This window comes from Aricia agestis, chromosome 17, assembly GCF_905147365.1.
Source record: "Aricia agestis chromosome 17, ilAriAges1.1, whole genome shotgun sequence".
In the NCBI taxonomy this organism is placed as follows: Eukaryota; Metazoa; Arthropoda; class Insecta; order Lepidoptera; family Lycaenidae; genus Aricia; species Aricia agestis.
The window spans coordinates 3414790-3486878 of record NC_056422.1 but is presented as its reverse complement, the minus strand read 5'-3'; the positions used below and the strand labels follow the sequence as shown (position 1 = coordinate 3486878).

Genomic DNA, 72089 nt, shown 5'->3' with positions numbered 1-72089 from the left:
TTTAGGGAGATCGCAGACGGCACACTTTTTGTGTGATCGAGTATGCGGCGCACATACAATCGGCTCTCTCTTATGGACGCTGCCGCCCCTAGGCAGTGCCCTATTCATAAATCCAGGGCTGAATATTGCTGTCAATAGAAACAACTTTCTTATCATGTCACGAAGGCCAAGTTCAAAACCGTCATTGCAACTTATCCTGGCAAAAAACACGCACTCAGCCTGTTCCACTTACCTGGTAAGCATCATTGAAAGCGTGCGCAAGGGACAGCGCTAGTGCTCTAGCCTGCTTCCTCCTCTCGCAGACGAAGACGTGGACCACGTGGCACTCTTCATTGCCCACCGTCTTCCCTTCCACCACGGCGAAGACGCGCGCGTTGGCCGCGTCCGCTGAGCAGTAGGAGATCCTGCAAGATAGAGGGTGTAAGAATCGGAACACGGAGAAAAAATTGAGATTTGAAAATAGAATATTGCTTATCTGCAATAATTAACAAAGTTTCAGAAAGGAGTGTCAAATTGTCTGACTTCCATTTTCAAATCATTTTCAAAGCTTAGAATTTTTTTTCGTTTCCAGTCCCTGATTTTTGCTGGCGTTCCAGATTCGAAATCTTTTAACTTTGCCTCAGGAACACTCCTCACTTTTAGCCTTTAGGGTAGAGTCTGGTCTCAAAGTTTGTCAGTCCAACTATCGATTTACACAGAAGTTACAGTGGTAGTTGAGCGCCTCCGTGGTCTAGTGGTATAGAGCGCGGCTCTTGACTCGGAGGTCGTGGGTTCGATTCCCGCGTTGGAAACATGTTATTTCCAAGTTTGGTTAGGACAATGCAGGCTGATCACCTGATTGTCTGACAAGTAAGATGATCCATGCGTCGGATGGGCATGTAAAAAGTCGGTCCTGCGCCTGATCTCTCGCCAGTCGTGTCGTTCGTCCGTCCCACTGGGTTATGAGAGTAAAGGAATAGAGAGTGCTCTTGTGTACTGCGCACACACTTGGGCACTATAAAATTACTCCTGCGTAGCTGGCCTGGTTTCAATGAAACCGGCCACCGTCACCGAAACCGGTGTGGGAGCTATTATTATTATTACAGTGGTAGAAATGTGATAAAAAATATGGGACGGTGGCGGAAGATGTAGTAGGTACAGCTGCTACACGCATTCAGATGTAACTTTGGTCTTGTTGACAAAAAGCTCTGAATTTTCGGTATTCCATTTGGTGGGCTATCTTGCCCAATCGTTCTATACTAAAGGGCCTATCTTGCCCCCAATTAAGATTTACCCACCTGTAAATGGACACACTGAGCACGTTGTCATTGGTCTCGGCATCTGACACCAGCACTCCTTTCGCGCTGATGTCCAAGTTCACCTTCTGGAGTTTCCGGTTCAAAGCTGGAAACATGTTTTACGTTAAAGCTGTCAAATTATGGTGTATGTTTTCTTAAACGTGGTTTTGTTTAAAAATTTGTTACGCCTATTAATTTGTTGTTGTTTTTGTAGTAGTAAGTAATGACGCATATTACGTGCCTACTACCTATAGATGGTAAACACGCCTGATACATCGCTAAATGCATATAAGCACCATAGGAGTACTCTTATGGTAGTGGGGCGAGCCTGAATGTTATACAAACGTTGATACCTCAGAGGCCCTTACTTCAATACGCCTGATATATCGCTAAACGCTTACTCCTAGCAGTATGCATAATGCAGCGCGCAGCGGAAACACGCTGGACGGGCGCGGCGTATCGCACGTCGCGATCAGCCACGCGTAACGCACGCCACTCGTCACCAGTCTCGAACGCCTCATATATCGCTAAACGCTTACTCTTAGCAGTGTGCAGCGCAGAGCGGACAGCGGTAGCTGTGGCGGGCGCGGAGGACGCACGCTCGACGGGTGCGGCGCCGGCATACCGCACGTCGCAGTCAGCCGCCACGCGCGCCGTACGCCACCAGTCTCCCTCGCACTCCGCTAGCGCCCACTCTTCGCTGAGTTCTGGAATGTCATTATAGTTTAGCAACTAGGATTTCGATTATATAAGGTCATTCTTTGCTTGCAAAGATAGTTGCATGGCGTATTTCTTTGAAATATTAATACACCGTACAGTGCTCCCATAGATCGAGGCCGGTCGCGGTGCCTCATATATATCGACTGCGTCTCATAGGTGCCGTTTAGATTCACTATTTACATTAGGTACATGCCCACTGATGACTGAAGAACATAAGTCACCACTTATTTTTGTATTTAAAAAGTCAAAAGACTGGGCTAGCAATTTGTTTAGCGATAAAATCATGATTTCAGGAGTTCAGGACCAAAGTGGCTAAAGAATAAAGATTTTCTTAGCCAAAATCGATACTTATTAACAAAATACCCTCCCTCCTACAGCATAGAAAGAGACTAAGGCCCGTATTTTTGGTCAGTACTCTGCATCTCGGTCTTAAGACACGGTTCAGGCTCTATGATTAGTTGGCTGTCAAAATTTGGACCAATCACAGAGCCGAACCGCGTCTTAAAACCGGGTCGCATCTTAAGTACTGACCAAAAAACCGGGCCTAATGCCTGTTTTCACCAGCGGTCCCCTAACGCTAAGTGTTCCCTAGCGATCTTTGCGGGTCAAATATCTCTTAAAACAAACACATTTAAAAAAAAGTAATGTTTTGCAAAAGTTCTTACGCCCTAAGGACGAACGTGACACACAAAAATTCGTGAAATTTTGAAGGATATGTTCCCTTAATGGCTGCTAGGGGACCACTTAGCGTTAGAAGGCGGTTGGTGAAAACAGGCATAAGAGTCTTTCTCTTTCGCGTATAATTGCATGCGGGCTTCGAAAGCGCTATAGCTGCGCAAGCGCATAATCGATAAGGAAGTGTACCAAACTGCGCAGTAAACACTTGTTTAGTCTTCCCCGTCTCCCGTCATCTGGTGATAAGGCCGATTATGCCGACCCGCCGCCCGACAGTCTGTCTGACCTACATTCACTTAGATAATAATCTGATCTAATTAAACGTTTTTGGGTGTTCACACTTGAAGTTTGAGCACATTGTAACGGCCGCATTTTTTGTTCAAATTTTGTGACCTACTAGATGACGCCCGCAACTCCGTTGGAACCGTACATTTTTTCGGGATAAAAAGTATCCTATGTCCTTTCTCGGGACTCAAAATATCTCCATGCCAAATTTGAGCAAAATCGGTTTAGCGGTTTGATCGTAAAGAGGTAGCAGACAGACAGATAGACACACTTTCGCATTTATAATATTGGTATGGAAGTATGGATAGCGTACACACACACAAAACTTGTAAGTATAGAAAATGCAGCCAGCTGCGCCACGGCCCACGTCGCAATGTGCGCGTAGCTTTTTAACCGACTTCCATAAAACGAGGAGGTTATATATTCGGCTGTGGATATATATTTTTTTTTGTATGTTCGACCACTACTCCGCCGTTTGTGAACCGATTTTCAAAATTTTTATTTTGTTTTATTAGGTTTCACTCCAATTTGGTCCCATTTTCACAAAAGTGGTGATCTGATGATGGGATCCATGAGTAATCAAGGGAACTCCTCAAAATTTATATGGAAACATATGGTCATTTTGGTTTTATGAGAAGCATCATAAGCATATGCTACCAAAACGCAAGATTTTGCACCAAGGTATACTATGGTTCCGAAGATACTAAGAGAACTCCGGATTCCTTATAGATACAAGTTTGGGGGTTTAGGCGTTGTTTTAAGAACTGAAAGTATATGCTACTATGCAAATTACATTCATCATCATCATCACTACCATGTCAGGGTCACCAATGTCACAACTCACATGGTTGTATATGGATACAATATACACACAACACCATAAAATATCCTTATTTATTTGGTATATTTCAAAGCGATTTTAATATAAAAAATATACTTAATGTTGTTTCAAAATACATACACTAATAAAACAATATTTGCGTGCACTTTTTCCACTATATTATATTATAATATAGTGGAAAAAGTGCACGCAAATATTGTTTTATTAGTGTTCAACATGCATTTCCACCGAGAACCAACGGTACAATCAATTACATATATCAAAATACATATTATTTCAAGTACCACAAAATTGAACATAAGTAACAAATTTACCCTTTACTCCAGAGCGTAAGGCACACATTTGGGTTGGACTGAAGGAAAAGGGGCACTATGGAAAAATACTTAGAAAAATTTTTCATCAAAATTTTAACCTCTTATAACCACCCCTTTTGAATACACCAATCGATAGGGGGCGCCAAGGGGAATAAGAAAGCTCAAATAAACTTTTCTCAAAAATCAACCCCCGGCCAGATACAGGCCGATATACGAACCTCGTTAGTATGGCGAAAATAAATTAAATTTTGACGACAAAAATACAACCCCCTATGACCACCCCTTTTTATTATAACAATCGATAGGGGGCGCTAAGGGAAGCAAAAAAGCTCAGATAAACTTTTCTCAAAAATCAACCCGTGTCGAATGACAGGCCGAAATGTGGCCCTTGTTAGTATGGCGAAAATACTTAGAAAAATTTGGCTAAGGTTTAGGAACCTACGTCAATTAAATGTTGGTGACATGGGTTAAGGAGAATTGTTTTGGGTGAGAAAAACTCCTACTTACCGTTTCCACCGCCAGTAAACTCTCCGTTTAGAAGACATTCGCATTTGAGATTTTCGTAATCTTCAGATAAGATCATCTGTTTTCTAATGTTTACGAAGTATTTTTAAGGCATCTCAAGGCTGTGATGAGTGGGTCTTACTTAACTACTCAGCCACGGATACCGAAGAGAGGGGGGGGGGGGGGGGGGGGGCGGGGTGGGCAGCCCCCCTAAAAGGGGGGTTCGGGGGGGTTAGGTTAGGTTGGAACTCAGACCACAACACCCAGATATAGGAGCCCCGCGTAGCGGGGCTCCGTCGACTTTCTTTTGTAGTAGTTTGTCAAATAAACTGGGGTAGGTTTGTAAACATTTACCAAGATTAGGATAAGTAGTAGGGGTTGAAGTATTTTCTTACGCGATGGTTAGTAGGTAACTAAAAAGAGTGAAATTATTATTTTTAACAAAAAATTAAAACCGACTTCCAAGGTAAAAACAATAATAACATCCTTATAATATGAACTAAAAAGTATTAAATATTTTTTCCTATCTAATAGTGCCTTTTTCCGAATTCGGCTAAACCTCAACTATTTCTGTACTCAATCTTCATAATTTTGAAGTCGGTGCCAGTTGCAAAAGTTTCAAATATTCTGTCAGAGAACTAAAGAATCAGCTATCTGGTACCGACTTCAAAATGATGAAGATTGAGTACAGAAATAGTTTTATTTAATACTTTTTAGTTCATATTATAAGGATGTTATTATTGTTTTTACCTTGGAAGTCAGTTTTAATTTTTTGTTAAAAATAATAAGCTTATTTACTCACTCTGTGCTTAGCTTACTGCTGCTGCCGCAGCACGCTCGCTTCGCTCGCTCGGCTCCCTCTGTGTTGTGGTCTAAGTTCTAACCTAACCTAACCTACTTTTGGACTTTCTGGACTTTTGGACTTTCCCCGTCCCCCCGCTTCGGTATCCGTGGTAAGTAGGCCTTCTGTTAAGTCTTTATTAACTGTTCCTATACTGCAGTGAAGGAACTTGAAACCGCACGGCAAAATATTATTTGTGTGAAAACTGAAAACGGAGAATCGCACTGCGCAGCACCAGCTCATAGAACGAACGCGATAGCCGATATTTTGTGTCGACAAAGGGCCATCCATAAAGTAACCACCTAAGGGGGGGTCGACGAAGTGTGACATGAGTGACAAGGAGGGGGTTTCCTAAGTTTTGTGACACCACATTTTAAATTCAATAAATTGAATAGTGAAAATATTGAGGTGGTTATAATTTTTAAATGTGTCGTCACACTAGGGTCTCACAAATGTGACCACAAGAGGGGGAGGGGAGTGTCGCTGCTGCGTAGTGAATAGTCATGCCTAGTGTTGAGGCATGACTACGCAGTAGAGTATAATAGAACAATGACACATTCACACCACATAAGCTTTGTCCACATTGTGCCTTTTTCCGTTCATCAAGGGCATGCCTTATAGCGCTGTCAACAGCGAACGTGAGGCATGCCCGGAACGCGCGTTGAAATCGTAGCGCGCGCTATTACACTTTTCTTTCAACGCGGGTGGCTTTTGACGCGCGTCACGGGCATGCCACACCTTCGCTGTTGACTGCGCTATAACGCATGCCCTTGTTGAACAAAAAAAAGCACAATGTGGACAAAGCTTACCTGCATTTTGATCATATGTATAGAACTATTGCCTTATTATATCTTAATGTATTTTAAATCGCCCATTTTAATTATTTTAAATTACACACTTACTTACATTTAAGATTGATTCATGATGAAGTACTAATGTGTGCGCTTTCTAAACTGCTGGTGCGACAAGTTCTGTGCCTGAGGCCATATTAATCATGTGATATTTATCTACCTCCCCATGTTGATGGACCAATACAAGCGATTATGAACATGTAGAAGAACATAGGAAGAATTCGTCTATGATTGGCCATGGCCATGTTTATTATATTAGCAATCATGGTAGGGCAAGAGCCCGAGCGTCACGAGTTTCCACATACAAAACTGAAAAAAAAATTTGGTCTTTCAGCGCTGCTACTTTCACAGTGAACTCTCTACAAGGAACACGTCGTACACACCCTAAAGTAATTATCGCTTGTTTTTGTTACACCCTATATAACCGTCTTTATAGAGCAAAACATGGTCGCGTCTGTCTGAGAGACGCTTTAATTGTGATCTGTCGGCTGAGTTTGACGTAAGAGCCAGTCCTCACGGCGCGTTGCGTCAGCGTTGCGTCGACACAGCGCTGCCGTTGCGTTGTTTTACATACAAATAACCAAGGTCCTCACATGGCGCGCTGCGTCGTCGCAAAGCACACACGACGGACAGCGGACCCCGAGACGAAGTGGGAAGGGGTGTTGACGTTAAGCCTGCTTCGTAATAACGCTGCGATGACGCAGCGCCCGTGTGGCCGGCTATGCGTCAAACGGCAGCACTGCGTCGACGCAACGCGCCTGTGTGAACTGGCTCTAACCCGATCAAACTACGCGCGTAGGTCCCCCATCTGCCTAGGAATCAACTTCCCTGATAGTACCAATGCGCAGTGCGCACGAGTATTAATTCCTTTATCCTACCCGTGTAAAAATAGTCTATTGTTATCAGTATGTTTTCACTGCGCACTAGTTAAATTATTATACTGTTATGAGTATTTCACTACGCATGATCTATATAGGATCATTCCTAGTTTTCCTACCGGTAGGAACATAGTCTATTGTTAGTTATTAATTATTATACTTTATCAGTGAATTCCGCGTTGTAGTATGAACATAAACTACTGTATAATACTGTTATTATCAGTATTCCTGTAAATCTAGTGCATTACCCTATGTAGGCGGGTTAGAGGCTGACCCACGATAGCTGGTCGGGTTACGTCGGCCCAGACCTCATTCGTTTATCTATGTATTAATAACTATTTGATAGTAACATAGAGCGTACTACTATTGTAATGCGTTTCAATTTTAACCGACTTAAAAAGGAGGTCACAACTGTCAATATTTTTTGGTCTACAAAATTAAATTTGACAGACCTCCAAAACATGTTTGTTTGTTTCTGAGTCTAAGGCTGCGTTACCATTAAGTCGCTAGTAGTGCGGCAGCAGCGCGACTTCTATACCAAAGAGAGTCGCGCGGCTGTCGCGCTTCTCTTTAACCGACTTCCAAAAAACGAGGAGGATAAATGTTCGGCTGTGGATATTTTTTTTAGTATCGAAGTTGCGCTGCTGCCGCACTCCTGGCGACCTAATGTGAAGGCACCCTACATATTCACTACTAAAAACTATAACATTGTGCTCTCCAAAACGCAAACTACCTACTTTTACATCATCTATATATATGTCGTAGGATGATTTGATAAATCCGTGTTTTCGCGAAATCGCTAGAATTTTCGCGAAAATTCGATTTATCAAATCATCCTACGATGTCGTAGGATCGCTAGAATTTTCGCGAAAATTCGATTTATCAAATCATCCTACGATGTCGTAGGATGATTTGATAAATCGAATTTTCGCGAAAATTCTAGGGATTTCGCGAAAACACGGATTTATCAAATCATCCTACGATATATATAAAAATGGATTTTCAATTGTGTTAGTAAAGCTAAAAACTCGAAAACGGCTGAACGGATTGAGCTAAATTTAGTCTTAAAATATTCGTAGAAGTCCAGGGAAGGTTTTAATGTGACACGAAGTTCACTGGGACAGCTAGTTAAAGATAAAATTTAACATAGCTTTTAGCACAGTATTTATATTGGACATAATATAACGATACTTTACGAAATGAACGATTTCCACGAGACCCGATATTGCGCATTAAACAGGGTGCAAAACTAAACATTAGGTATCATTAGGAGAGTCTATTTAACCAAAAATAGGGTGTTAATTTTTACAATAACATATTTTATACCACTCAAAAATTAAAATCGTTGCAGAACGGTCACTTCGCGGTGGTGGGTAGAGCGGGGGTGGCGCGGGGGGTGAAGCGCGCGCGAGGGGCACATCACGCGCAGGAGACGCGTAGTGTCCAATGTCCATTAATTGTGGTGTTTTTAGGATAACTTTCAGAAGCTATTTCTCAGCATTTTAGTACTGAGTGATTATAAAAGAAAAAAATAGGTACGTGTATTTTTATTTTTAACAAGGATCAATATATCGAAATTTGGCTGGAAGGTTTAATTGCAACCTGTATAAGTGCCTACAGTCGCACTCAAAGACGCGTATAATATAACGGTAGTCAGCAACTTAATAATATCTTTAATTCAATGTAGAGTCTGTAAGGATAGTATATTAGATCATGTCAAAATGTCTTTATTATATTAAAATTAAGTTATCGTTTAATTTCCTGAGAGCAACAGCAAATGTTTTAAGAGGAGTCCACACCGCCCTTTTTTCCATACAAACGCTGTCCCCTGTTTCCTCCCTAAATAATGCAAGTAGAGTTATAATTTTTTTCCTTAATATCTACGGCCACTAATACAATGTCCCTTTCTGTTGTTTTCTTTTTTTTCATAATTTTATTATTAAATAAGATATGAACGTTCAAAAGCCCAAAAAAATGGCCATATTTTCCGCTGTGTTCAAACATCCAGAAAACAGATTTGGCTAGATTATAATAAAAAAAAAACATAGGAACACAGCTCAAGCCTTTCTTTAATCTTTAATGAAAAAAGTACTTAAATCGGTTAAGTTTTAGAGAAGGAATCAGGGGACAACGAATCGTTGATTTTCTGCAGTTGTCTCTATCGCGTTCTGCGGTATAGGCTTGAGGTAAGGGAGACAGCTATAGATATTACACGTACTTTTTTTCATTTCTCTAACCCCTGGTGTATCCTCTTAAGCACGTTTAAGATAAAGGTTCTTTATTCCTAGGAAGTAAAGTATACTACGTATGCGGTGAAAAGATAAGTCCTATAATGGCCGTCTTAATTGTTCTATTAACCTGTCTAGATAAACTGGCCGCTAGAAAGTAGATAGTAACTGCGTTTTTCTTACATGCCTCTTAAAGTTGTCCACGACAACTTGGGATTCTTTCTAACAGTAAATTCTTAGACTACGAAGGCAATTATTACTACGCGACAAAAACAGGATACAAAAGTAATAAATTTAAATTTGGAACCGGAAATGCATCTACGAAAAATATAATATCAAAAAAATTGGTACACTGTATAGTTCCTACCAAGTTCTTACTAAGTACTTCTTTTCTTTTACAATCTGATTATAATAAAATATTGTACAATATAAAAATGAATAAAGTACGTCTTTATTCATTTTTATTCGGCAACTTATTCGGAATTTTTGGCAGGCGCTTACCGTAGCGGATCTACGAAAACCGTTTGTGTAGCAGCCAAACATCTAAAATATTTAGTCAAAAGTTTTTCTCCTCGGATATTAACCCCTGACTATATTATAATTATTTTATTAATTTAATAACTATATTAATTATAATATAACGGGTAACTTTACTGCTTTTGTAAATTGTGTCTTTCCCAACTATAAAATATTTCAAATGATCAAGTCGTAAGTATATATAAATTTCGTAACTTATCTCATGGTTTGAGCCCCAATGTAAAGAGATTAAAATAAAATATGTCTTGTAAACTAGATTCATTGAAGAATTGTACCAAACGTTGTCTGCTACGGGAATGTCCCGTAGAGACGGACGAGACAACTTTTTTTCGCGAGATCCGTATACACGCGCTCTACATTTGTCACGGTGAAACCTGTACGTCGATTGTGCTAAATTATTTTAAATTAGAAAAATCTCACCTTATTAATCATGCTTTATTAATATTAAGCTTGCTTTTAAAAATATATACTTACCTATTTATATAGCACTTCATTGTATTATCCTTTAATTTACTTAGATACTTACCTACTTTAAATTTTTATTTTACCTTAAAACTCAATAAAGCTACCTTTAATAATTGATAATAATGTCATAATATTCCTAATCATGCAAAATTGTCCTATAAAAAACTGAAAGCTTAGTTATTATTGGTTATTACTACGTAGAACTTAAAAAGATTTGCATCTATTCCTATTCGTACCTCTATGTTTTTCCATATCCAACAAACTTTGAATACATCTAGGTTACCTAATTTAAAAATCAAATAATATGACAAAAGATTCTATTGTAGTTTTTATTACCCAACCTTACATTTTATAACAACAATTTTCGCAAAGCTGAACTTCGAAAAATATGTAAAAAATATCAAATAACTTTATAAATTATAATAAAAATACTTACTTTTATGCTTCGAATGATTTTTCAAAATTTTGCGTATTAGCGTCGTCATTTTGTAAAATAATAAAAAAAATACTTTTAAATTCCGAACGCGGTTTTTAAACGGGAGGCAACTTTTCCCGCGCGTTGTCTCCTGATAACTGATACAAGCTCCCTGATATGGTCATCGGTCTCACTGGAGGTCTATAGCATCGTGCTATTAAAAGTTTCTTTATTTTCTCTTTATTTATTTATCTAACAGAATTGTGATTTATGTTACAGAATGATAAACAAGCGTAAGTACTAGTCTAGACCTAGTGAAAAAACAATAACAAGTTAGTAACTATGAGTTGTTAGTAACTTAGAACATAATAGGTACCTATTATGATTATAATATTCCCGTTGCTTATAACTTAATTGTTAATAAATAAATATGTTTTGGCTTTTAATTTTAAGCAGTCGATGTCCACTATTTAAATTATAATAATATTATTCAGTTGAGAGTTGGGTTCACAACAGTTTTTTGTTTAAAATAATAATCTTGTACTGTAGATACTATCTTTATATCTCAAAACATCCTGAAAGAAGTTTCTAGATATTTTTTATTAAAACTAAAACTGCATCTCATTAGTTTTCCGAAAAATCAATTTCACCTATAACCTGCACCTGAGATACCCAGTTAATAATAAACTAGCTATGTGACCGAGCTTTGCTCGGTATTCGATAAAACACGAATAAAATATGACATTTTCTAAAAATGATTCCTAGCTAGATCGATTTATCGCCCCCGAAACTAGGTACCTACTTAAAAGTATACTTACTTACTTTTCATGAAAATCGTTGGAGCCGATTCCGAGATTCCAATTAAGTATATATAAATTTAAATACAAGAATTGCTCGTTTAAAGATATAAGATATAATTAATTAGAGCAATTTAAAATTAAGTACCTTAATAATTTTAAATGCAGCTTGCAATCCCTATACCTATATATTTTATTCAATTTTCTTTGCGGACTTAATATTAGATACGCATTAGATACGCTTTAACAATCACATCTCCCTTCTCAAACCTATTTTCCTGGTAAAAGGTAAAATTATCTGATGCAAGACATGGAAATCTGCGATCATTTCTGATGCAATGTCCATGGTCTGCGGAGCTGGTTTGCGTTCCGGGCCCCGAGTTTTTTGCCGCCAAATAATTACTGCATCTCGGGCACTGATTTGCAAGAAATAATGACTGTGTAGTGAGGTTACTTATCGATTTAAATTAATTTGCATAAATCCGTAAAGCTATGAGTAAGGAGCGTGCCATTATAGAAATTACTGTTGCTGGTAAAGCTTAGTACCTACCTACCTACCTAATAATTATCTTCTGTGAACGCACAAATTATATTTACGCCACTCTAATCCGGTCCGACTTAATTTAATTTTAGTGATTTTTGAATTCTTATATTATGTATAATGTATCAAGGTAGTAATAGTATTTAGTTATTACCTACCACTGTCTAGGACATACCTACATAGGGGATACATACATTAGTGTTATGATAAATCATAGTACTCATATTGTGTGTACTTGTGTCACAACTCACAATAATAGTCAATAGCTTATTGGTAATCAAGACCTTGCATGAAATTAAAGTACCTAATTCAATGTTTAAAAATATATATATATACAGGGTGTAACAAAAACAAGTGATAATACTTTAGGGTGTGTACGTGTTCCTTGTAGAGAGTTCACTGTGAAAGTAGCAGCGCTGAAAGACCAAATTTTTTTTTCACTTTTGTATGGGGAAACTCGTGACGCTCGGGCCCTTGCCCGAACGTGAAGGAACACGTACACACCCTAAAGTATTATCACTTATTTTTGTTACACACTGTATATATAGGTTAGGCTAACTTAAAAAAAGAGGAGGGGCTGTAGGCCGTAGCGTAGCCAAATACGAAAGAAAGTTACTTCCAAGTTCATGGGCGTACCCAGGTTCTGGGCCAGGGGGGGGCAAATTACGCAGATTGTGGGCCAGGGGGGGCAAATCAGATTTTTCTATAAGCTAGGTGTTTATAAAGAATAAAAAATTAATAATTTTTAGTTGTATTGCAAACAAATGGCAAAAATTCGTTATTTTATAGATGAAAGTACTAGATAATATACTTAGTAGGGACGTCAACATGATCCAGGGGGTGGCAGCTGCCTCCCCTCGGTACGCCCATGTCCAAGTTCCAGAAACAAAATTTTAATTAAAATCTAGTGCCTGCAAAAAGTTATGAGCAACAGCTCTGTTGCGTAACTAAGACGAAAATGATTTTATTCTAAATAGTCATTGATAAAAATATAACGATTATTAAATTTAATAATTATTTTAAATATGCTTGTACATATTCTTAAAATATCAATATAGGTAACCTACATTATAAATATACAAATACGTATTAGAGAAAACTACAGCAACAAGGAATTAAATCACAAATGATATATTTCACCTGATTAATAACACCAAATTAAATATTAACTTTTAAGTTTTATGTAATTGAAATCTACTTTTGTCAAAGTGTGCTTTGTTTAATGTTAATTATAAAAAATATTATCATAGTACCTGTGCACTAAAAACTAATCCTTTAGGAAGTTGGTTAAAATATTTTCAATTTTTTATTAGGTACGAGTAGGGTATAAAGCATAGACATTTCTACAAATAAAATCACAATAATTTCATACAATGTTATTTATTGAATAGAAATAATATTCAATTACATCTATATTCATAGAAAACTTAATTACTACTACACATCCATGTCATATAAAACTATAATATTATTTTACTAAGATTCAGTACAGTAGATTCAATAATATAATATTTACAATCCAAGAAGTGCTACGAGTATAAACTACTATTCAAAGTCCAGTCATCAAATGGCAATTTTTTTAAACAGGTCTATCGTTACTTTTCCCCAGAGCACAAAATATTGCTATCTTGGTCTGCAATGACCTCTTACAAAATAACTCCGTCCGACTCGTGATATAACAATTTCTTAACCATTACTGAATGGTAAAAAACACTTAGCAGTAAAGGTTTAAAAATAAAAATTAAACATTTATTAATTTTTGTTTTCAAACTAATTATAGACAAAGACGAAGACTTACAGAAGTTAAAAAACGAATGTAACTCTTCAATCAATAATAAAATCATAACCAAAAACTTGGGGTTTACCTTTGACATGCTTTTTACTAAACATTATATGAATAATAGCCACCAAACTTGTCATGAACATTTACAGGAAAACTGATGACAAAAATTACATAATACTTGAAACAATATTATATTTTTGTATCATCCATAAGAAACCAAATCGCTAATTGTACTTGCCAATCAATATTTTCATAGAAAATCAGAAATTGACAAGTTCTTTTAGCAGAATGGTTGTGGTGTACATAATACATAATAATATTATATAATTCAAGTAAGTATCATATATTATTTTTTATGAAAAACATAAACATTAATCTATCACATGATAAGTTTTATACATTATAGATATTTTACTACAAATAATATAAATTCATTGCCAAAATTTACAGAAAAAACCTAACAGAAATCATAAATTTAGATCATACTATTTTCGATACTATAATTGTAAAAAAAAGTAATATTATCTAGATTAATTTGTTAAAATATTAGAAGTAAATACTCTTCAGTTTTGTGATCATTATTGCATATTTAAATAAGTATAAAAATTTATACCACATTATTTATAAAGGTCTCATACAGGTCTCATTCAAAAAAAGGATCATTAAATAATGTTAAAAGTCAAATCATTGTACTTTTAACAAGATTTGTGGGACATACTTTTATGAAAAAAACTATTGCTCTACATACCTTGTTCATTAACATTACATAACTAATTTAGAATGTTAAGATGTTGATATGATGTAATAAATAACAATGACCAGTGAACATTTTGGCTTATGTAGAACTAAAGAAGTGCACATGGTTAAAAAACCATTAAAACAATTTCAATGTTTCACTGATCTGTGAATTTTTTTGTTATGTTAAACAAAATGTCTGTTGTCATATTAACAACAAAATTTAACAACTGTTAAAACCTGAACCAAACAAATAAACTTAGAAATTGATAGTTTCAGATTGTTTCACCATAATTATTATTATGCAGTTGAAGAATCATTTCATAGTAAGTTATGCAATAATGAGAATTAATGCTATTGAAATTGTGATCAATTAATTAACCATGTGCTAAGTAAACCTTCAGCTCCATTATATTGTACTTACTTTAGTCACTCTTATCTATTTAGATCACATAACACTAAAAATAAATTAATTCTCTATGTAAAACATTGTCTTTATTATAATATATTATTTTTACTTTGCCTCCTTTTTAACGATCACAGTCTTTTCTGTCGGTTTAACGGCAGGTTTCACCGTGGATCATTTCTTCTTTCTGTCCTGGGTGCACTTGGGGCAGTACCACTTACCTTTGGGTTTGATCTTGAGGTCGACGCAGGCGAAGTGGAACCACTCTATGGGGCAGTCGGGGTTGTCGCAGCCGATCATCTCGCCGTAGGACACCTGATGACACAGGCAGTAAGTGGGCTCGTTGGGGTCGACGGGCATGTCGAGCACGTCGCTGGGGTGAGCCATGCCCGCCACGGAGTCCAAGTCCGCATTCTCCTCCTGCTCCTTGTTGGCGTTGGCCGTAATCGTGGTGCCCTTTCTCGGCGTCTTCTTCTTCGCGGCGGACCTGCTGGCGGCGGCGTCGTCCTCACTGGAAGCACCTGCGCGTTTTTTCTTCCCCGTCGACGCCGCTGCTTTTTCGCCGCCCTTTAGCCTTTTTCTTCCTTTCTTGACCGTGGTGGGATTGGCCTCCTGATCCGCAGCAGCCTGCTGGACCACACGTGAACTCATAACTTTCTCTTGAATTTCGGATTCGAAGCGCGCGAGGTCAGAGTCAAGGCGACGGATATGTTTGTCCACTAATTCGTACGTCTGTATCGCGAGTTGCACTTTATCGTCCCCGTATTCTTTGGCCTTGTTGAACAACCCTTGGATAGTGTTCACCTTTTCTTTCTTTGTTTCCTCGTCCATTTTTGGTATGCTCGGAAGCAATTCGTCTGCCATAAGATCTATTGTCCTCATTAGGCCGTGCGCTCGGTCGTCGAGATCCCTCATTAATTTAAAGTTTCTCTGCAACTCTATCGGTAAATGTTGAAGGCTATCCAAATAATGCTCCAAATAAAGCGCCGAAGTCATTTTATATTATTTCTTCCACGGTTCCGAATAAATGATGCTCTTGAATTAAATTCTTCACTTGTTTTAAAATAAAACTTCTATTCTTTTACTAGTTATTAAAAACACTGTTTATATGCAATTATAACAACTTTTTCTTCACGTGAATAAACGTTGATATTTAACAAAATATGTTAAAATAAAAATGCAAAAGCAAAGCAAACGAAAATTTTATATATTTCATTTCATTCATACAGAATACAGAATGATTGGCGATAGCCAAGGTTGCCAAATTGAAAAAATAATCAAAATGCTAGCAGACGACAGGAAGTTAATGTGCTGCCAGTTGAAAAAAAATCTGTAGTATTTAAATTTTAATCCCCGCGTTCCATTTTATGTTAAAAAACGATCAAAACGCTCAAAATAGAAGGCATTTTGAGCGTTTTGATTTTTGATTAGGGATTAAAGAATACCTACAGATTTCTTTTTCAACTGGCAGCACATTAACTTCCTGTCGTCTGGTATTTTTCTGTTTCCTTATTCATTGGGTATTTTATGCGGGCGCCAGACATGTCATCAAATACGCAAATTCGCCAAGTGTGCCTATTTGTGCAAAGTTATTGCTGGCATTTTCCTATTTGTGCAAAGTTTGCTCAAACTTTGAAGCCCATGTCTGGCGCCGGCTTTAGAACATGACACTCAATTATAAAGTTGACGGTCAGCTGCCAAGCTGCGAAAAAATGCAAAAAAAATGAAACGAACACGACTTTTGTTTTGTTTTTAAAGTTAAAATTTTTAAGTGCAAAACCCTTCACTCTAAACATACCAAAAATTAAAAAAAAAAGAAATGAGCTCAAATCAAATAAATGTTTTATTTCAATAAAAATTATGGTACATAGCTAAATAAACACAAAACAATAAAACAGATTTAATCCACAAGCTTTTGTTGATTTCTATATAATCATTTATATTCAATATTATAATATTACAGACTACAGTACAGTTTTATGTAAGTATTTTATTTATAAATATAGTCTGTCAAGAAAGTGAAGAAATTAAAAAGTGGCAACATCGTAGTGTCATCCCTTTTTTCTTAGATTGATTTGAAAGGGATGACATGACAGACTATATAATTTGTCCACCAGGTCGGAATCGGGACACGTAAGTACATATTTCTCTATGGAAGTAGCTAACTGAAGCTTTAATTCTACATACCTACATGACCTATTTGGTCGTCAGCTCTTATCCCACAGATTGCCCACAGACTACTAACGGCCGTTCCCAATATTCAATCTATCTCTGGTTTGACATACAACCTATCGCAGCTAACATTGAAATTTATGTCTGTAATGTCTTTGTTTTAGGGTCAATTATTTATACTAGCGCAGAGTCGAAGCGAAGCGAATTCCCAAAAACTAAAAAAATTCAACCTTTAAGTATCTGATACACAGTCGTCAACGGTGGTCGTCAACAGCAAAAAATAGTAACAGCGGAATAGAGAAATAAAGGCCTGAGCAAGAGAGATGTCACTATCAGTAACACTGCATGGTAAAAAGAGACGCGTGATACATGACAGCAGCACTCTTTTTTTGACGTCCAGTTGGCACGTGCCGCACGTTGACAATATAATCTCATAGAATTCATGTTCAATCATGCTTGTGTAAGTGTATACGTACACATATTTTTCACACATATGAAAACCAATTTTGGTTTCGTTTGACAGCGCGAGATTGTTGCTCTATTCCGCTAGGTATATTAACTTTATGGTTGCCAGCCACACTGTTGTCAACGTGTTGTCGACCAAAGTTTTTCATAGGTACATTTTGCGTGGTTGTCAACCGCCGTTGACGACCGTGTATCAGATACTCCTGAGCGTAACGCATGTAACATTACTTCTGCGAGGCCAATCAGCGTTGGTCGGGCGGATCGACGCGAATTCGCGCGCCTTTTTAAATTCTCAGAAGTAATAAAGTGCGCTTTGGAGTTAAGGTTGAATTTGTTATATTCAGTTTTAAAATAATTCGCTTCGATGCGCTTCGACTCTGCGCTAGTATAAATTGACCCTTAGTATAAAAATGCCTTGGATAGGAAATAAAACACAATATTTCAATTTATTTGTATTAGCAAATAAACAAGTTATAAAATATTTCCATAATAGAAATGACATTAGTCCAGTGTACCACATTCTCATGAACAGAAATTATCTGACCTGTATTTTTAACATTTGTATGTTCAATAGGCAGAAGAGTATTTAAACTTAGCACTGCATTAAATGAAAATACAAATATCAAAACTAGCTGACGTGCTAAGAGTCCATCATCCATGGTATTTCTGGATAAGCAATCAGCTTTATAAAACACAAAATGTGAATTTCCTTCACTTATCGCGCTCACAAAGCTGCACATCATTAATATCAAATATATTACGTAACTATAATACATAAAACAGTACAATTACTGCCAGTCCTATCCGATTACTCGTAGCATACATTATAACTTGTAAAATATTTAACATTTAAACTGATAAACTTTAAAATAAAAAAATGCAAATAAATAATTAGCGATTGCCCGTGGTGGCAATGGAGCATTTAATCTACATAATATAAAACATGCTTTTATTTTTCTTAAATCTATACTTTACATTTCTTATCTACTCGTACGTGTAAGTTAAACTAATATGCTACAAATTCGTACATAACATAAACATGGTGTAAGGAATTATTTTGTTATTTGGATTGGATTATTATTGGTTATTTTTTATAAAAGCTAGTACTCGGCACAGCATTTGACCATGATAAATGACGATAAAGTTTTGCCATGATTTATATAATATACGAACAAAGAATTATGAGAGTATAAATAAAATATTGAGGCACATAAAATAATTTCTAGCTGTTAGCTATTTCATTTCTTTTCAAATCTCGCCCTTCACGTCAATATGTATGGCCAAAAGCCACCTTCAGAAAGTTATTGAAAACTATATAGTCTCAAATCGAATAAAAAGCAAAGCCTATGGTATAGTTAAAACCATACACCAAACTACTTTCATAAGAGATTGGTTGTTGGACCAAGCAATGGTAAAGTTTAACACACACATGAATGATATATCAGCCTCACTTTGTTGTTTGCAAAACTCTGTCCATACTTTTTATTCGGTCTCAGAGTGGGTTGAGTAGGTACATAATATATTTTATAAAGTAGGTTAAACATTTTTGCCATATAAAGATATAGTTTTTCCATTTCAAAATTACAATTCTCCAAATTGTATCCTTAGCATTAAATGCGATATCATAATTATTATTAAGTGTACACTTTAACAGACAGTTTATACACTTCATAAGCAAAGAATACTTCATAAATAGACAACGACGACTATTTCTTTACTTGATCAAAATTTATTTTGATCGATTTTATACTTATACGTCTATAAAAAGTGATATTTAATCATAGTACGAATTTCATATTATATTTAAGCTTTCACACCAATATTACAGAATATCTGAAGGGGCTATTATATTGCAAAGAAAGTATATTATAATTTCTCTGATGTATACTTAAAAAGGAATGCACACGTTATGTCGGCGCGCGGCGGGGCGGGTCGCTTATTCATACGCTCATAAAATGTCTGGAAATAGCGGGCCGCGACGCTGCACCCATCATAAGATGCGCGTACCTTGATCGAGCATAGAAGGTACACAATGGGAACTTAAATCTAGCTAAATACATCTCCTACGATAAGAAAATTTGGTACATGTTCGTTGTTCATATAATTTTTAAATAACATTGATAAGGTTGCCGAGGAGCAACGGAGATTTTCATGGAATGCGCTGTGTATAAAAATGCAAAATTGAAATAAAAGCGTTTACGAAAACAACGTTTTAGCTAAAGTGACCTAATCCACAAAAAAACTAAGTTGGGTATTATTTATATTTATATTTATCTATTTTTTGTGTAAAGCTAAATCTATAATGTTTATGAGCGCAATATAATAGTGGATTACGCCACTTTAGCACCCACAACTTATATAATATAATCTTACTCTTGCTACCGATAATAGAAAAGTTCAGTATAAAATGGAAGTAGCTACTTAGTAGAGTTTGTGATTATTGGCACTACGTACGCAGGTCACATTTTATGATTATAAAATATTACGCTATTTGCTGTTAGGGTAGAGCCGCGTCTCCTGCTTTTAATTTGATTTTATTAATCTGGTTCCTGCTATAGACATGTGTAAGATAACTTAGGATGGAAAATATTTACTTACTAGCTATCTCATACTGTTGCATACTCATAAAATATTTATGCAGCCCACCCTGCTGCGGCCCTACATAATATGTACGTCTTTATGAGCTTACTATTGACTGGCACGACCTATGTTGGCTTTCCAGCAAATAGATGTCAGTGTATAGAGCGCTATAGATGAAATCAAATCAAGAACAGGAAACCAGCTTTAGAATCTAAAATCTTAAGGATTTATGTACCTACGTGAAGAACTTAGTTAAATCAGACAACTAACGAGTAGGCCGACTCAGAAGAGATCTCGAAATTTATATGTTTGACATACTAATACGTTACTCAGCATTGTGAAACATGTTGAAAGTGATAGTCGCGCCCAACTCGCGTATATTCACCCGTTTGTTTGAAGTCCAGGTACTCCTTAGTTCTGTCTACTATGGTTAAATCGCGCATTTAAACAACTGGCATTTTAGCAAAAAGAAACGTCACGTAAAACTCAGACTAGTAGTAAAATAAGGAAACCACTTACTCATATTTCTCATACATGACTTCACAACCGCTAATAAAAGAGATTTATATCGAGATATAACTTTCAACAAGCGAAGCACCATCAATTGTGCTTGGGTGGGTTGACTCGCAATATATATATATTCAATAAAATTAAACTCAAGGCGACCGCCAAACAATATGCCAACAACAGTAACGGGGAAGAAGACATTTTATCCCTACACCTAACTACTTTCGATAACTATATTCATATTTTTGGTTTAAGTTAATATGAACTATGAGTCTATGTTCTAGCAAATATGTCTCGTGAAAAAAACTATTGACGCACCGTACCACACATGTGATATACGCATGGAATACTGTGAAAACTACTACACTAGTGTTTCATACTTGTCTAGGACATGACTTTGATTGTTTTCGTCGCCGTGGGAGCGGGAGCGAGGCCTAGGTGTTTCCGCGCTCTTTCCTTTTGTCTTCTTATCGTGGCCACAAGTGCAAGCTACTGAGGACTGTCGCTTCAGCGTCTGCGCTCGAGCGTTGGCCCACTGCGGGTCGAGCGACTCGCTTCGAGCGTACATCTGGCGCTTGCGACCCATAGTTGCGTGTGTGAACGCACTCTGTCCGCTGTCAGACGAAGGTCGCATTGTCTCACTTCGCATACAGACGTTACCGCCGGCCCGTCTGAACGAATCTAATACTCTCTCCTCAATCTCTTCGATATCCTTCTTCTTGACTAGCCAAACCTCGTTTGAGACGCTCGAAAAGTAGCTTGTACCCTTGCTGACGGACAGCTTCTGTTTATTCTTCAATTTGTAAGCTTTGAGGTCCTCGGCGGCTTTGTTAGCGTTAGTGCGAGCGGTGTCGGGCGACGCGACGTTGCGGAAAGCGGTTCCCTGCGATGGAAACTGATCGGGGATCTTCGCTCCAAGGCTCGGAGAACGTATAGTCAGATCAACTGGGGAGGGCATCGGTTTGAACTCTGGTTTGATAATCTTCTGAGGTTCCGGCTTCTGTATTTTCTCCTCGCTGCTATCGTTTCTCTGCCATTTTGCAGCTACGGATCCTGTGATGCTAGGTTGACGTTCTAGCGTATTTCTATGGTTCAGGGTATTCGTTTTTTCGCTGTTGTTTTCAAAGAAGATGTTGTCTTTAAATGGCGTAGCTGGGGGTGGCAGGTCGCTATCTGAGCCCAATCTTTCTGTGCGAGACCGTCCCCGCACAGAACCAGGTCTAGAAAGTCGTCCAGCATTCGCACTAGCGTCTTCCGCGGCCTTTTCGAATATTCGTATTTTATCTCCGACCCCATTATTTTCTTCTGATTTATCATCTGCCTTGGGAGGTTCCGTATCAACTTTTTTAGGGATATCATCTTGTGCTGCTGCTTTTAGAGATTTATCTTCTTGTTTTACTTCAGGTTCAGTTACATTAGGTTTAGTATCGTTATTTTTGGGCGCAGGCAGGGATAGTTTTTCAGTTTTCAATGGCATTTCCTTGGCTACTTCCTTCTTGACTTTGGCAGTGTCATCCTCATTTTTGGAGTCGACTCTGTTGAATTTCTGTATGTTCGACAGGACTCCCCCGGAGAAAGAGGTGAGCTTGTCAGTTTTGGGCGGCGAAGACACCTTGGTCGACAGAGTGATGTAGTTATTTTTGGCAGCGTTGTCCTCTTTATCCTGGTTCTGCGTAGTGAACACGTTCTTCACGGTAGGAGGCGACGTGACTTTCAGCGGGGGCGACGGCACCTTACACTTGGGCGGGGACGGGCTATCCATGGGTGGGGAGCTCTTTTTGGGAAACTCGATCGGCGGCTCGTTTCTCGGTGGGGACGTCTTGACGTTTCTTTTGGGGGACATTTTGGCTTCGACCGAGTTTCTGTCTTTCTCGGCTCGGCCGTTCGCTTCTTTGACGGATGGGGGGGAATGCGTCGCGTCGGGGCGAGGCGAAGCGCGGCGTCACGCCCTACTGTCGGTCCACTGGTCGGAATCGTCGTCGTCGTCGGAGTCGTTGTCGGAGTCGGTGTCGCTCTGCTCGACGGCGACGCGACGGGCGAGGATCGACGCGACGTCGTGGAGCGCCGGCGCGCCGCGTAGTGTGTCGTACTTGCCGACGTTGTCCTCGCACCTTTTCTCCACTTTCCGCAACTTGATACCTGCAATCAAACAATGTATTAAAAACTTTAATACTTTAGCCTTAATGACAATGTCAAACAATAAAACAACTTGCAGTATTAACGCCTCTACAGTTTTGACATTTGTTGACAGTTCTCCTTTACCAGCAGCGCTCCCGTGAATGTCACCCACGTTCATATAATAGCCCATTTAGATTCGCGTACGAGTCGCGAGGCGAGGGGCGAGGTGCGAGTGTGAACAGACGCTTGTGGCTCGCCTCGACCCTCGCGGCGCTCGCGTCCGGAGCGGTTTTTGGGGCACGAGTCAAAGGACCTCGCGTCGCACGCGAGTGGGTGTTTACATTCGCCCTCCCGCTTTATTCTGGCTTCTACATCGTGCCGCGTAGGTTGTGTTTAGTTTTAAATACGCAAAAACAAAAACGCATCGTATAATGGATTGGTCGCAAGACGAAACATTTAAGTTCATAGAACTACCTAACTAACAAAAAGAACGAATAATTTGGGACCCTGAACATAAATGCCACAAGAACAGCCAAAAAGTTAGCGATGCCTGGGCGAGATTGCCCGAAGTAATGGGAATATCTCAAACAGAATTAAAAAATAAGAAAAATTCTCTCATGGCTACATTTCGCCAGCTACTTCGACGTCCTCCATTGTTGATAGCTCAAAGACGACTGAACTCGGCACGCGAGTGTAAACAGGCAACTTATTAACCATCGATTAACACTAGCCTCGCACGAGGGACGAGGCGAGCCACGAGGCGAGGGAGGAAGCGCGAGTGTAAAGGCCGTATAATAGTTGGGGCCCCTCCCCAACTATTATATGAAATATCAATTGCGTGAGATGTCTTGCAAATATTTCAATTCAGTACTTTCGAAATGCATCTACGCATCGCGTTGCGGTTTGAACTAACCCTAACACTTTCTTCATAATTCAAGTCTATCTTCTATTTACCTTCTCTGATAGCCTTGAGCAGGTCCGAGCGGGGGTCTGGTGCGGGGTCCTCCGCCGGGCGCGGAGGCTTGAGGGCGGAGGCGCCGCGCAGCAGGGACGCTGGCGACGGCGGGCGCGGCCGGTCGTCGGGCGGCGGCGGCGCGGGCGGCGCGGGTGGCGGGGTGGGCGCGCGCGGGGGCTCCTCCGATGACATCATACCTGGAGAAGATGTTCAGTGAGTGAGGGCTATGGGAAACTTGAGGCCCAAATTCACCAACGTCTGTTAGTGTTAACGGCTTGGTAAAATGTCATGTTTTCTCTTTAATTCATATGAAAAACAGACGTAACGTGATACTAACTCGAGCATTAACTTTAACAGTCATTGCCTAATAATACATTGGTGAATATGGACCTAAAGCTAAGAACTGTTTGATTATGAATTAAACTATTTGTTTTGAATGGAATAGGTTTTGAAATTACAGCATTGAATTAAATGAACATAAGCACTTAAAATTTGCAAATATACAGTCCTCCTTACTAATAAAATAAAAATAAAAATATCTTTTTATTCAAAATGGGTATCATGATACACTTTTTGAAAATCGAACGAAGAAACTACGTTGCCTACCACCGGTTCGGGAACCACCCCTAAATAAACGCTGATTGGTATATGCTTTGAATACAGTGTTTTGTCTTCTTCGATCCAATTAAAAATGTCACTTGTGTGACAGGAACAAAACACTGTATAACTATTCAAAGCTTATACAACGTTTATTAGTAAGGAGGTGAATGTTGGTTATCTGATTTCAAAGCAAGTTGGTGAAGAAGAGGTATTCGTTTATTTACGTGTATCATTGATATAAATAAAATTGATATAAATAAATATTACACTTAATTAAAAAATAATTCTGCTAATAAGTGGAAGGCATTGCAGTATACGAAGTGCCATACCAATAACCGCGTGCATGTGGTCCAAGTGAGCGTCGAGCGCGGAGCGGTGCGGCGGCGAACCGTTGAGCGTCGGCGCGTCCGGCGGCGGCGGCGGGGGCGGCAGCGTCGACCTGTAAGTTGTAAAGATTTAGTATTTTTTTTCGAGGTAAAAACCAAGAAAGTTTCTCTGCATTTTGTCTATTTAGGTATATTTTAGTACTTTTAAAATTGTAATGTACGCATTAATCTGGCAATTTGTCCACATAATTTGCTTTTTACTTTAAAAAAGACAGTAATAGCCACATGATTACTAGGTATAAAACATAAACATAAGTATGCAGGAGGATGATACTTAAAATTAAGATTACTAGTATCTTGAAGAAAAAATAAAAAGTTTTGTTGCTCTGTAGCGAAGCGTGTTATGTTTTAAAGTAGAATACAAATATATTAATAAAATACCTTGTTGGCGTGTGATGTGGCGTATCGTCGGCGCTGAGCTGCGGCGGCGCGGGCGGCGGCATGTTGGGGCGGGCGCGGCGCGGCGTGCCGGCGCTCGTGATGCTGCCGCCGTATATCGGCTCCACCGCGCCGTACGGAGACTCCTCGCCCATCACTTGGACCACACGCAAATTGTTAGTATTGTAAGGGAAATAATATTATACAATTTTTTAAATGTAATTTCTTTAGGAAAATGCTCGAAGTTTTATCCATACTTTGCATTTTAAAGGTCAGTTCATTAAAAATGCTAAAGTGTGTCAGTATACGAAATATTTTTTCATACCAGGTCACATCATGAAATTGGTTGAAAGCCACTGCTTTACATAGTAGGTCATTGAACTCACCGTGGCCGTTGCCCGTCAGTCTTGGTGGTCGCGGCTGATGGTCGATCTCTATGGAGTTGGGGCGGGCCGCCTGCGACGGCGTGCGGCTTAGCGGCGCGCGGTATCCACCATCCGTCACAGTAGTCTCTGTAACGTGAAATAACTACCTATGTAATTGATGTGAAAGAGAAGACGTTAAAACTAATGCAATTTACATACAAACATACAGTGCTCCCAAAGTGATAATGCGCATAGAAATTTTCGTAATTTTTCGGCAGCGGTCATACTTCCCGAGCGTCGGAAGACGTCGCTGCAAGTGCTGTTTTTAAACTTAACTTTGAAAAACACCGCTTTGCAGCGACGTAGAGGCACCAGACGTTGCTTAGACGTTACCATGGTAACGTCACTGACCACGTCGCGATGGCTTCCCGGTGAGTTATAGCACTTATTGACGGACCGGCGACAGCAGACAGCCACCGGCTATATGATATTTAATTCTATTTCCTTTGAACAAGGTGCAAAATAATAGTGCATTGTTTGGTTCTCTTACGTTTCATAGATTCGGGTGTTTTCGTGATTACGACAATTAGCGAAGATTGAAGCGCATTTGGGAGTACTGAACAGTGTACATAATGTTTGGTTTTGTTTTTGGTACTGTATTGGTCTCGAGTGATGAACAATTATTTTATTTTTCATTTAAAAGCGTTGTCGCCGATTTTGGCGGTGTTATGCCGCAACGCAGTTATTTATCTCGACCCTAACACAATATGACGTGATTGCATAGGTACGCTACCACATTGATGTGAATCAGCATTCGGCACTTATAACCATCATCATCACCATAGTAAAAGGAAGGGAAGTAATAAAGAAGGAAAGAACAAAATCTCGGCGGTACCAGCCTAGTAAAACTGGCCGAGATTTTGTTGTGCCGTACGTGGCGACGCATTGATACTATGGCGCACACATACAAGCCGCGCGCGGTGCCTTTGTATGAAGATAACTTACCTCCCCTCCTTTTACTATGTCATCACAGTATACTCACGCTGGTAAGGCTCGGGCGCGGGGCGGTACGGCTCCACGTTGTATCGGCGCAGCTGAGCCGGCGCCATGATGTGTTCGCCGCGCGTCACCGCCTCCGCCTTCTGGCGGTCGCGCGTGGAGTGCGGCACGCGGACGCGCCGCGCGGTGCGACCGTCCGCGTTCGTGCGCGGTTGACGGACCTGCAAGTGAAAGGAAAGAGTGAAAATGTTTTAATGCGAATTGTTTTTTTTTTAACCTTTTTATTTTACGGAGGCTATTAACACTCAGTGTTAATGTCAGCCCCATAGGTGAATACAGTGTTCCCTACATAAGGGACAGATCCAAATAACTATATAATTTTATTGCCTCTGGGGACAACGGCTCCGAAAGTACACTATTGATCCGTCCATTGTGCAGGCAGCCAAAGTCACCTAAGAGCCTTGATCTTAGCTCTGCAGTCCGAGCACACTCCAGCAAAACATGATACAGTTCTTAAATGCAAATTGGTTTGTGAGTTTTTTATACTTATAGCCATACACGTATGTTGCGTCGTCCGAACGGACTTATGCATTGTTTGTAAATTGTAACATAGCCGCGTTGCACTAATGTGCGACGACCATGATGACACAATACAAGACGATGACAGTACACAGCATCATTCAACCGTAATACATCATCATCTCCACCAACTATATCAAGTAAACTCCACTAAATCTATCAAGTAAACATCACGCGTTTAAAAAAGTTGGACAGGATTCTACATACCTTCTTCCCCCTATCGTGCTGAAATCTCTCAGTATACGCGTGAGCAGCTGCTGCTAAAGCTACATACCTTCTTCCCCCTATCGTGCTGAAATCTCTCAGTATACGCGTGAGCAGCTGTTGCTAAAGCTACATACCTTCTTCCCCCTATCGTGCTGAAATCTCTCAGTATACGCGTGAGCAGCTGCTGCTAAAGCTACATACCTTCTTCCCCCTATCGTGCTGAAATCTCTCAGTATACGCGTGAGCAGCTGCTGCTAAAGCTACATTACCTTCTTCCCCCTATCGTGCTGAAATCTCTCAGTATACGCGTGAGCAGCTGCTGCTTAAGCTACATACCTTCTTCCCCCTATCGTGCTGAAATCTCTCAGTATACGCGTGAGCAGCTGCTGCTAAAGCTGCATACCTTCTTCCCCCTATCGTGCTGAAATCTCTCAGTATACGCGTGAGCAGCTGCTGCTAAAGCTACATACTCTCTTCCCCCTATCGTGCTGAAATCTCTCAGTATACGCATGAGCAGCTGCTGCTAAAGATACATACCTTCTTCCCCCTATCGTGCTGGATCCTCTCCGTGTCCTGCAGCATCTCGCGGCGCCACAGCTCGAAGAAGTAGTCCGGGTCGGTATAGAACTTTCTCGCGTCTCTGCCATCGTCACGGAACTCGTTGAGTCGCTCGAGCGGCGGGGGGCGGTCGCAGCGGGCGTACGTCGCCAGCATCGCCGACGGCATCGTAGTACGCGAGAACAGCTGCTGTTGGAACGACCGCGCCGAACGGAAGGCCTTCCGCATCTGGATGTCTTGCAGGGACACTGGAATGTGAAATGGATGAATTAGTAAGTAAATAAGAGTATTTTATTCATTTCTTTAAGTAGCAAATTATAAGTGTAATAACTACAACTAGAACGATACAATAAGTTCGAGACAAAGTAATATTTAAAAAATAAAAATATATTTTTACAATATAAATACATTACTTTTGCTTTTATTTACAGAGGGAATATAGTATTTTCTTTATGAAGTTTAAATTATGGTTATCCTGTCCAGACACTTCATCCGCCCACTCCTCATCCCAGTCCCGCGAGCCTGTGCGGCGTGCACGGAGTGCGTGTATCTCTTCGCACACATACCCAGCTCGCCGCGCGCTAGACAGAGACGGGTGAGAGTCGCTCTCACCCTCCTCGACACTGCAGTCTAACCTTCATGACGAGCCTGTCTATCTCTTCGCACATATACCCAGCTAGCCTCGCGCTAGACAGAGACGGGTGACAGTCGCACTCACCCTCCTCGACGCCGGAGTCAAGCTGCGTGACCTTGATGGCGAGCCTGTCGATGCGCGCCTGCAGCACGTTGGTGCGCTCCGCCAGCCCCGTCGCCTCGCGCGTCAGCTCGCCGAACATGTCCTCCGCATGCTTGGACAGGGATGAGAGTTGTCTGAAATTGGGAAATAAATATTAGATTAATAACAAGCAATTAGACAATACGTTGAGTAATGACTAATGAGTATAGAGGTGCATTATTATTAGTGATGTTATCAAGCCTTCGAGACAGGGTCATGTCTTTTCAACATTATGGTAATAAGTGTTTTATTTCTGTTTTTTTTTTACTGACCCCTGCGCTTATAGCTGTGACCTACGACATTACATATTTAGTTCTCATTTCTTCTCATTACACAAGCTCTTTTTGGTCTTAAAAGCCTCTTGACAGACAAACAGCAATCTTGTCAAGTTATATTCTGCTGCATGCCCAGGGATAGATGAGATCTAGGCGCATACCTGATTGTTTTGCCAAGCAAGCATTAAGCATGCCATTGGTGACAATGCATAACTTATACCAGCTGCCTTTGGTCGTAAACCATTAGACGCTCATTTGACTTTAACTCTTGTCTAGTTACTCTATTAAAGAAGAGAAGATCTACGCTGACGCATACCTGACGGTATTGGCGAGCGTGCCATTAGTGACCGCCTCGAGCTCGGACGGCACGGCGAGGCGCTCAGGCACGGTCCCCCGGGACACGTGCACCGGCTCCACGCAGCGCTTCGGCAGCGGCATCGCAGCTGCTACCCGCCGTCCCGCCGCGCTACCGCAGCATACCTGGAACAACGTGAAATTTTAAATAATATCTAGCGCGATTCAAACATTACGCAATGAGAGTTGTTGAAATTCTATTTGCCACCAGGTGCCTACCAGTACCGTGTCAAACTGCTGACATAACACAGGTCCGAATTGCGATAAGGAAATGCAATACGACTTGGTGTTATACAAGGTGAATATTTAAACCGTTTTTTTATCTTAGCAGAATGAATACACTCCTGAATATTAAGCAACTTTTTCTGTGGCAATAATTTTTTTAACTTTAACTTCACCTGTTTCCTACAAATGTGCTATGGAGCTGAGACGCAACAGATATCAGGAAACAAAGTTATTTAGTATTCTCTTAAGCGGGATTTTTGTTTGTCGGTCGGTGAGTATGCATTAGAAAATCTCACTCTTCACCACTCCTTCGAGTCGATTTCCTGAATAGCCTCCGCTCCTGCACTAAATTTCTAATTTTCTGCAGCCACCTTACATGGCATATCAATATTACGTTCTAAAGTGACTCTTTAATAAGCGTTATTTGTCCTTATTTGACCGATTAAATATGATATTACGATACGAGCAACTCAAATTTACTTTAAACCTTAACTGCAAGTATTAGAATCGTTATTCGAGTGATAACGACATGGTCTATATTCTAAGAAAACGAAATCGCGAGTCTACAGTTACGTGTTTTGCTCGTGGTCAGACGCATCTTTGGAATGTTATGGATATCACTAACATTGACCCCGATTCGCACATTGTCAGTTTGTGGTTCCGTTGTCAATTTAAAAACCCGTAATTTAGTTTTCGGTTTCTTTTAATATAAATATGGTTTTAGAATTTAAATTTTTAGGTTTAACTTACAACAAATACAATATACATTTATAATTAATATTATGTAATTCGTATATCAAGTACATATGTAAATAAAAATGCAAAAGATATTTTAGTTTCGACACAGGCCAGTGGAATTGGGAGGTTTGCGAGAATGAGAGATTTGGGAGAATTGCGAGATTTAGGAGAATTGCGAGAAATTTACACGTGGGAGAGCCATGCTTCGGCACGAATGGGCCGGCTCGCCCGGAGAAATGCCACGTTCTCACAGACAACAGGCGTGAAACAGCGCTTGCGCTGTGTTTCGCCGAGTGAGTGAGTTTACTGGAGGCCCAATCCCCTACCCTATTCCCTTCCCTACCCTCCCCTATTACCCTATTCCCTCTTAAAAGGCCGGCAACGCACCTGCAGCTCTTCTGATGCTGCGAGTGTCCATGGGCGAGGGAAGTTGCTTTCCATCAGGTGACCCGTTTGCTCGTTTGCCCACTTATTTCATAATAAAAAAAAATTAAAATTTTGTTTTTGTAAAAAGTACGGACACCACGCATTATAGCGGCAACTTATTTAAATTCTCGGTTATTAGAAATTAATTACCAAAAAATTAAAGGGAAAACTCGTACCAAAACTACGGAACCGATTACTACTTTTCGGGTTTCGAACACCACATTTTAATGTCACTTTATCCAAGCCGAAGTGATGTCACTTGTTATAGGAGTGCTAAAATTAATTGATGTGCCAAATGCCACCGCTACCGCCATAAAACGTTAGTTGCTATTTAATTATAACTTTGAAAGCAGAAAAAAATGGCCACAATGGATGCCTTTGACGACGTCCATAGCTGCCTGCTTCGACCCTAGACTCTAGCTAGAGGCTTCCATTGCTAACCTAGACCTTTCTAAAATCAACACCGTACGCGTAGCTTAGATGTAAAGTATTAAGTATATAAACTAAAGTGGCGGGTTTTGTTGCGCAAGTCAAAAACTAGACTTGCGCTACAAAATCCCCCCCTCTAGTTTTGTCTTTACACTTAAACCGTTGAACTGAAATGTAATTTCATTTTCAACTTTGATTCCCTTTACATAGGATACTTTTAGTCCCTTAAAACGTACGGTTCCCGCGCTACAAACCAATTTGGACACAACGGAATTGCGGTAAATCTAGTAAACAAACCCGCTAGGTCGTTAGCCGATGATCAAATGACTGCCCGTCACGCCGGAACCGATACAACGATTTGCATAAGACAACTATAATGATAATCTAATTGCTATCGCGTTTAATTTTATGCTAATTTCAAAATGGAATGTTGTTATTTTCACGTTCGATGGCATATGATGGACCAATACAAGCGTTTACGAACGTCTAGAAATATTCGTCGTTCGTCTACTTGACGACTCCCAAAACTCTCTTTATCGCGTAGGAACCGTACATTTTTTCGCAACAAAAACTATTCTATGTATCTCTTACTAAACATCTAAATCCGTTCAGCCGTTTAAGTCAAGCGTCAAGAGGTTGAAGACCAGACAAGTAGACACTTGACACTTTCCCATTTATAATATTATAGTAAAGATGATTGCTTATGATCTACGTAGATAGTTCCCGAGACAGCTTTGCAATCATGGTGACGGTTTATCCATCTTGGGCCCAACTTTTAAGAGGCCATAAGGCACACGAAAACCGACGCAAATCGTAAGAATCTAGCGTAACTGATTGATAATGGCGGAAAATACGTTTATAAAAGGGCGTAAGCCAAGTAAAAGCAGCACAGTATGCGTACTAGAGAACTAGATCAAGTGAAACATAAAAACTACCTGCGTTTTATGTGCGTTCCGGACGTTTCCACCTTTATTTCGCTTTTATTCCGGTAAAGTAGCTGCGAGATTTCACCGAGTTTGTTCCAAGACTTAATAATAATAATAATAATAAAACATTTATTCAACACACATTCACACCACACTAAACTTAAATACATAAAAATATATTTAACATTAAAACTTCCAACACATCCTTTAATTTTATCCCTAGATTTTGAGATTATGTTCTTTTAACTAACTCTATACTAGATGACGCTTGCAACTCCGTTGCGTCAAAATTCGTTTATCGCGCGGGGACCGTACGTTTTTGTGGATGATTAAAGTATCCTATGTCCTTGCATGAAAGCATGAGTCCCGTCATGCTATTCCCATACTAAATTTCAGCAAAATCGGTTCAGTGGTTCGGGCATGAAGAGGTAACATACAGTTAACTTCAACGTGAACTGGGTGTGTTGGTGAACGTATGATATCTACTAGTTGAACGACGGTTTATGTAGCAAGTTGCGTACAAAAATCTACACTTCCTGCTCCTCCATGATCTCACGGGACCCTTAGGATTTTGTATCTTGCGAAGGCATGACAGCAGATAATGTAGTCCGTGCTGCCGTCTGTAGATTCTGTACAATTTACGCCTGTCGCAAAATACGTACTTTTCTTAATTTAACAGAATACAGTGCGAGCATTTTTCGCATAGCTCCTAGACTAGAAAGGTCAATGACCGCTGGTGCCACCTTAAATTATTTTGACTATAGTTGTCAATTAAGGGTTTTCCTTTGTACTACTGACTTATAAGAATTGCCGTGGTGTGCGGCATAAATCTAGTTGCGTGCTTTGCTAATGAGGTAGCAAATTGCTAGGAAGCCGCGTCGATGTGTGACCAAGACGGAAAATTAAACAGAACTTCCTACACCAACGGTCTACCTCTTCGTTAATTGATTACAATAATTGATGAGCTTGCAACCTGTGGTTGAACAAACCGGACAAGCGGCTGACTTTAGTTCCGTTAACTAAAGTCCAGTGGTCAGATTTTGACATGGTCAAACCAATGATATTTTACTTATACAGATCTGTTACGTTCATACTATTTTCCGGCTTAAATCTCTTCCGAATAACATTGACAAATTTGACAGATAAGTGAAACAAAAGATACGAAATCCCATTTACATAAAAGAGACAGACTAAATAAAATACGACCCAATTGGGTCGTATTTGAAGCTTCACAACGCGCGCGGTAGTAACATATCTGATTTGAGTTTTTTATTATTATATCATTGTGGTCAAACGCTTCTTTTCTTTTTCCAGATTTTTAACAGTCGTGCATTTCTTTTTACCCGTCTGCGCCAGGAGGGTTGTTATGTTTTTCGAGCGAGGTGTGTCTTGCGGGAGCAATGGGTATTATTATCAAGGTTTATGATTTTTTTAAATTACCATTTTTAAAGTGAAAACGCGAATATGACACTCAGACGAAAAGCAGACGAAGAGTCGGTTTTTTTGGTTTGCCTTTTCTCTATCTGTCTCTACTCTCTAGCTACACTGGGCCAAAAAGGCCACAGACTTATAAAATTATTTGTTATAATTTAAGTTAATATACGATGGTTTTATGCCTCTTACCAGTTACCTATTTAGTCCTCTAGTCTTATAAGTTAATAGATGATGTATTCGTTTATCACGCGGGGACCGTACATGTTTCCGGTATTAAGAAGTATCCTATGTCCTTTCCCGGAACTCAAAGTATATCCGTTTCAAATTGCAGCAAAATCTGTTTAGCGGTTTGTGCGTGAAGAGGTAACACACAGACAGACACACTTTCGCAATTTACAATATTAGTATGGATTGTTTAGAAATAATTTACACATTCGATTAAATGTCCAGTTTACAAGTTACTGTGGCTTAAACACACTGCCTATAGTTTTAGCTTTATGTACGTAAGCACATCTTATAATAACCATGACATAAGTTATGTACTTCGCACATAAAGTAGCTGAGCAATACTATTATTAGGTACATCATTCTTGTCTTATAGCTTGGGACAAAATGGTCTACAAAGGTGATGCCAAATAGTCACATCAGGTCTGCATTATGTATGAAATTGAAATATTTCATTTGCTATTTTTTCTCCCTTGTTATTTTGCAGTGTCGAAAGAGTGAACCAGAAACTAAGCCACGAAAAAATTTGTATTATTGAACATTACTTTGTCTAAAAAAGTATTGATCTTTTAATTAACTGTAAATCCTTGCTCAATTTTTAGTTCTTAATTCTGATACTTAAATAATATTAAATATTCTGACTAATAAAGTGCATAAGTATTTAGTGAATAGTACAAGGACAGAAAGGCTAGAAGTCAAGGTCCTGACTCCTGCATTTAGTTTTAACATTCACTTGATGTAGAGGCATATAGGTTGTATGCAATATTATAAGAAATTTTATTAGTCCCGACGAAAACAGTGTGCTACAAGTTTGATGTGTCTGTCTGTCTGAGTGTCTATCCGTGGCATCATAGCATCCAAACGGGCGGACCGCTTTTGATATTTCTTTTATTTAATATCTGATAATAATTGAGTGTTCTTACTTCTTAGCCAGAATACATCATGCTTGAAACTAGTCCACAAATAACATCTACACCTTCCGCAGAAACTATTCTCTCGATAGACGAAAACCGCATGAAAATCAGCTCAGTACTTTTGCCCTTATCGCGAATATTGACAACTACGTTATCCTAAATAGCCCACACCGGCATTTTTAATAGGTAAAAAGAGTGAATGGAAGACACTTAATAACCACTTTCAGCAAAAAAATGAATTAGGGAAAATTGTATCCCAAGTTTAGGTAGAAAATCTAACCCTTTTAGATTGGGTAATAATCGGTAAATACGCCAATAAGTACAGTTTATGTGGGTGGGATAAATTTGTCACATCCGTCGAGATAATCATTTCGACCGGCATGTCGTATTTGTTCTAATAATGCGAACGTAACAAACAAGAAACAACTTTTTTTTATGAAATAAGGGGGCAAACGAGCAAACGGGTCACCTGATGAAAAGCAACTTCCGTCGCCCATGGACACTCGCAGCATCAGAAGAGCTGCAAGTGCGTTGCCGCCCTTTTAAGAGGAGTCCACACCGCCCTTTTTTCCATACAAACGTTGTCCCCTGTTTCCTCCCTGGATAATACTAGTAGAGTTATAATTTTTTTCCTGAATATCTACGGCCACTAATACAATGTCCCTATGTTTTCTTTTTTTTCATAATTCAATTATTAAATAAGATATGAACGTTCAAAAACCCAAAAAAATGGCCAGATTTGCCGCTGTGTTCAAACGTCCAGAAAACAGATTTGGCTAGATTATATAAAAAAAAAACATAGGAACACAGTTCAAGCCTTTCTTTAATCTTTAATGAAAAAAGTACTTAAATCGGTTAAGTTTTGGAGAAGGAATCAGGGGACAACGAATCGTTGATTTTCTGCAGTTGTCTCTATCGCGTTCTGCGGTATAGGCTTGAGGTAAGGGAGACAGCTATAGATATTACACGTACTTTTTTTTCATTTCTCTAGCCCCTGGTGTATCCTCTTAAGAGGGAATAGGGTAATAGGGGAGGGAGGGTGGACGCAAATCGAGAGGGAAGTGGAAAATGCCGGACTTACCCACTGGGCTCCAACTGAGGTCCAAAAATGAAACCATCAAGAAGATGACATCACCCCCGGAAGATCAAGACTTCGATGACAGCCCAGTCAAGAAGATGACTTCCGGGAAGATGACAACAGCCATCGACCAGATGGCCAACACAAAATACCCTCAACAATATCAGAGGGTACGACACTTAGAGCCCCTTCAGGGCAAATTACTGAATGTTTGACCTAGGCCTGTGGAAATGAAAAAAAAAATGGGGGAGGGAAGGGAAGGGAATAGGGGAGGGTAGGGAAGGGAATAGGGTAGGGGATTGGGCCTCCGGTAAACTCACTCACTCGGCGAAACACAGCGCAAGCTCTGTTTCACGCCGGTTTTCTATGAGAACGTGGTATTTCTTCGGTCGAGCCGACCCATTCATGCCGAAGCATGGCTCTCCCACGTTTAAAACCTATATTATTGTATATTATTACCTATATTATTGTGTATTATGTCTATTAATAATATTACAGCTTATTGCCGACTAATATTTGGTACATAACATCCATACCTACTTATAAATGCGAAAGTGTGTCTGTCTGTCTGTTACCTCTTCACGCCAAAGCCGCTGAACTGATTTTGTTGAAATTCGGTACTTTGAGTGACGGGAAAGGACATAGGATAGTTTTTACCCCGGAAAAATGTACGGTTCCCGCGCGATAAATAAATTTAGGCGCAACTAAGTTGCGGGCGTCATCAAATCCCTACATATTATCAAATATACTTAGTTCAAAACACTGAACGGATAGCGTCAAAACTCAAAAGTAATCAAGCAAATTGTTGTAATTTGTCAGATAATACCAAAAAGAATTTGGTGTGTGACCAAAGGTCGATTTTTGGCTAAGCCAATCTCTGTCTCTTATCACCATAACCTTTGGTCAAAGTTCATTTAGTTAACATTATTTAAATATTTGCATTCTACATTTTTTATACTTATCATAAAAAACCACTCATGATTTACCATTCATAATAAAATGCCAAAGTAAATTTTTATTATAAATATGGATCATATTATATTTTACTAGCTGTTGCCCGCGACTTCGTCCGCGTGGACTTCAGTTTATAGCGCGCGATGTCAACAAAATTGGTGTCAAAAGCTTTTATAAAAAAACCCTGGTACCCCTTAAATCAAAACAGCTGTGCAGTGTGCACATAATATTTCATTTTTTTAAACTAAACTTTATATTTTATGCCAAATTTTAAAGCTTATTTAGCCCCCCAATTACACAACTTTACCCATAAACTATTTATCATTGATAGGTTTAAGGTTACGTCACTATATATAATATAAAGTACTGACTTATTAAATAACGTAAAAAAGAAATAACAATAAAAAAAATCGAAACAGTATATAATAAAGTACTCTGTGATCGAAACTCAACTATATGATGATAGCACCTCTTATAGAAAGATGTTGGGCAAGCGTTAGCGCGATGTAAGAGACGCACGGCGCCATCTAGTATGAATTTTTGGAACTAACTTAATTTGAACAAATTTTCGTATTTTCACCCCCTTACAACCCTTTTTTCCAGTAAAAAAGTAGCCTATGTCCTTTCTCAGGCTTTAGACCATCTGTATACAAATTTCATTACAATCGGTTCGGTAGTTTTGGCGTGAAAGCGAGACAGACAGAGATACTTTCGCATTTATAATATTAGTATAGAAGTATAGATTCATTAAAAATAATACAAGTCATTAGTAATTCTAAAGTTTCATTTTTAGTTCACTATTTATGACTATATGAATTGGCAATTATCTTCATGTTTTCATTACATGACTATTAGAATATGTATGTTAGAAAATATGTAACAAATTTCACTTTGGTTGTCCTATGATATAATAGCTCTCTACACCCTGATTTTCATATTAATGTTTTAATCCACATTACTGTTGTATTGTTTTGCTTAAACATTGGAGCATCCTCAAGATGTGGCTGAGGAGGTGACTTTGTGGTCTTTATAATTTTATTATTTATTTTTATTTATTTGGAAAATATACAGTGTTTATTTAATTTATAGAAGGCTGTATAAAATCTAGACACCATTTACACATTCTCACATTTATTAGTACGAATTACTAGACATGAATTGCAAGCAGAGTGACCATTATTTGATTTTTAATAAAATGAATCATATTATGATTTATAATATGATTCTCTAAAGCAACCATTTTAGCCCCGCTGGCTGGAGTTCATCAGTTATGTTAACTACAACAATTTTCCTGTTCTTAATATGGTACCATACAAACAATATTATCTGGGTTCATTAACAAGTAGGTAGTAAACTGAAACTATCTAACATTATTTGTTGTTGCCTACAAATAATAAAAACTAAGGAAACGTAACTCCTACACCGTTTTGAATTTGGCTTTTTTATACACTAAAATAATATGACAATAGCTATAAAACACTTACTCAGAGATTTAATTATGATAAACCTTAAATTTAATGAAGAATTTGACAGAAAGTAATTAATGTTCCACTCTGAGTGCGACAGTAACACTCAAATTTACGGAATAAAGCCGTTGATAATAATTGTCACTTCTATACACAAAATTATGTACCGAATACATGCATAAAGTATGCATGTATTCGGGTCTCTTTTGTAGACTCGCGGAACAAATTTTTGACGGAGTTACTCTTCCTTAGTTTTCATTATTCATAGGTTGTTGCAAAGATTAAATATGTGGCATTTGTAAGTTTCAGAAAAAACGATAAAAACTGCCCACTAAAAATGCCGCGTAAGTTCACACTTCACACATAGGATAGGACATTCAAAAATTGAGCTCTAGCTGAGGCAATTGTATAAAACCTCTAGATATGTTTTTGGAGTTAGCACATGCAATTCCAAATTTCCAAATATAAAAATAATAAAAAAACATAAATTTTGAGACATTTAAATACTCATTAAAATACAACAATAGCCGCTTGTTTATAATTTGTATTATCATATAGGCATGTAATTAGCTAGATAAGGCTTGTCCATGTTTAAATAAGAGTGATAGACTTCATGGAAAGTGACCAGTGACCACATTATAGAATAAGCATATATTTAGTGTGTGCTGGGTAAGAGTAACAATAAAATGTGTTGAAATAGTTAATTTTAATGTTGTACCCTTTGAGGGTTTAGATAAAATTTAAACTCTTCCAAGGGTTTTTAACGTATTTATACTTCAATGACGTCTTAACAGCAGTTCATATATAATAAGATTTTCTTTTTGTTAAACTTTAAAGAGTTCCAACTATTAGGCCTCAAATGTCAAGTGTTTTATATCTGCAAAACGACATTTCGGTCACAATTAATATTAATTGGAGATAATTTTCGTCGCCGTTAATGATATAATATCTCGTTTGAGCGGCTACTAGAAACATTTCTCAAATCTAAGCCACTACGCCCATTAATAAGTTACGTTTTACGGACACCCGCAGCGAATACAGCATAACGCTTATCATTGAATTAGCTCATGTCTAACATTGGCATATACTTAACGATTGAGATAAATGCGAAATATTATTGATAGAGTCGGTGTACAATGAGTAATTCAGCTTACCTGTTCCACCCAAGGAAGTCAACAATTACTGGAGTAAAATGTCGCACAGAGAAGTCATATATGACTTTCACCGGCAAATCAACTGAGTTTTATTTGTATCGACACTAATGTACTAAAATTACTGATATTAATAAATTTTTTTGGATACATTCACTTTCAGACGTCCACAACCGCACCGTATCACAAAACGAAAATGGCAGCAGTAAATTCATCACAAAAAATGTCTGTAGTAATTTTTTATATGGTAACACTGAAACCATAGACTATTTGAACGCAAAGCCGTTAAAAAAGCAAGCTTTGATAATTTTTTATGCTAAAAATAATCTAAAATCATATAAAAGTATTTGTATTTTGTAGTAAATACAATGATGCCAACCTGCAGATAATTTCAGATCGGTGGCGGTGGGGAACCAATCATGAAGGTATAATACTAGAAGTGTCTATTGTCGCGCCCTCTGATGCAGGTTTCAAAAAGAAAATAACCTATTATAATTACGTATTGTACAAAAATATATGAAATTAAAATATTATAACGATGTGAAATTTGATGTCCTAAATTCATCCATGTTCCGTCCACATAATATTTGATAATATTAGGTAGGTACCTCACAAGTGTCACAAGTCACAACTCACAAGTCACAGACCCTGACCATTGACTTTTATAAGTGGACTCGGCATAATGGTCTCTACCAAATCAAAATACTGTGGCATAGACTTAATATATAGCATTATAGGTTTATGTACTGTGGCCGGTCCGCCATTTTATGTTCCGGTTCTCCGAGGTACATAAACTGTCAAAGTGTCGTATTATATATGTCGTAGGGATGTCGAAATTGAAAGAAAATATCGATATATCGATACATCGATATTTGAAAAAATATCAATATCGGTCTCGATATATCGCGAAAAAAATAGGCACTTGAAATGTTCACAAAATACTCAGTTGTATACATACTTTAATAATAATAACAATTAATGGTAAAATTAAAATAAACTGTAAACCCTTCGTGCGCGAGTACAACTAGTATTTGTCCGATTTTTTGGTAATTTTGCCCGATATCAATAATATCAACTTAAATAATAATTAATAAACTTAAAATAAATTAAATAGTTTTATTAAAATTAAGGAGGCTCCTATATAAAAAAAGCCATATTTGCCTATTTTATAATATACATACAGACAAAATAGGCAAAAATTATATTTTTTTTATATAATATAAATAAAATCATTTTTGATATCAATATAATATATAATATAACAGGACGCTCACTTATAACATGTTAGTTTATCGATGTACTCGACAATTAATATCAACCGAGTGTCCCATCACTATAGACCGCCATGTTTAGTTCTTGGCAATATGGCGCCGGCCACACTTTTTTGTAGTTATGTCGCCTCCATCTGTTTCCTTATTCATTGGCCCTGACTAGTGAGTAGTAGTGACTGGCTGACTACTAACAACCTAAATTTTCCATTTAGGGTCACAGAGTACTTTATTATATACTGGAATTGAGACCTCACTCTCTTTATTTTGTGGAAACTAGCATTATAGGTTTATGGTGGAAACCATAGACATATAGCATTATAGGTTTATGGTGGAAACCGCAATAAAGTGCCATCTGTAACTTTACAACGTTCTAGTACCGTCGTAAAATTACAGATGGTGCTTTATTGCGGTACTATGGATTCTAGCATAGACTTATTATATACGATTCTAGTATTACTATAGGTACCTAAATATTTATAGAATATTAGATGTACATTTAAAATTAAAATAAAACAACAGAATTTTATAAATTTTATTTATTACAAGAACATTATTTTATTTCAAAACATTTTTAAGGAACACAACACTTCTACAAAGTACAAAGAGTCCTATCTCAGTTCTTGCACAGGAGCAATCTCACAGCACTTACAATTTACAAACACACAAACCGGAGGAACGGAGGGTCTACTCGACGGACATATGCACAGAAACAAACAAATTTCTCCTTCGTAAGCCGCAAGAAAAAAGCGTAGACGCCATGGAATGTAGATGCATATCTATGACAGATAGCAGTTAGCACCACACTCTTCTTCTTCTTCTTCTTTTTAATAATGGCTCCTGGTGAGTTGCCAATATCAGAGTGAGTGGCAAAAGTGTTGAAGAAGGTCTAATGCTAAAACAACACAAACATTTTGGGGTTAGTAACTACTAACTAATTACAATTTTATTTGTATCAATAAATGTACAAAACACTTTAATAAATGACGTATTTACAAAACATAACTCAGATTTAAAATTGATAGGACGGGGAATGGTTGCGGGGAGAAGATCATATTATAGGGAACTATGGTTATTAGGACAAGAGAAAAATATATGATCCAAGGTACCTTCGTCTAGCCCACACTCACAAAGGGAACTATCCCTTACCCTAATTTTTGCAAGAAAGACAGGCGAGCAACAATGTCCGAGCCTAACTCGACAAATTGTAGAGCACACTGTTTTACATGCTTCTTTAGCACCACACTCGAAAGCAAAAAGTTTGATTGACTTTGACATCTTTGTTGGGATACCTATTTTTTATCGATGTTACCAGAAGGAAAAATAATATTATAGCTGTTATGTTACAAAAATACAACACAGTACCTTTTATTGAAAATATTTTATTTTAAAATACTATTTTCATAAAAGATTCTCAAATTTTTATATTTACATATGTATTTTAGTTACAAATAACTCAGTAGTGACATCTAGTACAATTTATGATAAAATCTGATGCGAAAGCTTTACAAGCGCCATCTCTTATTTTGCGACGGAGTTATTAACTATTATTATCCTACCAAATTAAAAAGTAAGCATTTCATACAATAATTGGGTACTTGGCTGGTCTTTTTTATTTTGGAGGTTTAAAATTCTTATGTTACCGTGTCAAACATTCTAAGATTGTACACCCTGTTTAGGGTGCTGCGTGAGGGCTGAGCACTTAAGTTATATGACATAATAAAAAAAAAATCGACTCTATGATTTTATGTCACTGTCAGATGTCATATTTTTGTGCAAATTTTTCATTTGTTTTTCATTGATTCATTCGTCAACTTACTTTTGACAACTGTGGACATCGACGTCGCGGTATTTTATTCGAATTTAAAATTTTAAATCATGAGTGAAATAATTACAGTTAAAGCGCCAGTTAACATAGCTGTTATTAAATACTGGGGTAAACGCGACGAAAATTTGATACTGCCGTTAAATGACTCGGTGAGTGGCACTTTAGACACTGATGTTATGTGTGCTATGACTTCGGTATGCGCTCGGCCAGATATAACGGAAAATGAAATCTGGTTGAACGGGAGTAGAACAACGTTCGATAATCCACGCCTGAAAAAATGTTTGGGGGCTATAAAGTCCCTAGCAGCTTCACAGAAGAGCGTGAGCGATGAATTTCTGACTTGGAACGTACGTATTTGTTCTGAAAACAACTTTCCAACGGCCGCTGGCTTAGCGTCTTCGGCGGCCGGGTACGCCTGCTTGGTATGTGCTCTGGCTAAACTGTATAAAGTTACGGGAGACGTCAGTTCCATCGCACGCCTGGGCTCGGGTAGCGCTTGTAGAAGTGTTTACGGCGGTTTCGTGCAATGGAAAGCCGGCGTAAGGAGCGACGGAAGCGACTCCGTCGCCGTTCAAGTGGTCGACTCTAAGCACTGGCCTGAAATGCGAGTTCTGATTTTAGTAGTGGCTGACACGAAAAAGCATGTAAGCTCGAAAAAAGGTATGAAGATCAGCGCGGAGACGTCAGAGTTGATGCAGCATAGAATCAAACATAGTGTTCCCCGAAGGACTGTGGAAATATGTGATGCTATCAGGGAGAGAGACTTCGAAACTTTCGCTGAAATAACTATGAAAGACAGCAACCAGATGCATGCGGTCGTCCAGGACTCGTATCCACCTTCTGTATACATGACTGATATTTCTCACAGAATCACAAGGATGATTCACACGTACAATGACATGCAAGGGTCACCGAAAGTGGCGTACACGTTTGATGCAGGGCCAAATGCCTGTCTGTATTTATTGGAGGAGAATGTTCCGGAAGTGCTATGTTTGGTCAAACAGATGTTTCCTTCTAGCAGCAACAACTTTGTCACAGGGCTTCCGCTTCCGAAGAAGATGCCCTCTAAAGTAGATTTTCCCATGGAACCTTTTGGGACAGATTTATTAAAAAATGTTATTTATACAAAAATAGGAGACGGGCCGCAGGTTGTAAAGGATGACCACCTTCTAGATCAACAGGGAAGACCAAAGAGATATGTTTAATTTTTTTTAGAGGGAATAAATTTGGGATGGGGCAGGGGATTCACTTTTGTATTACAGAGACATTCATTTAAAAAATGTATTCTTACATTAAGGAAATAGTATTAGCGTTGAGGCAAATTTTTATTGGATAATAGATTTATAATATATTTTAATGATTTTTGTAAGGTTAAACATTTCAAAATGGTGCTTTTGTAATATTTATTTCTATTTAAGACGTTAAAAAATGGTTAAGGCTTAGGATATGATGTAAATCTTAAATTATTATTCATGATTTACATGAACACTTATTGTGTTATTGTGTATCATAATTATTATGAAATCATTACTTGTTATGGTATAAATGACTGGAATTCTAAGGTGTAGGGGTATATAAGACTGTTTTATGATAATATTAATATAAGTGTAATTTATAGCAGCTGTGTAACAGTACTTATGGAAATATGTATTATTTAATCTTCAATTGAAATACTTAAAATATTATGTTACCAAAATCTGTAATCTCTTTTTAGTATAATCTATAATATTTGATACAAAATGGTGTTATTCCAATTACTTACTGTTTTATTTTCATGTTGTAGTTGGTCTAGCTAGGCCCTAGGGAATTTGAGCAACATTGAGGTGCTCCTGTAATAGATATAATAATATTTTTTTGAGGAAATAACCTTTTTCTCTGTTATATAAAGTGAATTCTTCACTTAAGATTGTCCTTATGTTGAACTAAAGAATTTTTTACTTAACCCTGCTAGGTAAATATGCAAGAAAACATGCATATTTAAATTTTATGCATAATTAAATAAAAATTATAAGGTAAGCTTACAAATTATATTATACCTCATGATGTAAATTATTCTCATTTGCAATTATTAATTTATTGTAATCAAATCGTTAAATGTAATTACTAAATAATTAAAATAATATCTTGGTAATGTTAGGTTCAACTCGCGCTGGAGCAGAGTCAAAGCGTCGTGACGAATCATTTTTTGCCTACAGCATATTCATGGACGGTGGACGATCTCCCGGTTCTGAGGCCCAATGGTCGAGCGCGTGATAGTCGCGGGTTCGAATCCATAGAGCAAAATAATACATCGGATATTCGAATCCCGCCGACGGGATTTTCGCTGCGCTGCCACTTTCACAGCAAACTCAAAACCTATACACACAGAGTATTACCACTTTAGTTTTGTTACACCTTGTATAATAATGTATTGTATAAAGTTATAAACTAGAGTATCACACGAATATTACAAAGTTTGTGAGTGTGTAAAAGTATGTTTTAAAATTTAAATTTTAATACTGAGTTAGCTGAGAATTGAGATCCTGGATAAACTAGGTAGGTTAACTATGTAGGCTACATTTTACTTCGGAAAAATGTGTTATTCCTATGGAAAAGTCGTAAAGGAAAGTATGCAATTTACTCGGTGCCGTAAATAGGGTGGTGGCACTACCGGTGCCCAGGCACTTAAGACTTTAGGGGGGCGCAAGAATGGCCAGGAATTTACAATTTTTTCAAATTGCTCCCGATAAGAACTTCCCGCTGCGCCCCAGAGATGTTTTCCAATGTATTAAAAAGAAAAATATATCCACAGCCAAACATATTATAATTCATAACCTTCTCGTTTTTGGAAGTCAGTTAAAAAACAAGGGTGTGGTTATATAAGCTCGCACAGGGCGCAATAAAGGCTATTTACGGCACTGAATTTACTTTCACTTAAAAATTTAATGTATTTACGTTGTCTGGTACCCGTAACAGTTAGGTACTTAGACAGGGGCCAGACTAACGTGGTGTGAACAACGATATCAAAAGGTGTGAAGCGTCCATGCACAGAACAATAAAAACAGCGTCCATGGATATATTATTATACAAAAAAATTCGTTGCGCAAAAATTAGTTTATTGCGCGGGAACCGTGTATTTTTCCAGGATAAAAAGTATTCTTTGTCCTTTGCTGGGACTCAAAAGTATCTTCATACCAAATTTCAGCAAAATCGGTTCAGTCGTTTGGGCATACTCAAGCATATAGAAAAATATTTTTCCCTAATTTATTCAAAGTTATATAAGTTTGAGTGTAAAAAATAAAATGAGAGAAAATGCAAAATCTGCCATCAGTTGCTTCGTAAATGAATAGGTATTATGTTTTATTGTGCTCCAACATAGTTTTATATGTACATGAACTCTGGATGAGCAAAAAGGCGGGTTTATCGCTATGATACGTCTGTGCGTCAGAGGTCTTACAAGCAACTTCTGGCGCACGGAAAAGAATGCTTCATAAGCACACATTATGATAATGTATTTTATTACAGTAAGTATACGTATACGTACTGTAATAATCATAACTATTATTCAAGTTATTACTTTTCATGTTTCTAAGTACATGTACTTACAAAATAATGATTTCATCTAAATAACTCTTTTGACCTTTGCATGCGATTTTATCAGTCTATTTATACTTTATGCTTTTGAAATTCAAATGGGGGCAGTAACAATAGCATTGCCTTACAATACTATAATTTATTTACAGACTTATATATATACAAAATTTATTACAATTAAGTAATCATGAAGATCTTAAATATATTTCTGGCTGTCAAGATTTTTATCGGGCTGACACTGAGACCTGCCAGACTCGGATGATGTTGTCGGAGTAACCAGCGAACAGTGTCTGTCCGTCCGTAGACCAGGCCAGGGACAGACAGTTTGGTGGCTCAGGGTTGGCGTTGGCGGAGTGCTTGTCAATAACTTCAGCTTTGAGTTCCTCGACCATTTCCTTGCTCTCCAAGTCCTGTAAAAAATACTTGGTAAATGAGAAAAAAAAAACTTTGCAGAATAATCGGCCAAGTGCGAGTCGGACCGTATCATTATAGAGAGAAAATAGGACATGACAAATAGTTGTGTATTTTTAAGTGTGTAAGTCCAACTACATACATAGGTATTAAATGCTTCCTTACCCAAATTCTGATGTTGGGTCCGAATGCAGCACAGAGCCAGTATCTGTTGGGCGAGAAGCAGAGGGCGGTGATGATGTCGTTGTGGTCGAGGGTGTGGAGGTGCTTGCCATCGTTCAGGTCCCACAGCATGGCCTTCATGTCCTTGCCGCCGGACGCGCACAGCGAGCCGTCGGGGGAGACCGTCACCGTGTTGAGGTAGCCAGAGTGACCCAGGTGGTTGGTCTTTAGCTTGCAGTTGGTCAAGTGCCATACCTGAAAAGCAGAAACAATAAAATGAAATATAAGACATACTAAATTAATTTCTTTGCTGTTTTGTTGTAAGTAGTATAATTTTATGCCTATCTGTATCTTTCAACATAAGCTTAATTATGCCTTATCTTTCCAGTCTTCAATTAATGAATTTTTTTTTTAAAGAACCTAAATTAAAAAACTACCTTGACAGCACGGTCCCAGCCAGCAGAGACGATGATGGGGTTAGCCTGGTTGGGCGAGAAGCGGACACAGGACACCCATTCAGAGTGGCCATCATCCTGGATGGTGTACTTGCACTCCGCCAGCGTGTTCCACAGCTTGATGGTCTTGTCCCGAGAGCCAGACACAATCTGACGGTTGTCCACGGAGAATGCCACAGACAGCACATCCTATATAAGATAACAAATTTTAATTGTCTAATTACTAATACATACAGCTAAATTTAATAATTTGACATTCAAAAGGGTTAAACTAACTACTTGACAATGGTTATGATATGTGGGGCCTGTCATACAACCACCTTACAGGATATTTAGATGTTTTACTGCTACTTCTATGCGTAGCAAAGGTTAACTTAGATTTTTCATTTATTTGGTGATTGTTTCACAGTATGCCCCTCGACGAAATATAGTAAAATGCATTACTCAAAAAGTGAACAGGCAGTCTAGCTCTACAGACTTACAAAAGTGTAAGGAAGTAGTCCATCCGTCTAGACTTCTGCCTCGCATAGGCACAAATAAACAATCTTCTGCCGCGCATCGGCACTATCTTCTGCCTCACTTAAGGCAAATCTTCTGCCGCGTATCGGCACTATAACAAGAACACAAGTTGAAGAACAAAGTTCCGTCACACCTTAGTATGGTCTTCGAAACGCCTAGTGGTCTTGCCCGCGGCGAGATCCCAAAGTCGCAGGGTCTTGTCCCACGAGCCGGACAGGGCGTAGTTGCCGTCGCTGGACAGCACCACGTCCGAGATGAAGTGGGAGTGACCGTACAGGCGCTTTTGTGGGACGCCGTAGCCGGAATCGTCTCTAGTGAGTTTCCATACGATGAGGGTTTTGTCTGGAAATGATTGTTTTTTATCAATAATGGTCAATAATGCGAACTTATATAGTTGTGGTTTGCACATGTCAGACCCATATCCGCTTGCCGCTCAGGTTTCACGTGGCAAAGAAAAAAATCATCATAAAACATATCAGTTATAAACTTTAACCAAAAATATAGGTGAAATCACGTTCCCTGTATTGTAACGGTTGAATATATGAAAATTTTCGTTTCATCTTATACGATTTTTAACCAGATTACTTTGGATTAAAATAATGAAAAATTACCTCTGGAAGAAGACAGTATCATATCCGGGTATTTTGGATTGGTTGCGATTTGGGTGACCCATCCATTGTGTCCTCTGAGGATACCCCTTAATTGAAGAGTTTCACTCATTTTTGTTTGTAAATTAAAGTAAATTTAATTTTACAACAACGGTCAACGTGTCACCTCACAGGCTGCCACTTTTCAAAAGAACTTTTTTTAAAATTTGATCTTGACAGTTGACACTTGACAGCTGTCTATCGATACGTGTCACCCATTGAGGTACTATTATATCGGTGTATAAGCGTCAAAAGCGTGTAATGTTATGTCCTACTTACTAGGACATAATAAAGGAGTCGGTCTGCATATTTTATGTAATAAAAGTGTTAATAAAGGTTTTTAGTGAACATTTAATGCTAGATATTGTTGAGTTTTATGGTTCCGCTAAATAATAAGCCATAAGAATGGTCAAAGAATGCCTCAAACACGTGGATTTAACATTAAATAGATACGTAAGTTTTGAAAAATGTTTTTTAGGCTTTTCAATCGGTATTTTTGTATGCTAAAAAGATAATTTATAAGTTTATTAATCCCTTATTCGTGCTATATAAGGCATTAGTGCTAAAAATGTCACATGAATTAATAATTTGGCTATAAAAATTGCATAGCTTTTTACGTGTGTTTACGGATCACTTGAACTATAGTTAATCGATATCATGAACTAATTGACTTTCTTTCCTGTATCATAATGTGCTTCGAAATAATCGACAAATAGAAATATTCAAGAAAATAAACGCACACTACTTGTATGAAAATAAGCACAAAATGGCCACGCGATGACGGGCTAAGACCATAGACTTAATATAGCATTATAGGTTTATGGGCTAAGACCATAGACTTAATATATACTTTATAGGTTTATGGCTAAGACTACATCTATACTATAATACTTTATCTATGGTGTCACCAATCGTGTCACGTTTTTTTCATATTATTACTAGCTATTTGACCGAGCTTTGCTCGGTATTCGATAAAACACGAATTAAATGACATTTTCTAAAAATGATTCATATTCATTCATTCATGAACAAAAAACATAATATCTTTTTTTTTTGCAACCTAATTTGCTTATAACTTTTGTAATTTTTTGTATGCTAATACACGCTTCCGATACATTTTTCTAGACGTCTTCCCGAATCTAATGAGCTATCGCACGTATTTTATGACCCTTATCTCTATATTTCGCCATTCTCAACTTATCGCTTAGACTAGTATATTATATTCTTTTTGGACAAGGCTTTAAATTTAAAGCCTTGTCGAGCTGTATGACAGTTGTTGCGAAACAGCCTAGAGAGTGAAGAGAGAGACGGACAGACATCGAAGTCTCAATTAGGGTCCGGTTTTTACCCTTAGGGTACGGAACCCTATAGAATAGGCAATAGAAGTTTCCTTTGTCGAGACAAGACTTTTGTATAAACTAGACATTATTTAAGTTAGCGAGATGCGGGGAACTTGTAATTGATTTGTCGAAGTGACGTACACAACGCGCTTACGAAACTTAACTCAGTATTGGGAACGGTGCATTATACAAATATTTTTCACTAATAAAACTAAGTACACCTGAAGATGATTTATTTCGAAACCGGTCGGTGTAATTTATTAAAATTTATAATAATTTCTTAATATAGTGGAAAAAAGGCACGAAAAATTATGTTTTATTAGTATCAACATGAATTTCCACCAAGATCCAACAGTACAATCATATAAAATATTTTACCTTTAATATTAAAGATGTGAAAGTCTGTCAGTCTGATTACTTTTGACGCCTAAACCACTGAACCCATTTTGATGAAATTTGGTATGCAGCATACATTGACGCGGGAAATTGCATGGCGTCGTTGAAGTTCTAACACCACGTTAGTAAAAAATAGCAACTTTTCAGGAGAGACAAAAAACTGATTGAATTTGTTTATAGATAATAGATATCATACTATAAAACTTTAATGCGGATTTACTATTAACTATTTTACGAGTTTTTAGTGGCCGATATGTGTTCCTAATTATTGGCAAAAAAAGATGCGTCTTCCGATTTTCCAACGAATTACATTAAAACGTCCAAATAGGCAAAAAGTGAGTTACGTGGTGTCAGAACTTCATTGACTATAGGTTAGTTTATGTTGCGGAAAAAACGTTCCCGCGCGAGAAACGAAAATTGGCGCAACCGAGTTGCGGCAATGAAATGAAAATGAAAACACAATTCGATCGTTCAAATTAAGTTTAAGTAAGTATATCTTTTCAGTCAATTCTTTTTCCAATGTCAATTTTAATCATTGCAATAACGTTGTTTTTGCTATCAGGTGATGATTTCGTAAAACTATACTCAATTTGGGAGTGATGCAGAATCCTAGTCTCTGAGCAACTATCAGCCTTTTTTCCGAAACTTTTTCTGCGATGTACCATCGAATAAATTGATTCGTTGGCAGATGGCTTCTCTGAACAACATTCGTAGAGGCGCTACGAGTCGTAGACATGTGATGTCGTAGGCTACGACATCTCGTAGACAATATGTCTACAACATGAGATCTTAAGACCCAATTTCACCAACGTCTGTTAGTGTTAACAGCTTGTTAAAATGTTATGTCTTATCTAATATTTTTCATTCATATGAAAAACAAAAGAGGTAACGTGATAATAATTCAAGCATTAACTTTAATAGTCGTTGGTAAAATTGGGCTTTAAGCTATAACAGATTACAGAATATTAATGTATAAAATTATATATTAAAAAACTGTATTAATTCAACAAGATCAAGTTCCTAAGTCAGGGTTCACTAGAACATTTTTTTTATTACTATCAAGCTAAATAAAAATCAGCTGGTTAGGGTTCCGTTTTAGGGCTCCGTAGTCAACCAAGTTTTGTTAATTACAGAACCCTAAAACGGAACCCTAATCAGCTGATTTTTTGTATATTGGTAGCTTAATAGTTATATAATTTAAGAGTAACATTGTCCTACAAATAGAACAATCCATATTATTTTAGAACCATAAAATCAAAGTATAATATCCTTTCTTTCTCTGTTAACTACACAGAAATAGATCTTGATATATGTCTGTGGTTAGCTACTAACTTCGAGATTTTTTGCAAATAAAAATGTTGTTTGTTTTATCAAAATGAAGCTACTCACAAAAATTATCTTGATAGTAATAAACAAAAATTGTTCTAGGGCTCCCGGACTATCCAGTTTACATTGCAAAAAAAAACGTAAATTCATTTGTTTTGTCCACTATAACGTGTTAATTGTTATGAGGGTAAACCTTTGGCACGGAACCCTAAAATCAGTAAACAAAAACACATGTATTTGCGAGACATGTTCGTCGAGTAATTTACTACAGGAAGTTGCATGAGGCGGGTGCTACGGAGCTCAAGTCTCAACACATGACAACACATACAATTTTCCACTATCTAAATACAGTTTTAAAGTATTTAAAATAAATGGAAGAGTAGTTAAGAAAGAAAAAAAAAAACAAGTGGGTCACCAACAATTATTTTGAAAATGTGAGTTTCTGTTTAGATGGAGGCTCTCAGACCGGAAAATGATTTGAAATAAAAATTGTGGATATTATGAATAGCCAGATAAATTAGCCAGATGATGACGAAAAAACAATGTTTGTTCAAATTGTAAGGGAAAAATGAGTACTTAATTATTAAAGACATAGGTAGCTGAAAAGCTAAGTATAAATTATAAGTTAAATTAAGGTGCAAAATATTGTCATACCTACCTACAAAAAAGTCTAGTATTTCCTTTGAACAAGGTGCAAAATGCGAGTACATTGTTTAAGGCTCTTATATTTCATAGATTTGGTGTTTTCGTGCGTGATTATGACAATTAGCGAAGATTAACATGCGCTTTATTATTTTGGGAGTACTGTACGTATGAGACTTTTATTACTCTACTAGACTATTATCAGTATTTTTGAAATACTATTTAAATTGTTCAAATTAAGAAACTGTAATTTTTTTTTTAATATTTCTTTATTTCTTGACTTCTTTTTAGGATTTTAAGTGATAATTCATCAAGTATCTAGCCTTGTGTGTATTAAAGCAGGTTTTGTTCCCAGAGAAATTTTGAATGTGGCCCCGGTGTAAAAGAGTGTAATTTTTCTGTACCTTTTGTGTCTTTTGTCTCATCACAAAGAGTGTCTTCGCCGATTACTTTCCGCGACGCATGGTATGAGCACCTTTTTAATCGACTTCCAAAAAGGAGGAGGTTACATGTTCGTCTGTTTTATTACGTACTAGCTGTCCCGGCAAACGTTGCTTTGCTTTATAAAGTATTTCGCCCATATTATTTTATTGAAGTGACTAAATAAGTATGTCACCATGGCAACGTCCATCGCGGCTATCCCGTCGCACAAACAATGGTCGCCGTCAGTCTCGAGTATCTTATATCTTTAAACGAGCAATCCTTGTATATATATAATGAAGTATATGTATCAAATTCATGCAAGGCCTCTCACCACCGCGTTCGTGCAAGTTAAAAAAAAGTTTCGCAAAGTAACGCTCCATTCTATTAACTATATTTTGTATTAACAGCACAACTATAATTACATCTTGTTCACAGAATTCAATTAAACTTTGCATAGCTGTAAACAATCTCAGTAGTGTCTGTTTCATTACGAATCCACCGACTCGCCTTTATTAACGACTAGCTGTTGCCCGCGACTTCGTCCGCGTGGACTTCAGCTTATAGCGCGCGGTGTCAGCAAAATTGGTGTCAAATTTAAAAGCTTTTTAAAACCCCGGTACCCCTCAAATCAAAATACCCAAAACAGCTGTGCAGTGTGCGTATAATATATATATTTTTTTTAATTAAACTTTTTTATACCAAATTTTAAAGCTTTACCCATAAACTATTTAGTATATTCTATAATGGTAGGCTGTTGTTTCTGATATCTATGTTGGTAGGTGAGTTATTTAATAACGTGTATAACAATCGAAAGAATCGGAAAACATTACTGAACATGGTAGGTACCACCTCTTATAGAAATACGTATCAGCAAGCGATAGCGCGATCTAGGCGACTCTTGGCGCCATCTGTTATGAGTTTTTGGAACTAACTTCATTTGAACAAGTCTACACATAAACACCCCCTTACAACCCCTTTTTCCAGTTAAAAAGTAGCCTATGTCATTTCTCAGGCTTTAGACTATCTGTGTACAAAATTTCATTACAATCGGTTCAGTAGTTTTGGCGCTGTTGTTTTTGATATCTATGTTGGTAGGTGAGTTAATTATAATAACGTGTATAACAATCGCAAGAATCGAAAAACCTGATTCAACATGGTACCACCTCTTATAGAAATACATATGAGCAAACGATACCGCGATCTAGGCGTTTCTAACATGATTTGCACAAATTTACGCATTTTCACCCCCTTACAACGCTTTTTTCCAGTTAAAAAGTAGCCTATGTCCTTTCTCAGGCTTTAGACTATCTGTGTACAAAATTTCATTACAATCGGTTCGGTAGTTTTGGCGTGAAAGCGAGACAGACAGACAGACAGACAGAGATACTTTCGCATTTATAATATTAGTATAGATAGTATAGATTGCAACTTTAACGTGAAAATAGAGAATGGAGCTAAGGAAATGATAAGGAAATCAAGAAAGTTCGTGATTTATATTAAGTTCTCTTAAGGCTCAACTCACACTGGCGCAGTCATGTTTTTCGACTGCAGCATATTCACCTCTTTTGTTTTGTTATTTAAAAATTTTGCTAGCATTTCACGCTCAAACCACTGAACTGATTTTTCTGAAATTTGGTTTGGTGATATTTTTAGGGACGGGAAAGAAAAGATACATTCTATCCTGGAAAAATATACAATTCCCGCACGATAAACGAGATACTGCGTAACGGAGTTGCGGCTACGTATTGTAATATAATATTAGGCTCGATTTATATAATAGGCATGATGACTATTTTTTTTGTTATTGGTAATTGAATGAGCCTTTAAAATAGATACATCGCTGAAAGAATGACTCTGATAGCTTAAAAATTCACCAAGATATGACAATTCAAACATCTCATAAAATAGACCTGCCCGAAACGCTCCATACAAAGTGCTACGAAAGTATGACGTCACTCTTTCGTAGTTTATACGCATCGGGAGAGAATTTTGTTCGATAGGTATATTAAATATTGCGTTTATTAAAGTGGTTTTATAACAAAAGTTGCTTTTAATTGCATAAGTTATTAAATGGTATACAAATATTAAGAAATTTAATTGAAAAAAAAAATCGACTTGAATATCCAACTTTGAAGGCGCATAAAAAAATACAAATGCTATCAAGCTGAAATTTTGGGAACACTTATTTTTTACCGTGATTTCTTTATTTTATTAACAAAATTTGCTAATCTTTGACCTTGTCATCATGCCTATTAGGCTTTCGCGAACGCGCCGCTATTTGCATACAATTGCTTGTGATCTCGCGGTGTAGCCGCCAAACCGCGCGTTCGGGCGGTTGCATATAAATCGAGCCTTATAGTGTCTAAGCACACTAGGCCGAAAAAACGCGGCCGAAGTTCGGCATGATTACGCCTGCAATGAGCTATGCATACAATATAACGCGACATAATTTCGGCATGGTGTGTCATCAGCGATTTAAAATACATTGCAGGCGTAATCATGCCGAACATCAGCCGCGTTTTTTCGGTGTGTGTTTAGACACTGGTAACACGACATCTTCTTATATATAAAATTCTCGTGTCACAATGTTAGGCCGCGTACTCCTCCGAAACGGCTTTACTGATTTTAACCGAATTTTATATGCATACTAGATGTCCCGCGCGGCTTCACCCGCGTAAATTAGGAATCTTACAGAAACCGTACATTTTCCCATAAAAAATATTTCCCCCGTTTTTCCCACATTTTCCTGAGTTTCTTCGGTCGTATTAGTCTTAGCGTGATAATATAATATACCTAGCTTATAGTCTTACTCGATAAATGATCTATCTAACACTGAGATAAGTATTTAAATCGGACCTGTAGTTCCTGAGATTGACGCGTTCAAGCAAACATACTCTTCAGGTTTATAATATTAGGTAGGTATAGATTTTTTTTAATTATCGCTCGACAAACTCGAGTCTCGATCTAAAAGACTATGAAATGGTATAATATGGTAGTGATGATGATTATGATGATGATGAGTGTAATTTGCATAGTAGCATATGCTTTCAGTTCTTAAAACAACGCCGAATCTCCCAGACTTGTATCTATAAAGAATCAGGAGTTCTGTCAGCACCTTCCGAACCACGGTATACCAGGTATATCTCGGTGCAAAATCTTACTTGTTGGTAGCATATGCTTAGAATACTTCTCACGAAACCGAAGTCACCACATGTTTCCCTATAAGTTTTGAGGAGTTCCCTCGATTACTTATGGATCCTTCATCAGATCACCACTTTTGTGAATATAATACCAAATTCTGATGATACCCTATATACCAAAAGAAAAATTTTGAAAATCGGTTAACAAACGGCGGAGTAATCGTAGAATATAAGAAAACGAACATAACACCTCCCCCATTTTGAAAGTTGATTAAAATTGTAGCCTATGTGTTATTCTGATGTATAAGCTATATTATTGTAAAGTGTCATTAAAATCCGTTTAGTAGTTTTTGCGTGAAAGAGTAACAAACATCCATACATCCACACATCCACACATCCATACATCCATACATCCAAACAAACTTTCGCCTTTATAATATTAGTAGGGTAGTAGGATTCAGTGGGTCTGAGAATCGGCTACTGGGTACTTATCTTATATCTTTAAACGTATATTAATATATATATATATATATATATATATATATATATATATATATATATATATATATATATATATATATATATATATATAATTGGAATCTCTATTATTTTGTTAGTAACTAATTGTTTTAACGACCAGCAGATGGCGTTATTAAGTAACACGAAGTCAATGAGTGTTGCTATACCGAGCCAAGCTCGGTCATCCAGGTACTTATATTGATAAGTGCATTTGTTAAATAAATAATAGTAAATTATTACAACTCGAGACTGACAGCGACCATTGTTTGTGCGACGGGATAGCGATGGACATTGTCGTGGTGACATACATATTTAGTAACTTCAATAAAATAATACGGGCGAAATACTTATATGGCAAAGAAACGTTTGCCGGGACAGCTAGTAATAATATATTATTATCCTGTGTCGTGTAGTTTACGTAGCTTGCATTTGTGCACAAAGACTTGTATTGACACCGCCACATTCCGGATTCATGAAAACAAATTTTATTTGTCCTAGAGCCTGGTCCGCCTGTTTTGTTATGCTAATGCTCCTAGCGCGTTTAAACAACTTTAAAAATACTAGCTCTGCACACAACAACACGTGAATCTGTGGATCCCACGGGAAGCGTACGTTTTGCTACAAAGATTAACGAAACTTCCACCTGGATTTTCACTATTTTAAAAGTCACAGAGATAAAGGACTCTCTAAAACAGACTCTCAAGTTTCAACCAAAGTTAATTTCAGTGGGCACGTGAAGTTAACGAAGTGACTATTAGTCCGGGTACTGTACGTTTTTTGTTTAATAAAAAAGAAGAAGATAGCCGGACAATAGATACGAAGTGACTATTATAATATTTAAAGCGACAAATAAAATAAAATAATTCGTAAGGTACCCGGATAAATATTTTAAAGTTATTCGTACAGTACCCGGACTATATATTAGTTCACTATGAAAGTAGCAGCGCTGAAAACACAAATTTCTATTTGTGATTTGTATGGGTAAACAGTAAGCACCTCAGCGTCATGCAATTTCCTACACAAAAGTAAAAAAAGTTACTTTTTGAGCGCTGCTACTTTTACAGTGAAGTGTGAACTCTATACAATGCATAAGTACCCTAAAGTTATCACTTAGTTTTGTTACAATATGTATAAACTTTAGTATAGTTTAACAATAGTTACGTGTTCAATGTGTAACCGCTTCTACAGTACACCAGCTAGTTAGCTGAAAGCTAAGTCAAAACCAGTACTTACCTACCTAGGTTTGCGCTAGTAATTATTATTAAATTAATACGCGAGCGAAAAACTTTGGATCCCTTTTAACGAAAAATGCGGAAACGTAGGTGAATGATGCACAGTTATAGTTTATAATATGGTGAAGGAGTGCATCGAACTAATATTATTTTGAAATTATGCTTTTATCAAACATTTTTTTAACAAATAAAACATTACACACACTACAATGTGCACACTACCATATTTTTTACTAACAACGCGTACTAACAAACTGTTTATTCTCAAAAACGCCATCTCGTTGACGCACAGGAATACTATCAACGCCCTCTGCCCCTACCATGCAAGTACTAAAAAAAAGTGTCGTGGTCAAATATCGTTCTGTCTAGCCTCCTTTCGCAACGCCGAACGCGCCATAAGGAACGTCGTTCCAAAAGTTTTGTTACGTCTAACTTGATATATATTCTGCCATCTTTGTGGTCCTCGTGATAAAGTGGTATAAAATAAAGGTATTTGTAAAAAGCGTTCTCTGCCATTCATAATAGAAAACGAATCTTACATAATGTAAACACGGAACCTGGGAAACAGATGGTGAAATATGAAAATCAAATTTATTGCTTCCAAAACTATGAGTAATGGCAGTCATTTCTTTGGAGCGATTTAGTTTAAACAGTTTCAGGCGAATATGGGCATTGTGTGTACGTGATAGATGTGATTTTTGCTTGGTACTGTTTCGTTGATGTTTCTTTTGCAGGCTTTTATCCAAACCGATCGGGAGGCATAAAAAGTAAAAACTGCACAAACTCGAGTTAAACAATCTGTCACGCGCATTAGTTAAAGCTTAGTCAGTCGTGGTGTATTCGCAACTATAAAAAAATACTCACCTAAAAAGTTAAAAACTATGATCCGACTAGAAAAATTAGTAGTGTAAAAAGTTTGCTAATCACTGTAAAATACTTTAATGCTTTCGACCTCTTTTTTTAACCCGTTTCTCTCTCTTTTTTTCACTAGACAGGATAAAAAGCTATGCTTACGCATAGCATGTATTATGAACGTTTTCATTCCAAAAATTGTAAAATATAATAGTTGGGGAGGGGAAGAGGGGATTTTGGGAGTAGCTCGAGCGTGTCCGATTAAGCTTGCATAGGCTTCCGACATGTGTCTAGTTATCATGGTATAGAAATCAGATTTCTCACGTGGTGGGTAAAAACATATATTTTTAATTTAATTAAATTTTTTAAATATTCAAATGTCGTCGGATCTGTCAGATTAAGATAGGGGATGTTAAGTTTACCCCAAAGAAGCTTCCATATAAAGCACTGACGATTCTAAGGTTATTTAAGCCTGTAGGGACTTTTTAAAATATAAAAAAATAAAGCTTCATATTTTCTTAACTAAGCTACGCAGATATTTTATTTTGCTCTAAACTAAATGATTTAGTTCTTGTTGTCTAAAAATATTTATAATTTACCTAAATAAGCAATTTTCTGAATATATTTTCTTTTTCAAAACTTTAAAATGGCTGCAGTTTCTGAACCCACCGCTAAAATAAAAAAAACGTTCTTATTATTTTTTTATCAGCTTTACCTAATGTACAAAACCTACTAGGTCTCCATGACGCTCGAGTGACTACAAAAATAGCACCCCCCCTACTATAAAGTACGTAGTACGTACTACGTCTTCGTAGCAGGCGTAGACTTGTGTAGAGGCTCTACGCGGGTTCGTAGCACGCCTACGAAATTTGTACTTTATAAATTTATTACGTTTGTGTACCGATTAGTACACGTTACAACGTAATTAATTAAACAATGTAATTTTAAACTTAATTTCACTAATAATGGTATTTCAAAAAGATAAAATCGACTTCAAAATTGTACGTAATTGAGAATTAAAATTCTCTATCTTAAAAACTACTGAACCGATTTTGGTGAAACTTGCAGCATTCCCTAAGTTGAACAATACCTAGTAAAAATATCTTAAATCGGACTTGTAGTTCCGGAGATATTCGAACACAAACATACAAACATACAATATACATACACTTTTAAAAGGCACATTTGTTCAGACGCTGATATAGACTAACGAAAACTAAGCATTTCTGGAAATATTATAATACTAGCTGTTACCCGCGACTTCGTCCGCATTAACATAAGTGAAACATATCCTCCTCCTTTTCGCAAGTCGGTTAAAAAGTAGCCTAAGTTATTCCTTACTGCACCAGCTATGTGCCTAAAAAAGTCTAGTTAAAATCACTCCAGCCATTTCAGAGATTAGCCGTAACAAACAGACAGACATACAGACAGAAATTGTAAAAAATGTTGTTTTGTTGTCTGTACCATATATACATTCATATGCATGCAGTAAAAACGGTTCTTTCAATATTACAAACAGACACTCCAATTTTATTTATATGTATAGATGTATAGATAATCCCACCAAAAACATACCTGTTAAAATGGGGCCAAGTTCCTATCGGCAAATTTTTGGTGTAAAAAAAGAGTTGAAATCCAATCAAATGCCAAGTTTAGATGCACTTCATCGATCGTTATAATTTTCATCAACAGCCTGATCCATAATACTTCTAATTTGAACGCGGCAGGTTAATTTAATTGTACAATATTATCTAATTATACAATTATGAATTAATCAAGAGTTACGTATAGCACGAAAACCTGCCAAGTTCAAATTTAGAAGTATTATGGATCAGGCTGTTGATGAAAATGATAACGATCGATGAAGTGCATCTAAACTTGGCATTTGATTGGATTGGATTTCAACTCTTTTTTTAGACCAAAAATTTGCCGATAGGAACTTGGCCCTATTTTAACAGGTATGTTTTTGGTGGGATTTCAATACTTTTTTCAAGAAATTATACCTGTTTAAATTTTTTTATTAATCTACATATTATAACACACGACCTGAGTGTCAAATTTCATTACGTTAGGAAAATTGGAAGTGGTATCTAAAGTTCGTAGATGAACCGACTCACGCTTGACTGATTTCTCAAATTTATAATTTTTTTTAAATCTACTTATAACACATGACCTGCGTGCCAAATTTCATAACGCTAGGATAATCGGAAGTGGCCTCTAAGGTTTGTAGGTGAACCGACTCACGCTTGACCTATTTCTTAAATTTCTCAATTTTTTGTTAATCTACATATAACATTCGACCTGTGTGCCAAATTTCATAACGCTAGGATAATTGGAAGTGGCCTAGAGGTTTTGATTACCGGTCAGTGAGTGAGTGCCAGAATTAGTTATTTTCACAGGGAGATATTTCAGGATCTACCGAAGCTATATCTATTAAATTTGGTATACTGCTTAAGTACTAGCACATAATTACGTAGGCATAGTTTTATCTTTGCACTCACAATAGGCACTTAGCTACAGGGGGGTCGAAAGTGCGTCGAAACGGTTCGTGTAAATAGTGCACGGCATGCACGCGGCCTGCTGGAACTTGGCCGTGCACACGGATACGAGTACATACGCGTCGAATTGATAACTTACTCTTTTTGAAGTCGGTTAATAATGAAGCAATGTCATGGATTTTAAATGACCCATAGACAACACCGCGAATGGCAAATGTACAGTACAATATATTTTCTTGCGTAGTAAAATATGAAGTTCAATTTTAATGGCTCATTTAAAATGCATTGCATTGCTTCATCCATGTTGCAATTTACACTTACCCTTACTTTACAACCTTATTATTTGGCTATGAAGCCATTCCATACATTACATTTATCTGGTATTTTACATAATATTCTATTGTGAACTTTTATTCCTGTAACGACTAGTAGAAGACAACCAGACTCAAAAGCAGCTTATGTCTTTGACGACCATTATTCCTGTGCAGGCACCGTAAATGCAGCATCCGTCTCTCCATAATTATGTATGCTGCAACTATTGACGAAAAAGGGTTTTATTGAACAGAATAAATTATAACGAAACTGGGTTCTTAGTCGAATTGCACTTGTTAGTTTCAAATCATAAAAATTTGTTATTTTATGACAAAAAGAGGCCCTTTAAAGATAAAGTATGTATGTATATGTCGCAGTCATCTGGTTGAATCTGCTATTTGATCGAATGAATAGTGAATTCATTTAATTAAATGACTAAAGGCCAACTCGGCAATTCTTTAGCTGTAAATTAAATGGTTTCATTCAATTAATTCGCTAGTCATTCAATCAAATAGCAGATTCAACTAGATGATTGCAACATATACATAATATTATATGCAACATATTAAACATATTAATAAGGACTACGGTTGTGCCAGTTACTAAAAATCGCAGTGGTGACGTTTCTGACAGATCGAATTATAGGCCAACAATAGGCCAATATCTTTAGCGACAACAATAGCTAAAATATTTGACAGTGTGCTTAGCTCCATATTGGAACAACATTGTAGTCTCCATGATGGTCAGCATGGGTTCAGGCGTGGACTGTCAACGGAGACCGCAATAATGAGTCTAAAGCACACTGTCAAATATTACACGAGCAGGCGTACACCTGTGTACGCATGTTTCCTTGACCTCAGCAAGGCTTTCGATCTCGTCTCCTACGACATCTGGTGGCGAAAATTGGAAACTCTTAGTTTACCCGACGGTTTCATAGACTTGCTTAAATTTTGGTACTGTAATCAAGTGAACTATGTGAGATGGGCTGGCAAATATTCCGAACCGTACAGGATGGAGTGCGGGGTGAGGCAGGGGGGGCAGACTTCGACCCGGCTCATCAACCTGTACGTGGATTCAATGATACGGGAGCTCAGCGGTACTCGTGTCGGTTGCCATATCGGAAACGTCTGCGTCAACAATATTAGCTACGCGGACGACATGGTACTGCTGGCGCCATCTGTCAGTGCATTAAGAACATTACTCGGTATTTGTGAAAAATACGCGGTCTCACATGGTTTACTTTACAACGCCAAAAAATCACAGTACATGGTCTTTAAGGCTGGCAGGAAATGTCCCAATATTGTTCCCCCTTATACACCTTAATAATGAACCTCTAGAGAGAGTGTACACTTTTAAATATCTGGGACATTTCGTGACTGACGGCCTTCGAGACGATGTGGACCTCGAAAGAGAGCGTAGGGCATTGTCTGTTATGGCAAATATGTTGGTGCATAGATTTGATCGTTGCACGGACGCCGTAAAAATTACTCTTTTTAAGGCCTACTGCACCTCTTTTTACACCAGCAGCTTATGGACCAACTACACCAATAAAACATACAATGCCTTACGCATTCAATATAATAATGCTTTTAGAGCACTGTTGCGGCTGCCGCGTTTCTGTAGTGCCTCAGCGATGTTTGCTTTTGCGGATGTAGATAGTTTTGAAGCTATACTCCGCGCCGCGGACCCTGGCCTGTTGGCCAGGGTCCGCGGCGGCGGCCACAGTGTCCTGAGAGAGATAGTCGACAGCGGGAATTGTCCTCTGATCGACTTTATGATAAATAGGACTAAATCTCTTTTTAGAATAGAATACTAACATAGCGATAAGTTTCTTTACTAAAAATTTTATGGATCTGAGTAATCTGAAATAAACCAATTTTATTTTATTTTTATTTTTTATTTTATTTTATTAATTGTAATAATTATTATATTGTACGATTTTGGCACCCTCTGCAAACTGGATGGATGTTAGCTGAGGTGTCATTAGATTCTTGTTAGCTGTGAAAGTGACACTGGATATATGAAAAGGATTTCTAGTTAAAATTACCGTTTTCTTGGTCAAATATTTCGGTTTTTTAAATTAGACTTTTTAATTACTTTAAAGTTTAAACATATCAGATTTATTTTACTAATATTATTAAGTTTATTTAGATATTTAAGTTTAAAGCTACGTTTAAAGAGACTGTCACTTGCAGTCAAACTGCGTGAGCAGTTTTGCAAGAAGTGTATATTTGTTAAGTGTACTATAAGATTAAATAAATAAATAATAAAATAAATGCTGATATTTTTATACACAGGGCCGCCTGAAAGTACATTTTACAGTTAGATCATAGCCTGATCGCAATATCAGAGAGTGATGTGTACTTTTGAAAGCTGTCGGTTTAATTTACCACTGAATTGTAGCTCTGTATTCCGAAACCCCTTGATACCTGCAGCTACATTGCTCTCATCAAGCGTGTTGTATACAGCGTGTTCACAAAGTGTATTACACTTTTACATTGTGGCCTTAGCCTTAAAAAGTGTAGGGAATGAACTGCAGCAACAAAGGAAGATCTTCAGACCGAGATAGATAGCAGGCACGGTCAGGCCGAAGCCTACTGCGGGGCTAAAATGGTCGCTTTGTAGAATCATAATATGATTCATTTTCTTAAAATTGCAAAATGGTTACCCTGCTTGCAATTCATGTCTACAGATCGACAAGGCTTTTTATGAACTTGGCGAAAAAAGGAACTAACGCTGCCATCATACAAAAACGTCATTTTTGATAGTTCTCCTTTACGAGCAGCGCCCCCTCTCACGTTCATAAAAAGCCTTGTCGATCTGTAGTAATTCGTACTAATTTGACATTTGTCAGTTTGACAGTTTTGGCAATTCATTTGCTGAATTGTTTGAGAGGAATTGCTAAATGCGACCATTTTAGCCCCGCTGATGTCTTTTTAAACGTTGTAAATATCTCGCTGTGCTCAGAAACTTCGATAGCGCGATGCAGCTATGCGACGTTAAAGCTCTGGGTTCCTCAAAGAGCGGTGCATAAATTACCGATTTTCGGTTCCGTACGCAAAGGTTAAAAAACTAACCAATGATTAATAAAAAAAATGAGCCCTATTACTTACGTCCGTCTGTTTATCACCAGTATCTCAAGAACCGTGACATTAAACTGTATTGGATTTTCACAGAATATTTTACGAATTAAATACCATTTATTTCAGGCTAAATCGTTTATTCAATTGAAATATTTTTACTATACAATAAATATCTTCTATGACATTAATACTAGTACTCAAAATGAATCGGTTGAATCCTAGTTTGACTCAATCCAGCTCACAATCGTTTACAAAAAGAACTAGAGCATACAGGAGCATCCTGTATGTGTAATTATGTAGTAATATCGCCGATCGCCAGAGGGCAGGGCACAATGGAATCTCCTATTATTTGCTATCGCTTTTTACCGAACGCATACTGCAGGCTAGTCCATTCTTTCATCGGTTAAATTGAAACAGAAATGCTTTATTGGCCGTTGACTCTATAATACAGTTTAGCGACTATGCTGCTATAATATAAAACACGAACTTTGACGACCTCTGTCTCAGTGGCGAGCGCGTTGGTAGCTTAAGCCGGGGGTCGCGGGTTCGAATCCCGCCGACAGAACAGAAAAGTTTTCAATGTTCCCGGGTCTGGATGTGTATTAAATATGTGTATGATACAATAAAAATCTTAAATATATGTATAGTATAAAAGTAATAAATATATTTCCGTTGTCTGGTATCTGTAACACAAGTCCTTTAGGTACTTAGCACGGGGCCAGACTGACGTGGTGTGAAGCGTCCATAGACAGATAGATAGATAGATAGATATGCCTCACAGGAATTATTTTATAGTGCCTAAGTGTGCGCGCAGACAAAGGACCATTCTGTCCTTTTCCTCTCATTTCCCGGTGGGACGAATAAGGCAGTTGTTTAGGCTTTGAGTTGACAGCTGATATGTTGACAGCTGTATGATAAGTTCCCTACGAATAATAAAAACGGAGAAAACGTAACTCCTATACTATTACTGTTTTAAAGGTTCCTTTCGAACTGTCATGTAACGTCAGCCTAATACCGCTGAAGGCCACCTAAATATTGCAAATTGTATTGAAAATGTGTACCTAGGTACACTGACCTCTATAATACACTGGACAGGCGATCGCTATCAATAAAATGTTCCTATTTGAAAGTCGCCATATTGGCGCTGATTGCTATGTGAAAGCAGTAGTGAGTGTATTTGGAACTACTATTTTGCAAATGGCGGTTGTCATCCATACTAATATTATAAATGCGAAAGTATCTCTGTCTGTCTGTCTGTCTGTCTCGCTTTCACGCCAAAACTACTGAACCGATTGCAATGAAATTTTGTACACAGTTATTCTAGAGTCTGAGAAAGGACATAGGCTACATTTTGATGTGGGAAAATATCATATTTCCATGAAAATATCGATGAAAATGAATTCGGATTGCGCGTGGCCAGCGCTCATCCCGGGGGTCCTGGGTTCGAGTCCCGCAGGCGGAACAAAAAGTTTTCAATGTTCCTGGGTCTTGGATGTGTATTAAAATTAAATTCCAAAAATCTTAAACATATTTTATGTATAATATTATTAAAAAAAACCAGAAATATATCGATGCAATGAACATTTTAGTTCTAATACGATTCAACAGATGGCGTTTTATTTTTTACTTCATTGTAACATAGAACTAATCATACTTATTAGTTACTAGCTGTTGCCCGCGACTTCGTCCGCGTGGACTTCAGTTTATAAAGCGCGATGTCAACAAAATTGGTGTCAAAAGCTTTTATAAAAAAACCCTGGTACCCCTTAAATCAATACAGCTGTGCAGTGTGCACACAATAAGTATTTCATTTTTTTTTATTAAACTTTATATTTTATGACAAATTTTAAAGCTTATTTAGCCCCCCAATTACACAACTTTACCCATAAACTATTTATCATTGATAAGTTTAAGGTTACGTCACTGCACAGATAAAGTACTGAGTTATTTAATACCATAGAATAGATATAACAATCGAAAAAAATCGAAACTTAAATGTAAGATGATACCACCTCTTACAGAAAGACTTTTGAGCAAGCGTCAGCGCGATGTAGAAGACGCACGGCGCCATCTATTATGAATTTTTGGAACTAACTTAATTTGAACAAATTTACGCATTTTCACCCCCTGACAACCCTTTTTTCCAGTAAAAAAGTAGCCTATGTCCTTTCTCAGGCTTTAGCAAAATTTCATTACAATCGGTTCGGTAGTTTTGGCGTTTGGCGTGAAAGCGAGACTGACAGACAGACAGAGATACTTTCGCATTTATAATATTAGTATAGATTATGTGCACACTGCACAGCTGTTTTTGGGTATTTTGATTAATTAAGGGCCGCGCTACACCGGAATGGCAGCGGCGAGGCGAGCACTTTCAGCGCTGCCAATCCGGTGTAGCGCGGCCCTAAGAGGGGTACCACTTACCAGGGTTTTAAAAAGTTTTTAAATTTGACACAAATTTTGTTGACACCGCGCGCTATAAACTAAAGTCCACGCGAACGAAGTCGCGGGCAACAGCTAGTTTTCTATATAAATTAGTTCACAGTACGCTCACCGCGGCGCTTCAAATTGGCATAAGAAATAGCTGTCATTTTGTACGGCATGCCTGTCCAGTGTATTATAGAGGTCAGTGACCTAGGTACCATAAAATTAATATACCTGTATAGTGTATATTAACTTTATGCTAGGTAAACATTTTTGACAAATATTGTAGAACATGTTTTTTGACGGAGTTACTTCTCCTTACTTTTTATTATAATTTAAATAAGGTTTAAATAAGGTTTAACCACAATATCAAAACTCAAGATTAAATACTAATACTACTAATTACTGCTAAATATAAATACATAACACTAACTAATATATAACTAATTACTAATTAATTACTGCTAAACATATATAAAGTACTTTTGATATTTTATGTAAAAATTATAAATAATATTTTGTATTAATAGATTAGGTATTATATATATATATTTTTATAGTATTTAGTAGAATAGTCTCACTGTATTAGGTATAATGTTTGCTTATGACTTAAGTTATATTTAGATTACTCTTCATTTATTTTATTTATTTTCTTCATCCTTTCGCACTATTGGCACCTACACAATTTTGTTTCTGGACACCTAAAGGTTGACTGGTAGAGAATGCCATCTGGTATTAAGAGGATACCACAGCGGCTAGAGAAATGAAAAAAAAGTACGTGTAATATCTATAGCTGTCTCCCTTACCTCAAGCCTATACCGCAGAACGCGATAGAGACAACTGCAGAAAATCCAGAAAATCAACGATTCGTTGTCCCCTGATTCCTTCTCCAAAACTTAACCGATTTAAGTACTTTTTTCATTAAAGATTAAAAAAAGGCTTGAGCTGTGTTCCTATGTTTTGCTTTTTTTGTATAATCTATCCAAATCTGTTTTCTGGACGTTTGAACACAGTGGAAAATCTGGCCATTTTTTTGGGTTTTTGAACGTTCATATCTTATTTAATAATTAAATTATGAAAAAAAATAAAACATAGGGACATTGTATTAGTGGCCGTAGATATTCAGGAAAAAAATTATAACTCTACTAGCATTATCCAGGGAGGAAACAGGGGACAACGTTTGTATGGAAAAAATGGCGGTGTGGAATCCTCTTAAGTCCGCCTATGTACCAACATTGTGCAAAAAGCATAAATAAATAAATACATAACACCTCAAATTCAAAACAAACATACCTTTATTTATCCTCGGCCTACACCGCGGACAAACAAAACATAATGACATACCAATTTATACGTACCTAATTACGGCAATAATCTTGTTTACTAAAACAGTTTGTTTAAATTTGGCTTATTTTGATAGCGGAGGTAAATTAGGCAATTATATTAATACGCTTTCCTCGTATATTCAAACTGAATAGTGCCCGCCACTACGTTCGCGCTATATTTTTATTTGCTTACTAGATAACGCCCGTAATTCCGTTGTACCAAAATTCGTTTATCGCGCGGGAAACATACAGACAGACAGACATACAGTCAGACAGACAATGTGAAAAATAAATAAGCAGACAAATCTGTCTGTCTATGTAGATGTCTAGATAAACAGGCAGGCAGTATAGAGACCATAAAGTTAATATCTTCTTCTTTGTCCACCCCATGTTCCCAGTTTATCTGGGGTCGGGTCTACCTGTACGTTTGCGCCAGAATTTTCTGTTCTGGGTTGTCTCAGTAGTTAGGCTTTCCTGGTCCATCTCTCTCTTGATGTTGTTCCACCAGGTTGTGGGTGGTCTTGCGGGTAAAGTTAATATATCAAGCGGAATAGAGAAACAAAGGCCTGAGCAAGAGCGATGTCACTATCATTAACACTGCGTGGTAAAAAGAGACGTGTGATACATGACAGCAGCACTCTTTTTTTGACATCCAGTCGGCACGTGCCGCACGTTGACATTTAATCTCATAGAATTAATGTTCAATCATGCTTATGTAAGTGTATACGTACACATATTTTTCACACAGATGATAACCAATTTCGGTTACGTTTGACAACTCGAGATTGTTGCTCTATTCCGCTAGGTATATTAACTTTATAATAGAGACAGGCAGATAAACACAGTTTAAGATTAGAAACTACTACTGTTTAGTATTTTAATATTAAATAAGACGTATTACAAAGTTTTGAGGGCCATATCGAAGTAGGAGCTGGCAACGGTCTCCTTGATGTCGTAGGATAAGTTGGCGACGATGCGCCTGTTGAGAAACGACAGACAGAAAGATAGACATACAGGCAGATAGATAAATATAGGCAAATAGACAGAGAGCAGAAACACAGACTGATAGTCTAAATATCTATGATCCATGTAGATGTGTACCTAGACAGACAGGCCGACAAACAAACTTTCAGATTAATAAGAAACTACTACTTTTTAGTATTTTAATATTAAATTGAATGTATTACAGAGTTTGGAGGGCCATATCGAAGTAGATGGCAACGGTCTCCTTGATGTCATAGGATATGTGAGCGACGATGCATCCCTTGAGGAATATAAGACGGACAGACAGACAGGTAGAAGATAAAGATAAATAAATAGAGATACAGATCTATGTAGATGTGTATCAAGACGGTCAGACAGACTTACAGACTGTCACCCTCATATTAACAATACTACTATTTTAATTAATTTTAATAACATTTTATTGGATTACACTCAAAGTTTTAAGTGCCATACCGAAGTAGAAGCTGGAAACGGTCTCCTTGATGTCATAGGAGTTGTTGGCGACGATGCGTCCCTTGAGGAAAGAGAAATCGGCGAGTTCGAAAATAAATAAAAATAAGTAATATAGTTGTAATTTTTAAATACTTAATTTAATTACAGAGTTTTAAGGGCCATATCGAAATAGAAGCTGGCAACGGTCTCCTTGATGTCGTAGGATAAGTTGGCGACGATGCGGCCGTTGAGGAACGGGAAACGCTTAAAGATCGGCGAGTTCGGGATTGTGAAGTTGCCGAACACGTATTCACCCTGGAACAATAAAGAGATTCTAGATCATTGGACGATTAAGAAGTTAATTGCCGCACTCAGAGACATTTCATTATGGTTAACATTTAATGAAGAGTTTGACAGATAATGTATGAAGCTTATGTAAAATTTAAAATTAATTTCATTTTAAGTAAGTAATTAATATTCCACTATGAGTGCGGTAGTGAGTGCGGCAGTTAGTGAGTATTAAACAATGTAGTCATAGCAAAAGTAATCTCGGAAACAGATTGGCAACTTTTCTTCTTCCGGCGTCAACTCAGCTACGGCTAGGTGACACCGCTCTCACAGCTCACTGGTTGCTGAAGTTTGAATCTTTAATCGTGACACGGGTTAACGTAAGTTACGCCCGAGTGATGGTGGAACTTACAAAGGTGTCTTTAGTGATCCATTTCCCCAAGCTGAAGGCATAGAAAAGAGACGCTAAGTTTCCTGCTTACCGGAGGGAAAGGATAGCCTATTTTTCGATTTGTTTCTCGACAGGCGTACATTTAGGCAGCAACAGTATAGGTTTTGTAGGTGTCCTTGGTAAAGTTAAAAATAAATGAAAGAGACCGCACGTGTCCTCCTTACCGGAGGAAAAGGGCAGCAAATGTTCTATATGTGTTTTTCGACGGGTGTGTTAAGGAGGTAAGTGGCGGAGATGGTAGAAGCTATGTAGGTGTACTTGGCAATCCATTATTAACAGTTAAAGATGAATGAAAAAGACAGCATGTATCCTACTTACTGGAGGAAAAGGACAGCCAATTTTTTCGATTTGTTTTTCGACGGGCGTGCTGCGGAGGTAAGCAGCGGAGATGGTGGAAGCTGTGTAGGTATCCTTAGCCACCCATTTCTAAGAGCTGAATATATAGACAAGAGACAGCATATATCCTACTTACTGGAGGAAAAGGACAGCCAATTTTCTCGATTTGTTTTTCGACGGGCGTGCTGCGGAGGTAAGCGGCGGAGATGGTGGAAGCTATGTAGGTGTCTTTGGCGATCCATTCGCAGTAGTTGGTGAAGCGGAGACCGACGAAGCTGGGCTTATACACGTTGGAGAGGAGCTCGTAGAAGCTGAAGTTTATCTATAAAGTTTATGGGTTTTTAGTGCATGAGACGATGTATATATTTAGACGACCTCTGTCGGCCCAGTTGGTGGGCTGTTGGTAGCTCAAGCTCCGGGTCGCGAGTTCGAATCCTGCCGAGGGAACAAAAAGTTTTCAAAGTTCCTGGGTCATGGATGTGTATTAAATATGTGTATCATATATTAAAAATCTTAAATATATGTATAGTATAAATGTATTAAATATATTTCCGTTGTCTGGTACCCGTAACACAAGTCCTTCAGGTACTTACCACGGGGCCAGACTGACGTGGTGTGAAGCGTCCATAGATATTATTATATATTATACATCGCCTCATATTTACAGATATGACCTATTCACGCTAAAAGCGGTTGAACCAATTTTGATACAATGTTGTATGGAGATTGAGTCCCAACTCCCATGCGAAAAAACATGTAACTTACAGACAGATGGTTGTCAAAAGCCTTTTTAGTTATAGCATAGATGCTGATGTATCTGTTTGGGTCCTTTCTGCTGTATCGCTTGCTGGTGATGGTGAGATTCTGGAAGAAGCGCGGGTTGGTGTACGTCACCGTTGGATGCTCGACCACCAACTGTGTTGTCTGGGAAAAAACAAGATTACGATTAATATGACGTATATTTTCTCTATAAAATAAGGGGGCAGACGAGCAAACGGGCCACCTGATGGAAAGCAACAACCGTCGCCCATGGACACTCACAACATTAGAAGTGCTGCAGGTGTGTTGCCGGCCCTTTCGCGTTGCCTAGTCACGTTACAATGACTGGTACAGGTGTACCTGTAGCTACCGTATTTTACATTATTTTGTAAGTAATTTGAAAAGGATTGTGGGATTTTCTCTTGACTTGTATTAAAACAAATTATTTTATTATTTCTACGCGCTATCATTAGTCATTAGTGCTCCAACGGTGAAGTAAAAATTAAGGAAAACCATGAAGAAAAAGTAAAGTAATACAATAGTTATAGGTGATGATTATGAATTAACCCATCAAGCCCCATAAGCTCACCGGTGAGCGAGACACAATAGAATAACAATAGATTTCCAAGAATCCACGATCGAAGGATTAATTACCTTTTCACAAGAGATTAGCATAAAGAAATAGTAAAATAGACAGCAACACAAAATAGCTACCCGCCAACACAACATTTTGAACTGTACAGCGAACAAAGATTGTGATTCATGATTAAAATCAATAGCCATATTCATTATGTATAATTTTACGAGGTTAAAAATTCAACCATCTTTTTAATCATGTTTAAATTGTATGCCAATTTTATGCTTAGTGAGTGTGTTTATTATAGTACGGGAGCCCTAGAACATTTTTTTTAATTACTATCAAGCTAATTTTTTGTGAGTAGCTTCATTTTGATAAGACGAACAACGTTTTTATTTGCGAAAAATCTCGAAAGTGGTAGCTAACAGAGATAGAGCTTGATAGTAATAAAAAAAATGTTCTAGGGCTCCCGTACTACCTATTATGTTTAAAATCTAATATATAAAATTCTCGTGTCACAGTTTTCGTTGCCATACT

The 72089-nt window shown here is 37.6% G+C and overlaps 5 protein-coding genes and 1 long non-coding RNA gene across 6 annotated transcripts in view; 1 reads left to right on the top strand and 5 right to left on the bottom strand.

The window, feature by feature from the left end:
• LOC121735292 overlaps positions 1 to 16260 on the bottom strand; it is a 17260-nt gene extending 1000 nt beyond the window's left edge. Inside the window, exons 1-4 of the mRNA XM_042126068.1 lie at positions 15468 to 16260; positions 1817 to 1984; positions 1278 to 1383; positions 233 to 404 (exon numbers count right to left, since the gene is read on the bottom strand). Of these exons, the coding sequence (XP_041982002.1) occupies positions 233 to 404; positions 1278 to 1383; positions 1817 to 1984; positions 15468 to 16089 (1068 nt within the window). The 5' untranslated portion in view covers positions 16090 to 16260. The remainder of the gene's footprint in view (positions 1 to 232; positions 405 to 1277; positions 1384 to 1816; positions 1985 to 15467) is intronic.
• Positions 16261 to 20929: 4669 nt separating this feature from the next.
• On the bottom strand, positions 20930 to 22660 carry LOC121735251. Its single transcript, XM_042126005.1, has one exon. The coding sequence runs from the start codon at positions 22658 to 22660 to the stop codon at positions 21179 to 21181; it is 1482 nt and encodes a 493-aa protein (XP_041981939.1). The 3' UTR covers positions 20930 to 21178.
• Positions 22661 to 22759: 99 nt separating this feature from the next.
• LOC121735250 (wiskott-Aldrich syndrome protein family member 3) lies at positions 22760 to 39546 on the bottom strand. The gene is made up of 10 exons (XM_042126003.1): positions 39336 to 39546; positions 29329 to 29492; positions 28681 to 28832; positions 27942 to 28210; positions 26662 to 26839; positions 25641 to 25766; positions 25258 to 25411; positions 24820 to 24929; positions 23890 to 24087; positions 22760 to 22956 (listed from the first exon to the last, which is right to left on the bottom strand). Exons 2-10 carry the CDS (start codon positions 29448 to 29450, stop codon positions 22760 to 22762), a joined length of 1506 nt encoding a protein of 501 aa, XP_041981937.1. The 5' UTR covers positions 29451 to 29492; positions 39336 to 39546.
• A 2868-nt stretch (positions 39547 to 42414) lies between these two features.
• On the top strand, positions 42415 to 44044 carry LOC121735596 (diphosphomevalonate decarboxylase). Its single transcript, XM_042126456.1, has one exon. The coding sequence runs from the start codon at positions 42479 to 42481 to the stop codon at positions 43631 to 43633; it is 1155 nt and encodes a 384-aa protein (XP_041982390.1). The 5' UTR covers positions 42415 to 42478; the 3' UTR covers positions 43634 to 44044.
• A 1685-nt stretch (positions 44045 to 45729) lies between these two features.
• On the bottom strand, positions 45730 to 48348 carry LOC121735419 (guanine nucleotide-binding protein subunit beta-like protein). Its single transcript, XM_042126248.1, has 5 exons — positions 48160 to 48348; positions 47682 to 47890; positions 47012 to 47218; positions 46578 to 46829; positions 45730 to 46411 (listed from the first exon to the last, which is right to left on the bottom strand). Exons 1-5 carry the CDS (start codon positions 48266 to 48268, stop codon positions 46226 to 46228), a joined length of 963 nt encoding a protein of 320 aa, XP_041982182.1. The 5' UTR covers positions 48269 to 48348; the 3' UTR covers positions 45730 to 46225.
• Positions 48349 to 69337: 20989 nt separating this feature from the next.
• LOC121735603 lies at positions 69338 to 71136 on the bottom strand. Its single transcript, XR_006036889.1, has 3 exons — positions 70982 to 71136; positions 70353 to 70538; positions 69338 to 69456 (listed from the first exon to the last, which is right to left on the bottom strand). It is a non-coding gene; the product is annotated as an uncharacterized LOC121735603 (long non-coding RNA).
• Positions 71137 to 72089: the final 953 nt, after the last annotated feature.

Coding starts and splice junctions, on each gene's coding strand:
- LOC121735251 (XM_042126005.1), bottom strand. CDS start 22,660: ATGTCCCCCAAAAGAAACGTCAAGACGTCCCCACCGAGAAACGAGCCG.
- LOC121735419 (XM_042126248.1), bottom strand. CDS start 48,268: ATGAGTGAAACTCTTCAATTAAGGGGTATCCTCAGAGGACACAATGGA. Junction 47,891..48,159: donor GATACTGTCTTCTTCCAGAG/GTAATTTTTCAT, acceptor AATCATTTCCAG/ACAAAACCCTCATCGTATGG. Junction 46,830..47,011: donor GCTGGGACCGTGCTGTCAAG/GTAGTTTTTTAA, acceptor TCTGCTTTTCAG/GTATGGCACTTGACCAACTG.
- LOC121735250 (XM_042126003.1), bottom strand. CDS start 29,450: ATGCCGCTGCCGAAGCGCTGCGTGGAGCCGGTGCACGTGTCCCGGGGG. Junction 28,833..29,328: donor ACGCTCGCCAATACCGTCAG/GTATGCGTCAGC, acceptor TCCCAATTTCAG/ACAACTCTCATCCCTGTCCA. Junction 25,767..26,661: donor CGCGCCCGAGCCTTACCAGC/GTGAGTATACTG, acceptor TTCACGTTACAG/AGACTACTGTGACGGATGGT.
- LOC121735596 (XM_042126456.1), top strand. CDS start 42,479: ATGAGTGAAATAATTACAGTTAAAGCGCCAGTTAACATAGCTGTTATT.